The sequence below is a fragment of the Saccostrea cucullata genome, unplaced genomic scaffold, assembly GCF_032062105.1.
Source record: "Saccostrea cucullata isolate Sc308-1 unplaced genomic scaffold, CSIRO_AGI_Scuc_v1 ctg299, whole genome shotgun sequence".
Classification (NCBI taxonomy): Eukaryota; Metazoa; Mollusca; class Bivalvia; order Ostreida; family Ostreidae; genus Saccostrea; species Saccostrea cuccullata.
The window spans coordinates 90745-149212 of NW_026924125.1; the positions used below are offsets into that span (position 1 = coordinate 90745).

The window sequence follows — 58468 nt, forward strand, 5'->3', positions numbered from 1 at the left end:
ATCTTCCAACGAAGAGCAAATATCACTCCCATTCATCTTTTAAGCAAATACTGTTATCAAAGAAAACACTTCATAAAGCGTTATTTTACTTCCAAGCAATTAGATATCATGCATCGTCCATATTTCATGAAACAAAGTACTGATCAATTACATTGGAATACCCGGCATTTGGACGGTTAATATTGTCATATATGCGATGTTTAGGAGAATATAAATAATGATATGAATCTGGTTGTAACACACTTTTTGACTGGCTAAGAAATTAGTCTATATTGTATAACCCGTTTTGCCTGCGTCATAATAACTTGCGTCAAAAATGTGTCAATCAGCTTGGCATTACATTTAAATTTTGTACAATTTATTGTGTTGTTTGATGAGAATTTGTCCTTTTTTAAACCAAGTTAGAGTTTACGCTTTTTAATAAATTGCTTCCATTACATGGGTTTTTGCCTTTATAAGAAATTTCACCTTGAAATGGAAGTAAAATAAGATATTTGTACTGAATTGGTCTGCTGGGAAAATATACATTTTATGAAGCACATAAAAACATTAAAACGATCATACATGTTTGTAAATTGTACAATTTTGCTAATTCAGCGCACCAGTAAATGAAGTCAGTCTTGGCACTCTTGGCCAAATTCCTGTCCTTTGTTGATAGGCAATTTTCAAGGTCTTAATAAAATGATTTTAATTTGACTTTTGGATAAATCTAAAATTAATTGTTTTGTTTTAATCATTGGTGGAAACAAAAGTTTGGTGATACACTTCAACTGAGCTAACCAATAATAGAAAATTATTTCCAAACAGAATTAAGACAATGATAAAATTTTCCAAATAAATCAATTCAATGTTTAGTTTTTTTATTGAAAGATAATTTGTCATTGTATGCTGTCAGTTGAAATTCTTTTTTAAAGTGTATTCATTAAAATATAAATTGATACTTTTCAGTCATTCATGGAGCACATTAGTTTATTAGTTTTCATTGAAAAACAAAATAAAATTGTATCAATATTTTAACGTTTCAAAAACAATGCAATTGTATTTATGGCATTCTGACTTCAGTTTCTACTCTTAAAAAATAGAACAGACAATGGTGATGTTAAATATTTCTCTTTCTTCTAGAATACATTCATAAAAATGAAATATGTAGTCTTGATTACATATAGTTATGGCTGCAATTAAGAATGAATGCATGATCATAATGTGTTCATTAAGTATTACAGGTAATGTTATCATTCCAAAAGCAGACTTTTCTTATGTCACCTTTCATTGTTTAACAGCCTATATTTTTAAAAGACTCTATATTTATTTCTTCCTCTTTGTCTGGAACAACAATCTAAATGACGAATTATATTTGGCAGAAGACGATCACACTTAAATTTTGGCCTTAGGTCCATTAAACTTTTGATTTCAGTCTTCTCTCTTCTACAACAAAAGGAAACTGAAATTAAAAAAAATAGAGCTTCCTTTAAATCTACTACTGCACTGCTGATGACAGAATTCAGGTATGTATAGGCATGGGATTGATTATTTGTCTCTTACAAGTATACAGTGGTAAGGTTTACAACGGAAGATCTTACGCGAAAAATAAAATATTCAAGACTGAAATGTGAATTTGAAGAACTGGATTTGAAAAAGTGAACGAAAATAAATTGGATTTTCAGACCAAAAAAAAAATGAAACCAAGGTTCTCTTACATAAATTCAGTAGGAATGATTAGGGGAAAAAATGACGGTATTGTTAAAAAACCTCTATTCTGAAACCAAAGCATATTCATTGTGTAATCTTTCTATTCGTTCAACACTTAGTTAAAACGGAAGGATAAATACCCGCCCCGGTAGTTTGATGATGCATTTAATCAAAAATTCTAATTTTTGTGGAAAAAAATAGAATAGTGAGAAAATTGAAATGTTTATGACTTTGACAATTTCTTTAAACTCATGTTCAGACATTCTTTAACTGAGTGAACTCTTTGTTACCCAATATAAATCAGTCCGCGTAGAGTACGTTCAATTCCATAGTAAACGTGTTTGAAGTTTAAAAAGTGAAACTTTCTCCAGCTTTAGTATAAAAACTTTTATCTATTAAGATTAAAATAAACAAAACATAATTTTCAAAATATCGAAAGTTTTGCAACTTTTAGTACAGTGTATGAAAATGGAACACATTGAGTCCAAAAGGATAATGTTTAAAATATTCCTGATTGAATGTTCTTTTGTTCGTCGAATTTTCACGTTTTCAGGCCGAAGTTTATGCATTGATAAGATGATCATCGTTTGATTCTTAGCAGCCTTTGCATACACGAGTAATTTATATTCTTGTCTGTCAGATTAATAAAAATACACGAACAACAAGATGCATGTATCTAAATATTGTATAAATTTTAAGCAGCATAGATAACTTTGAACCATCTGAAGTACTGCCGCGTCGAAGACTTTGAAAACTAGATAAATTATGGAGATAACAAACAGTGTTTAAACTCAAAAGTTCATTACAATACAAATATGGAGCAGAGCAAACACAGACCTAAAAAAAACATCAAAGTTCGAATCAGGTGCCACAGAGGAATAGACATCCCCTTCCGTCACATCCGCCATGTGTTCCTTCTTATGAGAGGACAAACGGAAAAATCCGTTGATAATTCAGTGTGTAAATAGTGGTCTGTAAACACCGTATGCAAATGATAATGGGATATTACTACATATTAAGGAAAGTTGACGAAGGAAAAGTTGAATTCTTCTAGTTTGTCAAACAATTTAGTTCTTTGTTGGCTCTTATCATCTATTATTAGTTAAATGTCCAAATACTGGTATGAAACATATGTGGTAGACACTGCGGTGTCTTTTGATTATTTCAAGTTCATCTGGATCTGTTGAATTGAAATATAAGTGGAGATAACTATTATTAAATGATGATAAAAAGTCGATAAATGTCAAGTTGAAGACCCCAGCAGTGTTTTTTCTTCTCAAGTAGATTTTTAAAAATAAATTCTGCTTTATAGGAATGAAACAGGTCGGATATTAAAGGAACACATATTATTGCCCATCACAATTCAAACAGGTCTGTTTAAAAACCTGGTCTATGGGGACTTTATTACTGTAAATGAGGAACTACAGCCTATTTTTATATTGAATACATAGTACTTGGTTGTAGAATCAGAGTGATTTTAAACAAAATAATTTTGTTGATGGCCTATCACAACATATGAAAATGTCTGAATTCTATAGCAAGCCCTTTTACTATTTATTCGTGAAATTAAAACAGTCTTTCAATAAGAGAGATATCTCTCTAGCACAGAGAGATATCTCTAGCTCATAGAGATATCTCTTTGACTAATAGAGATATCTTTATACCTTAGAGAGATATCTCTTAAAACAAAAGAGATATCTCTTTTTGTAAGAGAGATATCTCTTTTACTTAGAAAGATATTCTTATAAGCTAGAGAGATATTTATTTAAACGAGAGAGATATCTCTTAAAGTTAGAGAGATATCTCTTTAACAAGATTAAAAGAGATATCTTTCTTACATGTAGTTAGAGAGATATCTCTATAGATTTTCAAACAGAGATATCTTTCTAAGCTAAAGAGATATCTCTTTTAATGAAAGAAATATCTCTTTTCCAGTCATCCTTGAAATAAAATAATAAAGTCTCCACTTTAAAACGAAAGCGAAAAAGGAAGTAATTAAAGTCTCTGGAATAGTTTCGCTGGTATAAGAAAAAGACTGAGCATACAATACCCTAAATAATATATGTACTATGTAGACAAAAATGCTATAAATCCCTTGTTTGAAACAAAAAATAATAGTGGCAACTTCGTTGATCAAATGCTAAAAGTTTAATATTAAGGAAAAACGAAAGTAAGCATATTTATATAAGCTCAAATGCAATGGACCGAATTTTCTCAGCTTACGAAATAATCGACTGTTACAAATATGAAATCTAGAAAACACTGAATTACTTGTCATGTTAAGTAAAGGTTTAATGTAGAATATCATAAATATGTCGAAATTCAAAAATACTTCAATGTACTTCCGTGATTAAAAAGCTTACTTCCGGTAAGGGAGAAGTCATTTTAAATGGTATTTAAATAAAAATAATGAAGAGAGATATCTCTTTGCAATAACGAGATATCTTTTTTTGCTTAAGAGATATCTCTTTAACACACTTTTGTTAGATATCTCTTTCATTTCAAGAGATATCTCTTAAGATAAACTAAGAGAGATATCTCTTTTACTTTAAGAGATATCTCTTTAACTTGGAGAGATATCTAGGTGAAAGAGATATCTCTTTAAGTAAAAGATAGATTTATTTCAAGGAGAAAGAGATATCTGTTATGGAAGAGATATCTAAGATATCTCTCTATGTTTAGGAGATATCTTTTTCTCAAAGAGATATCTCTTTTAAACGAGAGATATTTACTTATATTTAAGTTGGGAGATATCTCTAACTTTTAAGAGATATCTCTAAATTGAAAGATATCTCTGTAATTTTATTATAAAATTTATTTTCCAAATAAATAGCAAAAGGGCTTGCCATAGAATTCAATTTGTATTGAAGAAGCAGTTGTCAAGGATATCAGAAAACTTAGACGTTAATGTTATCATTAGGAATCATAGTTGAATTAAGTGTAGAAAATCCTTTTGCTTTAATTTTACTAGTTTTTGAAAAAAAATTGGCGATTAGAATATTTTTTAAAAAGTTCAGTGGAGTTTTTGAGAATCTACAACTGATCATGATGTACAGTAATTCAAGAATAATTATACTGCAATACAGTATCATGTATGTCTGACATTATATAATATCATACAGCAGTGAATAGTTTTGTAAGGGGTAAAGATTCGGGCTTAGTATAATAGCATTTGCTTGATCCTGAATTGTATCTCTGTTTGTAAGTTTTCATGAATTTAGGAATCCAATATAAGTAAGGAAGATGAAACTCACCTGTGCATGTATAAAGAATGAAATGTTAAAAAATTTAAAAACTTAAATGTGATTTTTTTGAAAATTTTATCTTAAAGAAGTGAACTGCAAGTATAAATAGAATCAAAACCAAGTTCCTCTAAAATACATTTTTAAAAATGAGCCCTGCAAACAAAGTAAATGTTGTTACATGGCTTGCCGACTGGAACCATGATATATAGGTTATGTAGTCTTTCTATTTTGATCACCTCCTATTCAGTTAAACGGAAATATTTTTTTTCGCATATCGCTTTTTAATTTTTAACATACAATTCTTTAATACATTTTGAAATGTTTACTACATATATTCAGGGACAGGACTACTAATCCCACAGGGGATTTCGAACCCTAGACGTAAGGAATAACGTCTGATACAAACTTTCTAAAAGATATCCATTGCGGCACGCTGGCGAGTTGTATTGAACACCAAATTAAGATATGTATATTCAGATACATGTATTTGAATATATCTTTATTTAATTGTTCCTATTTTTAAAGCAATTATAACTATCTTCAAAGTAATTGTATCTATCTCCAAATACAATTATCGGTTATATAATTCGCAACTGAACTGAAGATAGATGCAGTATATTTGAAGATTTGTATAAATATCAGGAATAAAACAATTGTATAATTGATTTGAAAATAGGTTGCATTGAATTGAACCTATCTATATCATAAAGATACTGACAATAGAAACCACTCCCTAAATATGCTCTGTGCGGTAGATATGATCCGTTTCCTTTTAGAGGGAGTATTTCAAAAACACAAAAAGATTTAATGCTAGGTGTAATTGAATTGTACCTACTTGTATCTTCAAATCCTTTGTGAGTGTATTTCAAGTGCACCTATCTTTAAATCAATTATACCTATCTTTTAAATCAATTTTACCCACCTTCAAATGAATTTTAGACAAATATAATTCAGTTGAACCTTTGTTACAACGCACTTTGAAAAATTACGCACTTTGAAAAAAATTTTCAAAGTGCGTTAAATTTGGGACCAAGCTAACGCACTTTGAAAAAAATAATTTTTTTTTCAAAGTGCGTTAATATCGACCATATTAACGCACTTTGAAAAAAATGTAAAGATTGATCAATATTTCTTCAAATAATCGGTATGATAAAAAACAGATCCTGGTTTGATAACTTTTTTATGATAAGTCACTGTAGGACCTGGGATATTGACGTTTTAAATATTTAAGGTTTTGATAATTAAAGGGTCTTGAAAAAAAGAGTTACGATTGTTTAAGTTCATTAATTCGTTTCATCCTTTTTTTTTTATTCTAGTCTTTGATAAGTAGATGTAAAGGTGTATATGGGGCACTAACAGAGGACAGCTTCAAGCAACTTAGCATTTATCATAATAAAAAGGGGCCAATTTGTTCAAAACTATGAAAATTCCCTCTCTCTCATACGTTTTACTGTACCGGGTACTTAAAAATTTCTAGTTTTCATCTGTTTTAATTAACTCATTTATTATTGAAAGTTTTCAACGTCATACCAGTTAGGTAAATACATAATTATATGAATGCTTTGAGTAAAGCATAGACATCGAGACTGGGCGATAGGGCCAGGGGAGGGGATGGGTGGGGGCTAAGCCCCCCACTTATTTTGGAAAGATATATACATCGTATAAGCATTGAAAATGCAGCGTACATGTACCCTTTTTAGGTTTATTGCTCCCCTTCCCTGTTTGTTACCGATACCTATGTATTGGAAAGATAAAGATTTGGACTGAGGGATCTTATACCCGTCTTCTCTTTTCGACGGGAGTAAATCAATTCATTCTTGAGGTTAGGGTTAGGCTTAGTTTTTTGAAAGATAAATAACAAATAAAATCTTTCCATGACTAAAATATGATTTTTTTTTTCAAAGTGCGTTAAGTGTCTCCATGGTAAAATATATTGATGTAGACTCTTAACGCACTTTGAAAAATTTTTTCAAAGTGCGTTGAGTTGGTCCAAAATTTAACGCACTTTGAAAAAAATTTTCAAAGTGCGTTGATTTTGTCCCAATTTTAACGCATTTTGAAAATTTTTTTCAAAGTGCGTATTTTTTTCAAAGTGCGTTGTCACAAACCTTACTTCACAATTAAAGATAGGTGTAATTTATTTGCATCTTGGTTTAATTATTGATAAAGATAGGTATAATTCACACAATTTTTAAAATTCAGGTAGATAATCTTTTTATTCAATTGTACCCCTCTTCAGTTTATGTGGAGATACACTGTAGGGTCAAATATTTGAAGATAGGTATAAGTATTTGAAGATAATACATATTTTAAAAAAAAAATATATCATTTTATTTGAATAAGTGTTAATTTGGCGTTTCATAGACTTGTAGAATATATGACTGTACATGTATGCATGCTCTACGTATGAACAATTTTTTAAACGAGATAAGATATTGAAAAACAAGTTGCTGAAACAAGAATATCAACAGTCTCGTTTAAAGTCATCATTTCGTAAGTTCTATGACCGTGTCAGCAGTTTACTATTAAGTTCAAATGCTGATTAACGTTTTTCATAATGATTGTTAGGCCATTATATACATACATGTACCATATTGTCGACGGATTTTTTCTGTTTTTTCATGACAAGGAGAACACGGCGGATGTGACTGGTTGATAGGGGATACTCTCTCTTCCATGGCACCTGATCCGACCTTTGATGCTTTGGAGGTCCGTGTTTGCTCTACTCCTATTTGTATTGTTTAATGGACTTTTGAGCTTGAAAACTATTCATTATCTTCATATATACCATATGTATGTTTCTTAAACAAACATGAAAGCTTTCAATAACTAAGGGTTTCTGAAGCACTGAATTTGAACTAGTCTATATCTGTAATCTTTTACCTAGATCTAATTTTGTTTTAATGTTAAATGTTTAATTTTTCTACCTTGGTAGGTATGACTTTGTAAAAAAAAAAAGAGCACATTTCATTAAACGTTAAAGACTCAAGTTGAGACCTGATTCGAATGTCATTTTTCTGCAAGCAAATATATAATTATAATTTGAAATAAAAACCCTGGCATTAAAACATCATCAATGGAACATATTCTTTTTGTCAATATCTCCTTAATTTATAGTTACAGAAAAACAGCACATCAAGAATCCGTTCGTTAGATTTTTAATGAAATAAGAATCTGAAAGTAATTCTTTGTATGCTATCAATATCTGTCTAATCCGTGTTGTCAACAAGACAGCTCAATGATATCATACGGTAATACCAGGAATCGGCCAAATTTATTGGTTTATCTTTGCTTTTCATGTATCATTAATTTCTATTCCTTTCCGCAAGGAACATTGATTAAATTGTACTCACTAAAATTGCTGATCAAGCTCACTATGAAATGCCATCCTATTTCTATTTGATTCTCCGCGTAGTCGTTCTTCCCAAACAGGTCTTTTTATATATTATTTTTCATCTCATTAAATATCATTTAGAGCCTAGGCACCTTTAATTTTTTTTCTCAATTTACCGTTAATTCTTAAAGATTAAATCACACAATACACCTTTCCTGCTTTTTAAATCAATAAATCATTTCCTTCTTTTTAAATCATTATCAAAATATAATTCATGCATGTGTCGTTTAACTGCTAATGATATTTCAGAATGAGTAATAACACGCATGTACAATTTTTATGGTTTTCATTTCATTTAATAAGGCTTGAAATTTGTTTCAATCGTATAAATCAAATTCGTTTGCTTTTATATCTTCATGGCAGACTATATTTGATGAACATGTATATCCAGTAATATAGATTTCAACCAAAAACAGGCAAGAAAGACAATATGCAAATATACATGTACCATGGCCGTGAGGCTTCAAACTATGATCTAAAAAGAAGTATTTTCCTCAAAGATTTCCTCGTGAAACGTTCCTTAGGACGTTATACAGGCACTTACCAAGTGCTTCTTCGAAAAGGGACCGTTCTTTATTTGTGATTTTCCGCTGCTCGTCGTTAGTTCGGTTACTGGAGTACATGTATGATGTAGCACACGTATTGGAATCAATTTAAACGTCTTTCTTTCCTTCACATATTTGATAATTAGGGCCGAAATTAATGTCATACTTGTTTTATTGTTTTAAGAAAGTAAGTATCCACTCTGACTGAACTCCCTTAAAATGTGAAGAACAGTTGCAAAGGTAACACTGTTTTTTTTTTTTAAGGAAAACATTCTTTTTTTATGCAGTAACTTGTTTATATAGTAATTTCTGGCCCATATGTTGTATATTCCGAAATCTTGCCTAATATGTTGTAAACTTTAAGGTCCTTTCAACAAATTCATTTGTTTTAAATGCTTTCATATGGAACGCCTGGACTGTCTTATCATGACAAAATTAAATTCATGCATGTGCATTTCTCTTTTGGCGATGTGCGTTTGTCATTAAATGATTCTCTTTTATCATTACATGATGTGCTTTTGTCATTATGTGGTATACATAGGTCATTACGTAATGTGTTTTTATCATGACATGATGTGTTTTTATCATTCTGTGATGCGCTTTTGTCATTATGTTGTGTGATTTAGTCATTATCTGGTGTGCGATTGTCATTATTAAATCCTTAAAATATCGTTTACTTTAGACTTTAAACTTATCAGATATGATAAAGAGGGGGCATCCATACTTAAACGAAGCTCCCAAGCGGGTTATGATATGGTCACCATGTTCGTTCTGGAAAATAATATCCTTATCCATCAATACTATTGCCGAGATTTGGCCATTTCTGACAAATGGACTGTTTTGTTATAAATAATATTTTGTTTGGTAAGAAATACATGAGTCGGAAAAAATCTTCTGTGACAGAACGTTACGGAGCATATCACGTGACCGCTTTGATCATGTGATTCTCGGCAGAACGGTTGCAGATGCGCATTAAAATTGGAAAGGAGTCCTTTAGAAATTTTCAACATAGAAACCCGACATCATTTCTTTTACGGACGTTATTCATTAAAATCACCCTTCGTATTACACATAATGGCAAATGTACATAACATAATGCCAAAGCACAATGACAAAAGCACATCACGTATCGATAAAGGCACATCATGTAATGACTTATGTACACCACATAATGCCAAAATCACATCACATAATGACAAATGCACCTCATGTAACGACAAAGTCGCATCACAAAATGATAAATGCACATCATAAATTTAATTTTGTCATGATAACACAGTGCAGGCGTTCCATACTTTCATATTCAGAATGTTTTCTAGTCTGACAAATTTCTATAGAAGAAGTGATGTCCGGATAAGATAAGTTTCATTGTATATGCTTAAAAAAAAAACTAGATTTCACTATAAATTACATTTTTCAAAACGGATTTCAAATGTGTTCAGTGCCCAATTAAGAATTATGATTCTAATTAAATAAAGAAAAGAAATAAAATATTGGAAAAGTTAACAGTCATTTCGGTGTCTAGCCACGAGAGAGAGAGAGAGAGAGAGAGAGAGAGAGAGAGAGAGAGAGATGTTCCTTTAAAATAAAATGTCAAGAATAGAATAACGTAGTTTGTACAAGTTTAGGATAGTCCATATCGATTGTGTGGTATTATATTAAGTGATAGCCAAAAATGAAAAATATCATGTAAGTGTAAGAAAATCTATTTAAAAAATCATTTCATTTGTTGAAAAACTGTAAAGAATATGAAGAAGATAAAATCAATCCAGTCAAACTGGTAACCGTGTGAAACTCTTTTTGCCACCTCTATGCTTTAAAAGAAGAGAAAATCGAAATTGTCTGGCAAATACTTATCCATATTCTATTTAAATGCTTTTCTTTGAATTTCGCACTAAAGCGTTTACTTTTGCCTTCAACCATTCAAACATTTTGTATTTAAACTTGAACAATAGTGAACCCAAAAATATCTGCATTTATTGAATTCAATAATGACAGAGCAAATTATTCCTGGGACAGAAGAGGTACTCGTTCAGGGGGTGGAATGGTTATACTCTGGGTCAATATAATACTACTAGGTCTCCTGGATTCTTCTGTTAAAAAAATAGCACAGCTAGGGGAGGGAGGAAGATCGCCTTCACCTGATATTGAGCAGTAAATCATATAGACTCCCTATTACCTTGTGTGAGAAGAGCAAATAACTCAAACATTACATCAACAGTAAAATATCGGACAGTTGGGGCCTGAAGAAGATACAATCATCTGTGTCGCAGATTTTTCCCCTTCTTGAGCTTCTCTCTGACAAGAGAGCGGATGATCCTGAACATATGTTGTAAGCCTCGGAGATAACTCGTTATACAGGGATAAATAAATCGCCGGATTCCTAGACCACTCAGGTTCTGTCTGTCTTTTAATAAACGATAGAATATTTCTCAAGGACTTCTAACAATTGAAAGACTGATAGAACTAATAGAATCTGCGCTGGATCTGAGGTGTTCTGTGATGATGAATTAATTTAGTGCTGTTGAGGATACCGTAGCATTTCTTTCCAAGTAAGTTGTTTGATAGAGTCTTTATAGTTATAATTTTAATTCACTCTTGATTTTTCTTTTGTTCGTATTTAAAAATAACCTTAAGGGGGTGTGAAAATTATTTCATGATTTTGTTTATATAAGCTTTGCAAACATTTGCTGAAATCTTTGTGAATCGTTTGAATTACTTAATTTTGTAGATTTTCGATAATTTTTGTTTATGTACTTGTGTCCCTTTGCAAACTAATATAGTGAAATTTGTGAAGTATATAATCGACCCCTAGAATGTTGAATTTCAGTTATTTTCAGATTTGTCTTTTTTCCATCATTTGCAAATACGACAAAACTGTAAAGAATCTACTAGGGCATTAATTAAATTTTAACATGTATTTGTGCATATCTTTGGCTTTTGAACAAGAATCTAGGGGTCTGTTAAATCACACAGGGAGGTAAATTATATTCTTATTCCAAAGAGTAGCTTTGAATGTGACACACAATGCATAAAACAACTCAAAATACAACATTTTTCTTATTCCGATTTATTTGATTAAAACATACTAACCGAACACAAAATACTCGTACACTTTTATCGTCTACTCTGGCAGCTTTGAGTTTAAACACTCTGAACTGCTCTTTTTGCTTTATTTCATACCTTCTCGGCATACCTTGTAGGGGACCTCAGAATGGCAGGTCACTCAGTAAATGATATCAAGTCCATAGGCATCAAAAGAAAAATAAATATATAGAGAAGGAATAAGTATTTAAAATGACTAGTCATGTTAAATGCTTGACCTTTAAATATTTATCAAAAGAAAATCTTTTATTTATTTTAAATCAAGACATTTGAACTTTGAAAAAAGGGGTTTTTTTCTATGAAAAAAATGGAGACTGTTTGAAATAAATCAAGCACACGATTTTCGTCGATTGTTATAACAAATAAAAATTGTCCGACAAATCCCCGCCTTGAACGCTTACCTAGAAACCGGCAATAGTTTTAAGGAGGAAGACCCCGGAAGATTTAACACATGTTTTATTAAACCTTTTCCTTTGTTCTGGTCCTTGGGCTTAAAGAGCTGTGTAAATCTAGTTCTATTTTCAGCCATTGAATTGAATGTTTTTTGTCGACATGGAGGTAATATTAGAAGACTAGGGTGATTTACGCCCAAATAAATATATATCGTAATTACTTCTGATATATACCCTGTACTTTTAAATGCCTCTCCCGTGTTGACATTGTCTTTTTCGTCATTTATCTATGATTTGTCCAGGTCCCATTTCATATAATACCTGATTGTTCCTCATGTTGCTGCGGCAGTAGAGCAATGCAGGTTATAACTTCTGTAATACTGCATTGCTCTATTGTCATATGCTAAATGACAAACTGTCAGAAATTAAGACAAGCCCTGAATTATAGCCAGCATATAGATTTTGTCATCCCACACCCAGATGTTTTATATCGTCCACAATGTATACTATAATTTTACAGACGAGTTTTATAAAAAAGCAATGTTAAGTACAGTCCGCGTAAAAATCAGACAAAAGTGGTATATAAGTGATTCATGGGGGTTCGCAGAATTCGATGATTTTCCACACATAGATTTCTCTTGCACTATGATCCATGTATATTTATACATGTAAAATGAATTTTTTTTGGATCACGGTTACTATGGAAACCTGGTCAAAGTAATTTCCTTGGCAACCAGCCAATTTTTCCATGTGAAGGGACAAAAAATCGACTTTAAAGCCTTAAATGATATATAAAAACTTTAACAATTATTCTTATTTACTAATACATGTATACATGTAATAAAGACACACACTTTAGGTGTACAAACAACACATGACATACTTCTAGCTCAAAAGTCACGTAAAATATACCGACGGACACCTTTTCAGATCAGCAGCAATTCCTAGTATTGCAAGTAATAAGGACAAGAAAAGATAACCATGGATTTTTTTTTTAGCTGTAATTGCATGGTCAGTAGATTTTCACTAATTAAACGAGAAGTAAAGTATAAGTCTCACATAGTATTAATCTAATGTTTAAAAAAATGACCTGAATTCAGTTGAAGAGACAATCATGTACTATACTTTGTTAGATACATCAAATTGTAATTGCATTCATTTGTTTGTTTCATGGTGCCTGCTTTCTAAAGCTTTAGCTGATTAAAATGTATAGGTTCTGCATGTGAAGTCCTCGCTACACTTTGAGAGCTAAACGATTTATTTTTCTAAGAAAATAGCAGATCTAGCTTCTGACTTTGCAATCTCATCTTTATAAATACATGTAGTGACTTATGGAAGTTACTTTCGAACTTACTTTTTTAGCTTTTAATTTCCTTATATTTGCAACTGTAAACACTGTAGTGTTGTTAAGCATTGTTAAGAGCTGATACATGTGGTTGTAATTTCAAGAACATAGGTTAATTTTTATGTAACTTGCATTAAAATATTAAAGGGGTATTAGCTTTTTAATTGTCATCAAAATTGAATTCAACAGAAATTCGCCCATCTTATATTATATAACTCATAAATAACAACAGTATATATAAAATGATTTTAGAAAATACCCCACCCCCTAAACAGGAGCACAATGAATAAGTATTTCTATTGTTGAAGTAATAATTGACTTGCAGTGCAATCCAATAATAAATCCATATTTTTTTTTACCCTAAAAGCGGTTATCGAATGTTGTTTTTCAAAGTTTATCGTGATCTTGTGCAAAATAAATGTTTTTATCGTTGATTAATAAATATATTCCTATTCTGCAATTTTGCCGGCAAAAAATAGTTGTACATTGTAATCGATTTCAAAGTTCACCTCCTTCAAACTAAATGGAGAAGTATATGACTGCATTGAAAATTTCTTAACAAAGTAAACGGGCCCCTGATCAAAGCATGATGTAGGGTTGTTACATAGAAGATTGTAAAAAAACATTAAACAAACCACTACCTTCCTGAAATCGATACGTCAATTCTTCTCTAAATATTTCAAAATTGACCACATATTTCTCATTAAAGCTTGAAAAAACATGCACGTCACGTATTCACAAATACGTAGTGTGTATTTAATTGAATTTATAGGAGTTTTGTGTTCAATCTGTGAATTTTTTGAAAGTTTTATGATTCAGAGTTTACAGCTAAATTCAACGTAAATTTTATATCTCAGTCCCATGAATGTTTTCATTCAGGTTGTATTTACATTATGTGTGTTCCCAGTTCCCCAGCTTGTTAGTATGTGTCACTGAATGCCAGAGATCGTTATTCTTTCAGTACATAATTGACGTAAGCACATAAAGCCCGAAGGGCTTTATGGAAGATTTGATACAAACTGTTCATCAACTTATATTTACATTTGTGACTTATTCATACTTTATATTTGCCTGATTGTTACTTTTAACGTGTGAAATGCGTTAATTTTTCAAACCCAACGGCATGTATGTAATCCACTAAACGCGCGTCGACCCTTGATGACGTCACAGAGAAATTACGTCGAACGTTTTAAATCTATAAAAGTATTTACACAGTTATAAAAACGCTTGCTTTCAGTACTGTTATATAAAGGAAAACATTTGCAAATGTAAATATTACAGAATTGACGTAAGCGCATCGACAATAAACTGTTCCTGAAAATCAGTTCAAGAATAAAAAGTAACTTTTAAATTAATTGCAATTGTCAAATTTAAAAGTATATTGACGCATTTTAAACGTCCCTGAAAATGTTTTACCAACTTATTGATCTTTAAAGAAAATACAAATAAAGATCTGATGTCAAAAAAAATTGTTTCAATTTTGCATGATTTGGTTCACTTAAACTGTTATTTTCTACTTTAAGTTGACATGGTGTAAGAAGATTCAAACTTTAAACGTGAAATAATTCATTAGAAAATGAATCTTTTGATAATGGACCCTTTAATAACATATGTACAAGACATGTGGAAAAAATACGAATGAAGAAAGAAGAAAAACTCAAATGATCTGATCAGCTTCAGCAGACATAAATATCTGGCAAGTTACACTAAGCATAAATATTTCTATAAGTCAATTGTCTGGCCAAGTTGATGCTCATCCTTTACATCTTTTTATAGAATATTTTCTGATCAGATTGATTTCAGAGAGGCCAATGATCAAATTAAACTATACCTTTAACTTTCCAAAGGAAAAGGTACTACACCCGAACCTGGTCCCTTATTTTTTGTAAAAATAAGAACACTCTGTGTTCCCCATTACTTAGAACCAATACTCATTTTGTGGCTGGGGTAACCTCAAATTTTTATTGATACACTGTTGCATCATTCTAAAAGACTCCTAAACCAGGGACCAAAAAGGGTCTTTGCATATCTTGTCCTTTCCTCTGATATCTGCTGTATATGAAAATCTTTTGTCAAATGACAATATTGGAAATCATGTATTTTCTATTTAAAGTCATGAATCATTATTATTAGTGTTGATATCAATTTATACATATTTGTATTTACCTTGGTCTATAAGAATGAACACCACAGTAAATAAAATCAATTATATCTATCAGCTGAGTGAGGTAAATTACAGGTCACTCTTTTTATATAAAAATTATTAGATGTCAAGTAATTATGCATCGTCTTTTCTAGACACAATGAAAAGTTTGACACTTCATTTATTGCCAATAAACAAATCAGATTTTAGGGTCCACCCGTCATTTCCTTCAAGGCCAGGTAGAAATATGAGCTACAATCAAACACACGGAATCTGGTAAGACCCTTAAATCTCGATTTATTACCTTGGAACAAGGTTGTAATTGGCTTGCTAGTCTAAATTTAGCGAGGGATTATTTACAAACATTGCAATCATTTACTATCCAGAATCTCGAAGTGAAATTCAAACAAGTTTAAGGCAGATGTCAATTTCGCAGTGAATTCATACACTGTATCAGATTCAATGAAGGCGATTCCGTTTTTATTGAGAGAGTGTAACTTTCAAATGTTTCTTTCCATCCTTAAATCCAAATCATGGTCTAATTAGTTTGAAGCTTAGAAAGCACCATCCCTTTAAGACTTCAAAATAAAAAGGAGAAATAAAACTAAATCAATTTAAGGAAAAGTAGAAGAAAAAATTGGCAATGAGTAAAGAGCTCCTCATTCTGAAAATTAGGACAACATACGACAAATGCATGGCTCTGGAAAAATGTTTACATACCAACAGATGCAAAGCGCATTTATATTGCAGGCAATCGGGGGGTTTATTGCCGTGTTATGTAATAATTACACAAAATTCTCTGTTTTCTGTTCTTTTGGAGCGCCCATTAATGAAAATTAAAATGCCAGAAGTTGGGAGGTAATAAATACTTTTTGGAAGTACAACCAGCAGCAGAACACTTTTCGGAAACTCTCTTGATACAAAAAGTGTTCGTACAAAATGAAATTCCTTGAGTCTCTCAAAGCAAAAGTCCATTGAAAACAATATACACTGGAAGCAAAGCAAGTATAGACCGCTAAAACATCTTGTCGGATCTGGCTCCAAGACCCTGAACTGGGAACAGAATTAGGTCAAAATTTTGATTTTTAATATCTTGACTTTTACTTTATGTATTTGCTGGAAAATTAAAAATTTTATATATCATTCAACAAAATCATTTTAAAAGATATTACTTTGAAAATTTGACTTTATAATTATTAATGATCATGTAGCAAGGTGCCAAGAGAGAGAAAACATTCCCGTTAAACCGGTCAGAATGCTTTTTTAATGCTCGGACAAACGAAAAAGTCCGTCGACAAGAAGGTGTGAAAATAAAGGCCTAAGAATTTGTATAAAAAACGTCAGTGAACATTCCACTTGGCGATAGAATGTATTTACGAACAAGGAGTTGTATTGACCATAGAATGAGCAAAATGTTGACTTTTAACTGGCTGTTGATTTCCTTGTATCATCAACGTTTTGTTGAAAGCTTGCCTCATTTTAGAAATTATTCATCTGTAAAACGTGCTCTTGTTTATCGAAGCATGTTAGAGATCTTTGTAAGTTCATGTAGGTAATAGTTGTATATTGCTTCATGAATTAGGGAAAACTTTATCAGGATGTTTTGATTTTAGTTTGTCTAATGTCTTTCTCTGCTGCAAACAAATTGTCCAACTCTGTTAATGTGGGTCTTTTATTTTGAATTCACAGAATACAGAATATATATCAAATCAGCTTAGAAATGAAAATTATTTTTTTAATTGATGAAATGTCGTCGTTCTGTAAAGTTTAACGTATTGCATTTAGTCTGTACGATATTCGGCGAAAAAAATTTAACTTGAAAAAAGTTTATTTGTTTAAGAGCATTCCCAAATGGTCTTTTTGTGTATTTGTGTACTTGTTTTAGCGAAAGTTGCTTTCCACCAAAGGCGATAAAAAGAATACACAGCATGTCGAATGCCAAAGCACGAAATTTTCTTTTCACATAAAAGCTTTTGAATAAATACGGCTTCATATGAATGAAAAATAGAAAAAATAAGTCTGCTAATAACATGGCGCAATTAGAATCATTGGGAATTTCAAAAGATTATTAGAAAAATTGATTTCCAAAAACTACTTAGAAACTTACACGTACAAATAGAATGTTTTAAACAAACACTAAAATTATTTTAATTGCAAGATCATGATAATTTTAATATTCTAGACTTATTGAAAGTTTACTAAATAAGCAGTCTATGAATTTTCCAATAACCTTTAATTTGACATTTGGATATATCGACGAAGCTATATCTTCAACAATATTCATCATTTTCAACTTCAGTTTCATTAATATTTCATCATTCATTATACCCCAATGAACATTCAATAAAACATCATAGAGTATAATTTTACAAGTGAAAGATATTGCTGAAAAATGACAACTAAATTTAATGATAAACGTGATAACTGAAACTTTAATTTATTGATGTAAATGTAGCAATATGCCACTACCACCTGCAGATGGATTTTCTCTTCCAATTAATTCGATACTAAAAACCCACTCCCACAAAAGATATTTCCAAAATGAGTAAGACTAAGGCTATTAAGTTGATACAACTCCTTGATTAAAAATACAATCAGTCGTTTTAATTGTGGAATGTTTTATGTTTAGCAAACAATTGCTAGGCCATTATTTTCACACTATTCTACATGTACCCAATCATGACAAGAAGCACATTGTGGGTATAATTGGTTGACAAGGGAGCGCCCCCCTCCTCCCCATGGCATCTGTTTGTAGAAGTACATCTCATCTCTGCTATTAATATTACTTATCTTTGTTTTGTTTATTTAGACTTTGAAGAATCATCATTTAAAACGTTTTTGTAGGTACTTCAGTTGATAAGAGGTTCACATATAAGTTAAATGTCTCGTGAATTTAAATTCACTCTTATATCGTTTATATATTTCATATGAATCAAGTTATTAAAGCAGTGCAAATGTTCATTTTGAAAGGAAAAAAAAAAAACATTCCCTCAGTTGAACTGCGTGTACCCTCAAAAATGTCTAACTTAAATGTACCCTATAAAAAACAAACCCAAAATACAAACACCCTCAAGTTATGTATTATTGATGCAACAGAACACTCAAATCCTTGGGAAAAACGGCGAAAATATTTTCTATTAGCAAGTTAATACTCGAAAAACATTATTCATTTTGATAATAGCGACTCCAAAAGCCCTCTTTTCTATTATACACGTGTGCTAGCCGTTCGATTTTCCACCGACAAATGCTGGACGAGGGTTTGACAGTTTTTGTTTGTGATAAAAGTCAAATATTAACCCTCTACGACTACTGTTGGTTTAACAAAGTCCTTATACTCGGTCCTCTTTCAAGAGCCACCGCAAAATAGAAAAGAAGTATTCAACCCTCGTAGCATTCCAATACTTTAGTCCTGCACCCACTAATTGACAAGGTCTGTCTGGTGTTTGAACGATGTAATTGTTTTTATAGTGTTCTGTTTTTCTGTGAGTACAATTATTAGGAGGGATCTCGTTATATGATCTGTATGGGAAAACTAAAGAATGGAATTAATGAACGAGTGGATGGATTGATCTTTGATATTTTCATAGTTCAGTTCGTTTTATGAGATGAAGGAAGAAAGACTATTTTTGGATCAAAAATCATAAAAGTGGTAAGTATTTGTCAATCAATTTGCATGTGATCACGGAATATTTTGCCATGTTTTTATATTTCCTTTTAACGATGAAGGGTGTCGAATTTTTTCTTCCTTTTTTCTGCTAGTACACAGTAAAAATACTGTTGTCAAGTCTCTACTAAGGAGGTAGGGGTAAGGGTTTGGGAGGGGTTTGATCTTCTTTGAGACCGTAAACTATAATAATTTCATGCATGAGTATAATTTTAATGGGCTATGCATTATCACAAAGAAATGATTTCTGGAGCATTCTTCATTCTTTCAAATAGATACATAAAATAAAATAATCAGATTTCTTTCAAAAGAAAAGTAATAATTTTGGGTTTTAAAAATTATTTCAAGAGCTTCCTTTTAAAAGAGGTGTAAAATATATTACGGATTCAATACTTCGGTGTAGAGATTTCAACAGTTTTTAATCAAACAATGAATTAAATCGCTGACAGGGTCTAAATATATAATGTATCATTTTTCTAGGTACTCAGCAAACTCAAATGTATTTAAACAACCTCTGTTACTGGGGCCTTCTTTTTATACCCGCCATACTTGATGAGATAGTTTTATGTTGATGTTATCTGAGAGGGAATCTAATTGTAGATTATTCAGTACGAGATATAATCGTGTCAGCTGATAGAGTGATAGTTTTATTTGATTGAGGAAACTTAATCCCTACACTTTTATTGCCAAAAAAGATACTTTCAGTATAAGGCAATTTTCTTTGATTATATTTCACTCGATTATTTCCGTGTTGTTTAAGTATTTGTTGGAAGGAATTGGGTTTATAGTTTTTGTTGATTTAGTTTTTACACGGAGTAACATGAACAGGTCAGTATGAACTACTACATATAATTAATTTCATCAAATCTCTTCTTCTAGCTTGATCTATTGATAAATTATTTATACTGTTCAAAGAAACCCTTGCAATACTTTTATTTTATTTTTATGAATTTTTCTCATATCTAAGAAAAGCGTTATGGAGTTGTGAATATATTAAGACTTTTTGTCAATGAAGTCGAAGATCAATAGTATGTTCAAATTTGTATTTAGAAGTATGAAATATTGGATTGTCGTAGAAGTGGAAGTTTAACGCCTGGATCTGCAGTTTGTGTACAAGCAAGCTGTTTTATAAATTACGGTTATCTGTCATGAAGAGCTCGACATACATTTCTTAATGAGATTTGTGACGGTACATTTTGTGACTAAGTACACATATCTCTTCGACATTATGTACTCGCCATGATTTATGGTCGTCTATCGGTATGTTCATGTATTTTTCGAGTGTTAAATATCTGTTATCTTTGATTTATATGTAGAATCTTGAATTAGAATATCAATATTCTTACACTAGTTATTTCTTTTATTGAAATCTTGTGAATCATATTCGAAAAAATGATTTTCATATTCAATATGATTAATTTTCAAAATCTTTTTTGAATTAATATTCAAATAATCACCTAATAAAAACTTTTGTATTTAACTAGCAAAAGCTTTTCGAATGACTTGCAACAGTCTTTATACAAAAAATATTTGGTTTATATGACATTTTCTGGTGATTAATATGTAAATTCAGCACTAAAAGTGAATAATTATTCATCATATTTCAAACACTTGTCATTTATATGTAAAAGACATATAACTCATATTCAATTATCTTACGATTTATATTACATATAAAGGATAAACAGAGTTCTAGGAATATGGCATAAAAATAACAAGATTATTGATTATGAATCATTAGATTTTGAATGTAAATAACACTTTCTTATATGAATACCAATATATTGAATTAGAAAATTATATTCTATTTAACATAAAAACAACAAGATTATCGCATATACATGTTCAAGAGTAATTGATAAAAAAGTATAGCCTTTATTTCATTTAACATCATATAAAGTTCATTTTTGGTACAATACATACAAACAATCATCCAGTTTACTCAGTAATGTAATGTTCAAGCCTGCTGGAACAAGTCCAAAAGTAATACACAGTAATGCACTGTATAATGATTATAGACTCAAACAGTACATGTGTAAATCAAAATATGACCAAAAAACATCGGACAGAAATCAATTCAGCAGACAAGTAGCCCTCTTTGAAAAGGAAAATTAAAGGCATAATAAGGAGAATATATAAAAAAAACTTTACCTTCGAGGGAAATATTTGCAGTAAATAGGTATTGCATTGTCGCTCACAACATTATATAAAACCAGCTTGTGACATAGCTGTAGATCTGTAGCGTTATGGTTTTATTTGGTCAAAGACCAAAGACAAATATATAAAACCATAACGCTACAGATCTGCAGCTACCTGTGACAATACATACCGATAGACGACAATATATGCAGTGAGGCAGGTTTATATTGTTGCCAAAGTCAATCATATATAGAACGACTACATGCAAAGTCCCGAGATTCAATTTAAATTTAAAAAAAACCTAGGCAATTCGGGTTAAGATTTGGATCTTGCCATTTTTCTTTAAACAAATCTATAACATTGTCCGTTCGTTTTCATTACAATCATAAGAGAGTAGTGCTTTTCGAAGGAAAACTTTGACCAGAACTTGTTGCATTAATATTGTTTATATATTACTTTTTAAAATTATACTTTAAAACCTCCCCTGTTTATCTCTGCTTTTGTGAGACCAGAAAACATTGTTTCATAATCTATTTTCTGGTCATGCTAAACTTTTAAAAAATACCAACAAGTGTCACTTTGAAAATTCGTTTGCTATGTATCAAGTTCATAATATTTTTAGTATTTTTGTATTGAATCAGATTTCTGAAATATCACTAGAAAATTTGATTAACAGAAATTGTTTCGATGTAATGAAAAGGGGCACCGTTAGCGTTCATCCATCCAAGTGTGTGATCCAGGCAGCGTTAACACATTTACAAGAATTCATCTAATAAATAAGATTTAATTCGCTTCAAGAAAAAACCCTAACGAGATTCCGAAAAAAAGAGAGAAACAGGCAATCAGGAGATTACTTACAACTCTTAACATAATTCTTACTAACAGGTAGACATATATATCTTTGATGATTGAAATATACACAAACAATGTAATGCAGGAATTCTACAGCTGTTAAAACCTCTCAGATTTTAAAAAGATAGGGTATTGGTGATGAAAGGAAGAAGAATAAATGTTCAATTTGAAAGCAGTTAATCGTTTGATTTAATAATATTTCGTTCCTTCCTTTTGTTGATTAGTGTAAGTACGTTCTCATTGTATTTGTAATATTGTGGTGGTGTAATTTTCATAGTCTCCATGCCATATTATAAAAAAAAGATACTAGTCAATTCAAAGGAAACGGGTTTGACTTCATCTAAATTTATAGTAAGTAAAGTTAAAGAACAATATGATTATAATTTAAATTAACTATCAAACTATTCTATTTCTGCTAGCGCTAGAAAAATTAAAAAATAAATATATAATATATAATACAGTTCCGGTACGTAAATTTACTTTAAATGCCAAAAATAGCATGTCTTTCAAATCCAGTTGAATTTTTCAGTGGTGACGGGCATTATTTCAGCAAAGGCTTGCAAAGGGAAGATAAAAGCAGACGTATAATTAAAAATAAGTCCTTTAGGAAACCCTTTTTTCACTTGCAAGCCTTGGTGAATGTTGATGAATAACTGGATTGAAATCTGACCAAGAAATGTAAAGAAAACTTCATTTTTTCTTATAACCTACCACTGGTTTAAATGTTAACCTTGCATAAAATGTTGACAGGAATTCAAAGACAAGTGACCGTTTACCATACAAGTACAGGTTAATCAAATATGACTGGTTCTATGGCAGTCTTACTGTCAACATTTCACCAGAAGTGCTGCATTAAAGTCACATTAGTAAAAGTTTAAGTACCAGTAACACTATATGCCTTCTTAAACTTGACAGTTTTTGCAGCATTTGAAAGGGCAAAAAATGATCATCTTTAATTGACCAACAGATTGGCAAATGTCTTCAATTTTCGTCACATGTCTTATAAACATCTTTCAACTTCTCTGGAGGAAAAATAGATCCAGTTCATATAAAAATTTCCCTTTTTTCTCATTAACAGTTTTTCCTGTGGAAACAAGTCATCATCTGTCAGTATCACAAGTCATGTACAGAACCCTCAATAGAGAGAGTGAGCCATTTCACTGACGAGTTACAATTCTCAGTGAAGGTATGAAAATAAAACTTTTATTGTATTATTGCGTAACAAAAATTTCGACCCATTTTGTTGTTAGCGTTAAGAAAAAATTGAAGGATTAATGTTCATTAAGAATATCCATAAAATAATTTTGGACTATCGATTTACATTTATTGCATGGTAATGGAGGAAATGTGAAGATCTATTTACACCCAAAAAAATTCCTCGGGGAATATGATTTTTTTTCGATTTGGTGAATACTTATAGGACATTCATCAATGGATTCTTTCTTACACCAAATGAAGCCAAACTTTAAAAAGCACAAAATTTTCGAATTTAAGCACAACGTTTAAAAGCTTTAATTTACACTTTCATAAAAGTCACAGAAATTACAAACCGATCTTACTTGGACCCTTCACAGGTAATTGTCATCGATTTCTTTGTTTTTGACCCTAGGTATCACTGAAAGTGGAAGGGGAAATTAATCTCGACTTGTATGTCATTCTAAAAAAAATATATAATTTAGCAAAGAAGTTTGCAAAAAAGAGGTTTTTCATAGATAATTCTTGCTTCAGATTTTGTTCATGAAAAAAAGAAGCAGTACTTATGCAGAATTTATTTGCAGTAATTTCCTTTTCTGTTTTATTGTTCTTTTTGATCAGAGATCTAAAGAATGCAAAATCATTTAGTATTATGTAACAATGACAATTATATTTTCAGCATTGATGCTAAATTATGCTTAGTCAAGGAAACTGCTATTGAAAGTAAGCATTAATTTATTTTTATAAGAACACTTCGTTACTTTGAAAATAGTTTTCACGAAGAATTGATAGTTCATAATTAGAATGATTAGCAAACAATAATATCCTGTTTTACCATTACAAGAGACCTGACAAGTTTTGACGATTATATAAATTGAACACTAATAAAGGGAGGGAAACAAACATATTCCAAAGTAAAAGGATTAATAGATTTATAACTCTAGTAAAAATATCCATAGCTAAATTCGATAAAGCCCAATATTGATGTTTACATTCTTTAGTTCGGAATGGTCAATACTTTTACGTATTTCTGATTAAGTAGACAAGGCAACGATGACCTTTTTTCACTAAATTTCAAATAATTGATCTCGTCAAAAATAGTCATATTAAAGGTTTTATTGCTTATTAACAAATTTTTGAATAGTTTAGCATCAATTTTGAAAAAAAAATCTGTTTATAGAAAAGGTAAATCAAATATTCCAAAAATATCAAACTTACATATTGCAATAAGAACTGAAAATCTCTTACTGAGTTTATTTATTCATGACCAATGGTAAGAGTGTACTTTGTTTATAAATACTTAATAATATTTACAAAAAATGGAATAATGTTTATATTTGTATGACATAATCCTTCATTATTTGAGCTTGCAGAAATAATTTTATGCAACGTTGATATTATATTAAAGAGAGACATCTAAATAATGAACCGGATGTGTACAGTGGACTCTAAACTCTGATTTTAATGATTGCCAGTTGTTCATTACAACTTTATTCTAATACTGAGTACTAGTATTATCTGGTCAAAGATCAATTTTGATTTGAACATTATAGTGAATTGATATAATTCATGTAACACCAAATTTAACCTCAAGATCGTTATTCAGAAGAGAACAATGTTATAAGGCAATAGCTTTCTGTCATTTTTCCAAAAGTATTTCATCAAACTACCACCATAACTCATTTAATTCTCATGCCAAATTTTGGTTGAAGAGTTGATTGGTGACTAGATGTAATCTCATGAAATAATCTCGTTACAAGATATGAAATATAAGTTGGACAGTTTATTACATTGTCACCATCTCATCTCTTCTGGTGAGCACAATGTAACCAAAGCAATTGTATCTCCCAATAGTGATCTGTGGCATTCTAGTTTCTACAAAAATTACGTTATGCTTCATTCAAACGACCATTTTTACATACATGAGCAGATCATATTTTCGGATATGTGTGAATAAAATGAATCACTAACTTGAGTAAAAGTATATTTTCTACGCCTTTTTATGTATCACTTAATCCGAAAATGGACTTTTTTTCCAAATCCATATGCTTAATACTGTTTGGTACAGTTAACTGGTCATTACCAGTGTAATCTGCTCTCAACTCTTCTATCAGAATACTGCATCTGTTTTTCTCTAAAGTAACATCTTCGCTAGCCAAGGGTTTCTGATACGCTACTCTCCTCATAATCCCTTGGCATACGGTGTTGATAGAAGTTGGGTTTTTTTTCTCGAGTTCTGATTGGGATTCAGTGCACCTAGTTGACCAATCAGCAATTGTTTTTGTAAATGAGGATTTTTGCGTTTGGGATATTTCTTGACTCTTTAATCTCAGAAATGAAAAATGCAAGTAAACAACGATCCGTAAGATAACTTGCAATTTTATGAATAGCTATGGTGTCTTCCAATATCTTCTAAATATGTGATTAAGAATCTATATTGAAGCTTAGTTTGAACTATAAATAATAAATAAAGATAACTCAATTATTCCTTCTTTATTATTGATAAAAAAAATTGATTTAATTTTAATTTAACAATTTAACAATCCCGTCTTTTGACTTAACCGTATGGCAAGGTTTCATGAGTAGAGTAAGCGTATCAGAAACCCTTGGCTAGCGAAGATGCTACAGTAAGGGATGAGAATATTTATTTCCTTGTCATTTCATTCCAATTATGTATCCATATTCTCTAGAGGTTTTCAAGATGAAGATATTCAATAACTTCTAAAAAAAATATCTAAGAGCCCCGTCTTCAAAGGGACAAACCTTTGTGAAGCTCTTTAAACTAACTTTATTGATCATATGAATATGTTTCTATATGCCTTTTAAAGGCAAAAACAAATATAATTATAAGCAGGAACTATATTTCTTTTAAGAAGCATTTCATACATATATGATGTGATATACGCAGGTTAAAGGAACGAATCTCGCCTTATAATTATTATAGAATGTTTACAGAAAAAATATCTTATAAAATTTAGACAACACATCATATCATATCAATTAGATCACATGATTTTTAATTTAGTTATCATAGCCTAATTTGACCTTAATTTAGGGTTATCATAAAAACTCCTTTCTCGTATACATAATCTGCTATATCTAGACTAAAATTTCTAAAAATACACGTCTGTTTATCTAGATATTTTTTTTATCATTGTCAAAGTTCTATTTTTATCTATTTCATCCTGAAATAAAAATTAGAATTCGGTGACAATTTTTATCCTTTCTATACTACCATTTTATATTTAGATACGTTCACATGTAAACATATCGATGAAGATTATATACTTACATGTTTCATTGATTTTAAATACTGTAGATCACTATATTTTCGCGACACCTTATTTTCGCGAGAGAGTCATTGACTCTTTATTAGCGAGACATAATTTTCACGAATTGTGGTTATTCTTCTATATAATCTTAACCCCTTCACTTCCGTACCGGTCAAATTGACCGGTGGCGCGTTAAAACACGACTTCGCGAAAATAAGATCTCCGTATCTATTTAATGGAAGCATGAAGGTATATAAACTATATATCATCTTTTTGGAAATTTTCTCTACTTTTAAAATATCTAAAAAGATTATGTCTTGATTGCCGGTATTTAATCGATTTTACGTTGTGAAGACAAACGTGACTTTTTGAAAATGGCGTAATTTTCCAAAGCGATTGCCGATTTTCCAGACGATTGACAATTTTTTCCTGTTTAACTTTATGAAGAAAGCATGGTATATTCTTAAAGCATATTTTCTCTACTTTTAAAATATGTAAAAATTATTGTTATTACTTTAAGGTATATTTTAAAAACAAGAATTTTCTTGCACTTATGTGCTTTTTCTCGGTTTTATTCGTAATGTTTAAACAAAGCTCAGTTTTACGTTTATTTCTGTGTTGAAATAGGGAAAACAAAATAAAGCTGGTAAAAGTGGAGAAAATTTCCTTTCCAACAAGCCCTTACAGGCCTTCTTACGCTCAGTATTTTCTTAATTACGATAATTTGAATTTGTGACCTTCGCATTGTTTTTATGGAAAAATCGGTCAATATTTACCATGTAACGTCAAGGTCGATATTGTTGCGTCTTACTCGAAACAACAAATTCTTTTATAAGACTTTTTTGACCATTGATTTAAATATATATTTTTTACTGAAATAAATGCATAATACAAAAATACATTTAAAAAAACAAATATTTACTATCGTTCTGCCTTTTGTGTGAAATGAAATGTCAATTTATTCATCCACATGTAATGATGAAAATTTCATGTAGTGATGTACAATGTTGAGAAAAATTGTAGATTCCCTAAACGTCGATCTTTACTAAAAAAAATCAGATTTTAATATAGTTGTATCTTGTTATATTGTATACTTAATTTGCAAATTAATTAGATCTATATTAGCACGAAATTTAACAAAACAAGAATTCGCATTTATAAATAAATACGACTCATCACTGTATGAGTTGATACGAATTGAAATAACCACGTGTTTCCGCTATGGTAGGAGTAAACAAACAACATGACGGTGATCCGAAATCTGAACGTCAATTTTCATGATTATTTCACGACGAAGATCATCACATCAATGAATCAAATAATACGGACATCCTTTGGTATTAGCAGGTGAGAATACGTGTATATTGACTGAATAGTTTAAGTTTAAAACGCAATTAGTTCATGTTCAAAAGAAAACTAAATGTAGACATGTACATGTACTAGATCTTCATATTTCAGTGGGCGTATTTCGTATTGTTCAGCCAATTTTGTGTTGCTTTTGAACTTTGATGCTTTTGACAAACACTCATAAGTTCAAAGTAAAATCAAAGTTGCCATTATATTAAATAGATAGTTGTTTTCAGTATGTGTATACCAGTGTGTACATATACCACTTTCACTTTGAATTTTTAGGGTGCTGGCAACATATGCAACAATACTTTCATCTGTGAATACCCACTTGCTAAGCCCACCATGATCTACGAATGCCAATTAATATGTAAGGACACCAATGAACAGGTAAATTTTTGTTTTGTTGTTGAAAATTTCTGTATTTCTAAAATTTCAAAAAATAAAGTCAAATTTCATTTGTGTCATTCTCATGATAAATCATTCATACGAGTTTATAAACATTTGATTTATATGTAACACAAGAGAATAATGTTCTCGTAGTTCTTTTATTCTTGATTTGAATGAGTATTCAAAAATTATGATGATTATGATGATTATGATGACAGTGGTCCTAAAATAAACAATACACATTTGAAAATGATAGTCATAAAAAAATAAATGTAAACAAGTACAATATCACCTCTTGACATTTCAATATTAGGAAAAAGTAATGTTCACTTCATTAAGAAATATTTATGACAGTCAGACTTCTATTACACTTTATCATACAGCATATAATCTAAGCAAGAAATAAATATGCAGTATATATAATAAGTAATAAAAAATGTACACAGCTCACAAACCTAAGTAAGGAATACAGTATGGCCGCTTCCGGTCATTGTGACGTCATCACACAAGGACTGTCCACTATAAATACAATCAGGTCTTACTACTCAATTCATACAAACTATACTTATATGTACTTGACAAAGAACCACTTTTATAATAAAAATGTTTTGCATTGAATAATCTTTTAAAATCATATATCATCAGGGCATCTATTATTTTTAACCTATAAACATACTTATAAACAAATGACTAGATGGTAACATCACGACATAATTTCTGACTAGTAATAAACAACTTTCAATCGGGAAATTACGCAGTTGCATATTTCACAAAATATAGAATAATTATTCACTTGTGACATAAGTACCTAGTCTAATATGAATGTAAGACAAAAATATCATTACTCACATATATCAGACAAAAAGGCGTTTAGTACAACACGGCTGACACACGTCTTCACTGGTCAACATCTACTGTGAAAATACCGCCAAAAGATGGCCTACTGTACATTCGGTAAATTGACCAATCAATGGACAGATTCACAAGTGTAAAAAATAAATTATAAAAATTACTTACAGCCAAATACTAACGTTATTTCAGTTATTCAAAAAGGATTTAAACATAAAAATAATTTTCCTTTTCATAATTTGTAAACTTTATAAAAATTTCAATCTGAATCTTGAACCCGATGCAAAATATACTTCGCCCTCTTACACATTTCCCCCCTTTTGTCATTGCTTTCCACAGCAATGAAAAGGTAAAAAAAAAAATAAAAATTTTCTATCACAACATTCACAAAATTCAGGTATATACACAATTCAACACAATCAAATGAAATAACATAATTACATCTGATTTTGTCTTGCCCACGAATCACTTAAAGTAGCACTTAATGTAGCACCAAGATTCACAATCGCATCACTTAGTTCTTTAAAATTTGTTGGTTCAGCGGAAATCTGATTGCACGGTACGGTACTCTTAGGTAAGTTGAACGGGTTGGAATGTTTCCCTGCCGTCATTCTCTTACTTCATCGAGGTTGTGTCACTTCTATCGTCTCTTCTTCCGCAGGAATATACTCAGGAAGCGTTGTCATGGCGCTCACTGTCCGCATCTGAAAGTCTGTAATCTCTGAATTCAACTGAGTCGGTAGACGGCTATTTAACATCTCTAATGATGTACTCTGAGTGATCCTATCTAAGGAAACTTTCACTTCTTCTTCCAGTGAAGTAGGTCTACGGCTTAACGCATCCGCGTTGCGATTCACCTTACCAGAGCGGTATTTCACTGTAAAATCAAACTGAGCTAGCTCTCCTATCCATCTCATCGTTGTTGCGTCTACTCGTTGCTTTGGTTTGTTGATGTAACTAAGCGGGTTATTGTCAGTGTAAATGATAAACTTCGATCCAAGGAGGTAATCACGAAATTTTTCACTAACTGACCACTTGAGTGCCAGAAGTTCAAGCTTCATAGAACTGTATCTTTCCATATTCTTCTCTGATTTCCGCAGTGATCTTGATGCGTAGGCTATCACAATCTTTCCATTAGGTCTCTCTTGAGATAAAACTGCTTCGAGTCCTTCAAAACTGTGAGAACCCATTTTTACGATTTGGGCATTCTGAGGGAAAATGTCCAAGTCCGTTACAGGTATAACAAACAATCTTATCCTGTCTTCTGATCCCTCGGCCACGTCCTCTGGACGGTACGGGTCTATTACCCCTCCGAGGTGAATCAGACTGTCGAGACTTTTGTACTGTTTGTGTAAGCGTATCAATCTGTTGTTGTTGTTTCTCTAACATCTCTTGTTGTTTCTTAAGTAGAGTCATTAATTCACTCTGTTCTGTATTTGGAGTAGGTACACATGATGTTTTCTTCACACTGAGATTCACACCAGGGTTGTCTTCTATCCATCGTAACATTTCAAGTCTGAATTCAAAAAATGGTACGTTGCCAGAGTCTAACACAACTTTTCTCAGTTCTTGTCGGGTGTTCTGATCTCTGATTCCATCAACAAATCTCTCGGTAAGCTTAACATCAGTCACTTGCTCTTTCTTATCTTTCTTGTTGATTTTCTGTGCCATCTCCATTAATACAAGAGAATATTTTTCTAATGTTTCATCCTGTTTTTGGTCTCGTTGATAAAATTTCTGGAGAAGTTGAGTAGTGGTTTCTTTGATTTCAAACACAGCCTCCAAGATATCGAGAATTTGTTTTCCTGTTTTTCTCTCTGTATGAGGTCGAAGTTTCACTTCTGATTTTGCGGATCCAGTTAAATGGTCCATGATGAAATCTACGAAATCGTCTTTGGACTGTGTAGACTGTATATGTTCCCTCATGTCGGAAATCCACTCGTAAACATCTGGGTCTCCATCCTTAACTGGTCGACCTCCAAACTTAGGAAATTTTCGTTCGGACTTGACATACACTAAAGGTGTTGGTTTTTCTTTCGACTCGGTAGCTTTCAGTGAAGAAACTTTTCCTTGTAAATTTTTAATTTCTTGTTGCATGGCCGCATTTTCCTGCCTGTCTTGGTTTTCTCTCGTCTCCAAGATCTTAATTTTGTCCAACAATCCTTGGACGAGCTGTTCCATGCTGATGCACACTGTCGTCAATCACAAGAATCACAATCACAAGAATCCTGTCCACGACGCCATTTGTAACACAAGAGAATAATGTTCTCGTAGTTCTTTTATTCTTGATTTGAATGAGTATTCAAAAATTATGATGATTATGATGATTATGATGACAGTGGTCCTAAAATAAACAATACACATTTGAAAATGATAGTCATAAAAAAATAAATGTAAACAAGTACAATATCACCTCTTGACATTTCAATATTAGGAAAAAGTAATGTTCACTTCATTAAGAAATATTTATGACAGTCAGACTTCTATTACACTTTATCATACAGCATATAATCTAAGCAAGAAATAAATATGCAGTATATATAATAAGTAATAAAAAATGTACACAGCTCACAAACCTAAGTAAGGAATACAGTATGGCCGCTTCCGGTCATTGTGACGTCATCACACAAGGACTGTCCACGATAAATACAATCAGGTCTTACTACTCAATTCATACAAACTATACTTACATGTACTTGACAAAGAACCACTTTTATAATAAAAATGTTTTGCATTGAATAATCTTTTAAAATCATATATCATCAGGGCATCTATTATTTTTAACCTATAAACATACTTATAAACAAATGACTAGATGGTAACATCACGACATAATTTCTGACTAGTAATAAACAACTTTCAATCGGGAAATTACGCAGTTGCATATTTCACAAAATATAGAATAATTATTCACTTGTGACATAAGTACCTAGTCTAATATGAATGTAAGACAAAAATATCATTACTCACATATATCAGACAAAAAGGCGTTTAGTACAACACGGCTGACACACGTCTTCACTGGTCAACATCTACTGTGAAAATACCGCCAAAAGATGGCCTACTGTACATTCGGTAAATTGACCAATCAATGGACAGATTCACAAGTGTAAAAAATAAATTATAAAAATTACTTACAGCCAAATACTAACGTTATTTCAGTTATTCAAAAAGGATTTAAACATAAAAATAATTTTCCTTTTCATAATTTGTAAACTTTATAAAAATTTCAATCTGAATCTTGAACCCGATGCAAAATATACTTCGCCCTCTTACATATATTTTGAAAAATAAGTGTTTGAAACACATAATACTTATGATGCTTGATTATTCATACAAACACATTATTTAAACACATAATATTATCTATTTGAATGAATGCCGAGATATGAAACAAGCTGTTTTTATAGACTGCTGTTGTATTTTCAATCTGCATAAAGTTTGTGGTTAGAATTTCCATTTTCTCATTTTTTCAGACACTTTCCAATTATCGTACATCATATATATGGGTGGTCAAACTCACTGGATGGTTTATCAACACTCCCATGCTCACGAACAGCCTTGCCCCAGGAATTTTGCCCTGAAGTAACATTGCAGTCTATTGTCTCCCTTCTTTTTACAACCCTGGCAGCCATGCAGGTATGCAATCTATGAAAGCCATGAAGGGACATAGAATTTTTAAAAATTTATAAAAGTAAACCGAGTTCTCGATTTAAACAATCCATTCTCTCAGATTGACAATCTGTTATAACAAATTGCCAATTCATATTCTCACAGATTATCTTCCCTCAAATTACACAATCCATTATCTCAGATTGTATAATTCATTCTCTTAGTTTAATTGACACGTTCCCTCGGAATGTAAACCCTTCCCATGATTACATTAAAATTATTTATCTGTACATATCGGATGTGGTACATGTTTAAAGAATAGAATATTGTAGTATTTTACATCCAACCTTTTATTACATATTACCATATTACAAAATGAGAAAAATACATGAACATTTTCAAATCCATATGCTAGTACTGATATTTGTACAACAAAAAATCTTAGAGGTTTTTGGTTACGTGTATATTAAAATAATTGAAAGTCCGATATAGTAAAGTGAATATGGGTCCTGTGTAATCATAATATTTCTAAAATAAATATACGTTGAATTAGTTATGAAAGAGGTTGGAAATGACCGGTTGCTGAAAGAAAATAAAAAGAAGTGAACGCACTAATTGATTAAAATAGTTGGATGTATCTGTACATATATGTATTAAAATTCAAGAGCACAGATTGCCAAAATCATAGGACTGACGTTGTAACAAATCGAGATCTCGAATTATTAATCTGTGAAAATGAATTGCCAGTATGTAATTCGAGATCTCAAATATGAATCAAGGGGGCGAATTAGTAATCTGTAAGATCGGATTGTGTAATTCGAGATCTCGAATTATAAATCAAGGGAATGATTTAGTATCCGTGAAATTGGATTGTCTAATTTGAGATTTCATTTTCTACTTTTTTGAAAAATTGCTGTGTCCCTTCATGGCTTTCATAGCAATCTAATTAAAATTAGATCTTCCATCCACTGCCAGATTTTTTTTTACATATTGCGATAGCGTAAACAGAGGTCTGGCTTTAGTCAGATTGCCATATATGCTATTTGTTTTAGTTCAGTAATTTTACCATAATGGTTTACTACAAGGTTGTTGAATTATCAGTCCTGATACATTGACTTAACAATATCATTTAACTACTTGAATCACACAATAGATGCAATCTTAATTTTAAAAGGAAAATCAAATAAATGTAGTAATTTTAGCATTCTTAATTTTATTTATAAATGTAAATTCATATACACAATGGCATGTATCTGTTTCAAAATATTTAAATCTTTTACAGGATAGAAGCTGATCACTTGAACTTGAAAGCAAATTATAATGTCTTGGACAAGTCAAAGAATTTCCTCCAGTCTTACAGAGAAGTAACAGTTGATAAGAGAATGGTGGACACAAAGTAAAAGTGCTCTTCAACATTTTGTTGAAGATCTTGGTCTGATTTGGAATTCATCTTGCAATATATCTGGATTTGTATATTTGGATATAAGCATCAAATTTTCAACGTATTGACTAAACAGTTTTGGGCTAAATATTGCCAATGCTATTTATTGTTATTATTTCCCTCCAAGATAACATGTCAAGTCTTTATTGTACCCCTTAAGCTCAGTTATACCAGAAAAATCTTGTAATGAAATCATTTAGTTTTTTTTTTCTTGTTAGATTAAATCCATGAAAATAAAGATTATTTTTAATGGCATCAATAGAATGGATTTCTTGTTTAACAAAAAGATTGTATACATGTTTTGCTAGGGGTTTGTAAGAAGCAGACCAGAATTCTTTGCTTGCAAATTTTGTCGTTCGCCATTTTTATTACGTCAACTATTAGATGATTTATCCATGTATGAAGCATTTCAAAATTGATATTTACTTACAGTTTAAAGCAGAATTCTGTACTGATATGACCTTGACCCCCTGAAGAACAAGAGTGTCAAGGTCAATTTTTTTAATACAAAAATGTTCTTTCATCTTTATGGCCCATATATATCTTACAAACAATATCATGAAATATACAAAAAGTGTCTAGAATGTGTCCAGAATGTGAAATAACAAACATGTATATAGCCAAAACCTTTAAAATGTTGTTGCTTAGCAACCACTAAAAGGTCATTAAACAGATATTTGAACTAAAATGATGCATGGATATTGCAGTTCTGATCCCTTTTTGAGAGTATATTCAGAATTTTCCATTTCAGCATCCACTGTGTAAAATTATGGCAAGAATATTGAAAAGTGTTGAAAAAAGTTGATGAAATTGTTGCACTTATTTGACCTTTGACGTCCTAAAAATAGATCTAATGAGGTCAAACTTTAACACAATTTATCTACTGTATGTCCCTTGTAATTTTATGACCTCACATCTAACTTTAATATGTGCTTGGATGCATAAATGTATCTAGATTGAGTAAAAAATGAAAATTTCTGCCCGAAAATTAAAGAATTCTGCGTTGCTTAGCAACCCCTTTTAAGTAGTTATATGCAGAATTGAAAAAAAAGTTTATGTGTTTCGTGTACTACAGTATAATGCTCTTTTGTGGGTATATCCCAAATTTCCTATTTCAACATACATAATACTTAATATTTAGCTTGAAGATTAAAAAGTATCAAAAAATTCCATGAAATTTTGCACTTAATTGACCTTTGACCTCAATTTTTACTAATAAGGTCAGTGGTTGAGCATCTAAATAGTCATAAAATATCATCTCTATGTAATCCCCTTCAAAATGGTATGAATTATGCCTAGCTTTCACCTAGGTTAAAAAAGTTAGAAGTAATTTAGTAATGACATGTCAAAAGGCCTCCAAAAACACGTAAAATGCGCCGGAAGAGAAAGGGTTAAGGAATACTATTATACGCGAGAATAAAATTTTCGCAAGCTCACTGTCTCGCGTAATTACGCGAAAATAAAGTTCTCGCGAATAAAAAGTGATTTACAGTATTAGTAGATATCGAAAATTCCTATTGTTTTGGAATTGATCAAACCAAGTCTCTTATTATCTTACCAGCGCAAACTTGATGCTTATAAATCACTTACACAGATTCAACAATAAATGTAAGGTTTAAAAAATTCTGATTGATTTCATCAAAACCTCAAATAACTCTTCTTTTTTTATCGAATAATTTCAATGAAAATCCTCCTATGCTGTTAAAAAAATAGAAAATTGTCTTAATTTACTTCCCAATACAAAGCTTCAAAATTTTTTGTAACATAATTTTCATTTTTAATAATTGATAATTTCATCATTTGAATTGAATTAAATTCACAGTCCAAGTGCACCCCGTACCTTTATCAAACCGTTTCATGTTCGGTCTTTTCAAGCTACAATCTTTTGAGAGACTTCCTTGCCAGTTCCTGAATATGTTAGAGGGCATCTTTTTGATTGGTTCTTCAAATCTGGAGAAGAACGTCTTAAAGATCAAAACCATACAAATTAAGCGATGGTTATACAATATAATTTTCTGTTAAAGTATTTCTTTAAAAATTTAATGATCATTGGTCTCTTAGGCGACATCTTTTTTCCTCATTAAAGGCTACTTGACAGTATGTTAGGGGCTACACTTTGTCTTTTGTGTATTGTTTTAATGACATTTTGTCGCTGTTATTGTATGTATTTTCTTGTATCCTATTATGGAGTATCATTATTTGCAAATTGCTTTGTTGGGAGTTGTGCAATTAAGCGGAATTCACTTGTTTTGATTTACATACAAATACAAAAGCAAGTCTCAAAGCAAGGAATAGCTACAATAAGAGCACGAAAACTCGCATTAAAGTCTTGATGCAAAGAAAGAAAGAAAGCCATAACTTTTATAGACAAACAAGGATATTAAAATCTGGAGTGATCTTTTTAGTTATACAGTGCTTATTTCTCAAATCATTCTTTTTTTCTTTAAGTATCATCTTCTTGAGATAATTCATCTATACAATTTAGATAAAAATTAATCTTGCATGCTTCTTTATGTAATCTGCAAACTTAAGGCTCTTATAATACATGAATGGAAATATATACGAACGTGTAGGAATTGACAGCAATTTAATGATCTTTCTAGTTAATTTTATACATAAGTCATCAAACTCGACATACTTTAAAGAATCACTTTGGAACTGGATTTTCTTGACGACCATTTTGTTCATCAGCCGAAGACTTTCATGCCCGACGTCTGTGTTCCTTTGCCGGTTTGAGAGTTTCAGAGGTGTCACAAATCGTCGGATGTTGATATCATCTTTGCTCTGCAACCAAACAAGCAAAACACGAACACTAAAAGTATGGTTATCTGAACCTCTACTATCCCAAAGGAGAATAACTAATTTTCAGAGATTTTATGTAGCTTAATTAAATAAGCATGTATAAGCATTGTCCAATACAAATTTTAGTTTACTTCCAAGCTGTATATTGCTCCATAATTGACCAACATTTCCTTTGAATTTATCTGAATACTACGTGTACATTAAAGAAAACCCCGCGTTGTTATCCTTACTTCAAAATTTAAAACGAAAGCTCAGAGACCTATTATACTTTTGGTCAATCGAACACAATCTGATTTTCAGGGTCACGTGATTCGGGCCGGTGATAAAAGCATCGTTCGTTAGCTTTAATCACTAATACTGCTTTAATTCATTTTAATTCTTTAGCGGATGAAGAGAAATTCGATCGTCACATTAACTCTTAGGAACAGCTTGTTTGGTCCGTGATTCGTGATGAGTATAATATGTTTTTGAACTGTATTGAGTTATTTTATCTTATGCTTCAGATCACTGTATGAAGGTCCATTAAAAGGCACGCAAGCAATGAGAATGGGAGTCCTAGAATATTTCGACGTGAGTAAAAGTGGGGAATGCCTCATCTTTCTTTTCTTTTTCACTTTCTAGATTATGATAAGCCAAAATAGGATCATATGAAGTTTACTTTTACAAGTAACGGGGGTCAATATAATTATGTTGATTTGAAACCAATGATGCTGTATCAACAAATACAATTCGAAAATCAGGGAAAGAAAAACAAAATTCTAAAATGATTGTATTATTTCTGAACTCAGTTAAATAGAAAAATATTTTCGACACTATAAAATTGTTTTTATCATGAATGCATGTTTAGAAACTGTTTGATTCCCTTTTTTACCTGTATAAGTCATGTTATCCGAAATGTACCTAATAAAAAATACTTTTTTTAAAAGACTTAAAATTTCTTTGTAAAATGAAAATTAGTACATTTAAGTTAATAAAATTCATAATGTTAAAGTCAGATTGACAAATGTTTTCTCTGGAAAATTAGCTACTTTTAATTCAAATCCTTTCTTTTATCCTTTTAATGTAGCTCGTCACATGACTAAATAGCAATCACCACGTGAGATATGACTGCATGGTGTTTTGGATTTTCCCTTTTCCTGGTTCTATTTTTAGCCAGAGTCAAAGGGGTACGCATGAAATTTTTCATTTCATTCTCAGTTTTATTTTGCTATTCCAACATTTATGTTTATTACTTGATTGTATGTTACCTCAATAGTTTCGCGTCTTAAAATCTCATTTTTATAACATCCTGGATTCAATTTTAAAACCTCTTTCTTGAGGCAATATTGAAAATAGAAAAAGAAGCGAATAATAAATTTTGAGTACTTACAATATTCTCTCGGTTAAATAGAAGCCAAAATATCACTTACTTTTTTCTTATTTTCCTTTTAGAATATTGTTGTTGTTTCCCTAGAAGAGCAAACAAAACTGTTAAATGATGCAATGCACAGATGTCTCATCTACATTCTAGACTCACAGACCAATTCTAGTTTTCAAAATGGTGAGTTTGATTTACATGTACGTTATTAACTTATATCAGCAACCTGCATTCTCAGAAAGAACGCTAAGGAAAAAATCTAAATAAATAAATGAGATAAATCCGAACCAAAAAAGGGATTCTAACCGATAATCTCTTGAGAGAATTACCATTATATTCAGCATATACAAATTATATATATAACAAAATTCATAAATAAATCAAATTAAACCATTTTGCATTTGTGAAAAAGGATGAAGAAAATAATATTTCTAGAAAGAACAACATTTTTATTTTTGCATTAAATAAAAGTAATTTAATAAGTATATTTATATATATTTTTTATCCAATCACAATACATGTGCATTGAATCAAAGAAAAGGTTAATTAAAGAAGAAAGTAATAAATTGATTAAATATCAATTTTATGTAAATTTCTTATCGCCATCTCATATAATCCGTTGAAATTAGCATATATACAGATTTGCTCAGAAGCTTTGGCGAGCTGAGTTTTTAAGAAATTCGTTGAGATGATATTAAATGAATTCCTTCACAGTATGATACAATAAATCCACAGGGGAAATTTAATCAATATATTAAAGCTTGCAGAAATTGAATCAAATATTTAAAATGGTACATTAGAGCTGATGTAAAAATCTCAATACCTGTTTCTTGTTCATTTTTTTTTCCTTTACAAAGGAACTTGCGACAAAGAAAAAGAACTATGAACCAGCCCTAAAAGCTTTTTATTTGATAACCTTGTATAAACATACTTGAAATCATCTAACATCTCTTTTCATTATACCATTATAAACTTCGTTGGAGTGTGTGTAAAATACAAAGAAATCTTTGCTGTTAACTCGTACATTTATGAAAGTTCTTTGGTGACCTTTTTCAATGTACGTGGCCTTAATGAATTCATGGCTTTTTGCACGAAATTTATTTTCAGATTTAGCTTTTAACAAAGAACAAGGTACGGTTTTCATATAAATTTGGCGGTGTATTTTTATAAAATATGGAAGTGATGTGAGAAATTAAAATTCATTGTTTCTGAATTATTGAAATTCCATTATGTAAAAAACCTACAAATACTTTTTCTTATATGACCCCCAAATTGCTGACTGTGACGTCATGAACTTGTGCACTTTCCCGTATTTTTTTCTTTAAAAAATTTCAGAAGACATCAATTTTCAGTAGAATTTTCTTTCAAAAAACACAAAGCACATGTATCGCCCTTTAAGATTTTTATATTTTATATATGTGATTTTTCAAAGCATTTTACACAGTATATCCAAAAATTGAAGTGGGAGACGGACAATATTTAATATATATCTTAAGAATATCTTAAGAAATGTATCATATTTATGAACTCATATTTCCAGAATAGTCTTCCATTATATCATATTCTTAAGGGGGATGTACGGCCACCTTTAGTGCAGTGAGAACAAAATGTAAACATTTCTTCAAATGGCTAAAATACATTATATTTTGATCAAATTTTAACTCCTTATGATAAAGATACAATAAATATGCATTACTGAATGCATGTTGTGTATATATAATCTATATTTTTGCAGAAAAATGCTTTTGATATGCTCCTTAGAACTGCGCAGCTACAGAATTCAGCAGTGCCTGAAAAAATCCAAAAAAATATGCAAACTGTGCATTAATGTTCTCTCTACAACCATTTGTTGAGAAAATGTCTAAATTTTGTACTTTTAAATGATAATTTCAAGTTCAAAACATGGTACCATTGTCTTCAAAAAGAGTGCAAAGAACCATGAAAGTAGTTCATGGATAGCAGCACGTGGTCTATTTTTAGCACAGAATTTTGTTTTCCAGACCTCTTCTTAATATGGAGGGACATAACAATCTTTTAAAAATGTAGAAGAGAATTAGAGTTGCAAAATATTTCAAATAAAATGAACACTTTTAAAAGAGGAAAGGTGTTATAGTGTGGCTTGGAGTAATTCATTTAGTATTATTATCGAACAGTTGTAATGTAGTATACGTATTGATATAAAAAATCTTAAACTCTCTGATTCTTGGTAAGGAAAAATGAGCACTATCAAAGTTAAAGAGTAAGAGTTTGTAAGTTTGCCATAGATAAATTATATTATCTATCAAAATTTTAATTATCACCAATAAAACACAAAGACATAAGACACATATAATCCATATGAATGACCTTGTTTTAATACCTACTAGTACCAGGGGTGATCAAAAAGTTTGAACTATCTCTATATCTACTAATCCACAATTCAGATTAGAAACATAGCCAAACACAAGTTCTATAAATAGCATATGCTGAAGTTTTGCTCCTTGTTTGTGATGTCACAATCTGAAAATGACGTCATGCAGGTACTTGTGTCCAAAATTCTATTTGTCCATATTGTCAAAATTAAAATTTTACAAAGTAAAGAAAAAAATCAACATAATTAAATATTTTATACCATCTTTAAAATGACGTTTGGTGGTCCTCCCAACTCAGGGAAAAATTATTGGGTCCGTATTTATAGGTGAGAAAGAAATTCCTTAAAATTTAAACACAATTGTTGACGGAAGAAAAAGAAAAAATATTGTGTAATGGGATGTAAAAAAAAAATTAGTCGGGCCATTTCCAGGCAGTAGATCGGGAGAGAGAGGGCAACCAAATATTTTTTATAACAAGTGGACTTATTATAGGCTAGTACATATTCCATCACGTACTTAGTAATGCAATTTTTTTTAATCTTTTGCACTATTTTGAAAAACAAACATAGGATTTTCGGGGGGGGGGGGGGGGGCTCTCACTTTTTATGCGATGAGAGACATAGCATATGCAATGGACCTTTCTTTGCAAACATTGTACTCGCCTCTAAATTTCAAAGAAACAACTCAATATATTTTATCAAGCTTCGTACATGTATGTTCAATGAGCGAGAGCTTACAACGTTGTCAACATAATGAGACATGATGCGTTTTTATGTCCAAACATTACTCCATACAATGTGTTGGTCAATGCAAACAATCTAGCTATTTATGTGAGGTGCCTGAAGGAAATCCTATAACTGCCTATTTTTTCTATCTAACTTCTAAACAAAATATACATTATGTACCAATTTTCGAATGTAGGACATGTAATTACAATTTGTTTTTCATGCACCGCATATTGTTTAACATTTTCAAATTAATTGCTAAGCATCCTCCTTGCAGTGCCCCATTTGAAAATAACTTCTATCGCCATAGAAAAAAGACCAGCCGTAAACACATATGTTTAGGACATTTTTATCTTTTTTTCTTGAGTTTTAAAGAAACCAACAAATTATCAAGACTTGTTCCATGAAAAATTTAATATAATCATGGTCATAAACGGATCTATCCTCAGCAGATATATGCACATGCCAACCACGTGCTCAGTGGAATAATTTTAACGAGGAAACTCGAACTGTAAACAGATCAGTTTTTCCCGATTTGCTGGAGTGGGGTTAAAATCGCGTTTTTTCATTTATCAGATGATGCGATGCAACAAATAAAAGTAGTAAGTAATAAAACCTAATGATTATTACTTAGTAATTTCTTGTCTTGATGTTATTATGGTCGCATTTATTCTAAAATCAATGTTAATCGAATTCTGTGTGACAGAGGAATGGCGGACGAAATAAACACATTGCCTCAGGAAGGCACCCATATGAAAATCAAATTTTCAAGAATTATGGATAATGACAAGAAAAAAGCGAAACAAATGGTTGTAGCCATATTATCAATGAATCAAACTAACACCATTTTCAATGCATTTATCATCTCGTAAATGCTGTACCTGCGCAGTTCTAACATGATTAATTTCCTCCTAATTAAAACAAAATAAACTTAATTGTTGACTAATTTTGGTCTCTAACAGAAGGTATTTAGTGCATTAGCAGTTTGAGTAACTTTGGGCTAGTTTAGTAGAGAATTAAGCGCATTCTTGGTATTTCTTATTTTACACCAGACTATATCCAATATGGCTTGTACATCCCCCTTAAATGATTAGCACATTCATCCACTCAATTCATACTAATGCCAATTTTACATTTTTTAAAGAACATTCAATTTTTAAGGCACAATACATCCCAATTTGTACCTTCTTCTTCGTTTTAAAGGTGAATTTGAGATTTGATCTAATCACCATATCATTAACTTACCAATGTTTATATATTTCAAGAAATAACAGAACAAAATAATAAAGAACATACACGCGAATCTAAAGTAAACAAATCAAACCTCTTTTTCTTTTTAAAATCAAAACAATATCAAAACGTAAAAATATAAAGAAAAGATAAAGAATCAACCACTTCTTAATATAGTTCTTCTCCATTAAATATATACAAAAGAAGCTCAGTTAAAGAGCTATTATAATAATTAACACAGAGCTGTCAGAGAAAATATAACATATTCTCAATAGCATTCTGTATTCAAATCATTATTTATACGAGTATGTTTTTTGGATAAATAAAATGCAATGGCGGTAATGTTACATTTTTGAGCAATCTTATTATGATATCATTTAGAGAATTCATTCAAATTTGAATTGGTATATTTGTAAGATTTGAAGATGGAGTATGTTGCTGAACTACATGTATATAACGTCGTGACCTGACCTCGGCAGGTTAAAATCTCAAGTGTTGTCCTATGTTTAGTAAGGGGTACTCAAGAGGTAGTAAAATTTCAACACTTTCTCCTGTTGTTTATTTATTTTTATTTGAATACGTATTCTGTTTTATCACTTTGTATTCTGTAAACGCCGATAACGTTATCTCTATATCAGGATTTTGATGACACTTTTAGGACATGTAGTTTTATTTGACACCCGTTTTGCTTGTTTACCTGTGTCAGAATCTCAATGACATTTTTTGACCATTTGATCAAGAATGCAGGTCAACATATGTCGAAAAAGTTAGGTTGACAAAAAGGTAGTTGCCAAAGAAAGATGTGAAGGATGTCAAGGCTATTTATAGTTCAGATAGGGTTTAAGATACACGTTGTGACCGGTCGGCAGGGGATATTCACATACCCATGGCTTCCGATCCCACCTCTGATGTTTTAGAGGCTATTGTTTGTTCTGCTCCAAATTTTTATTGTTTAATGGACTTTTGAGCATGAATAATGTTCGTTATCTCATATATTTTAGTTGAAAAGGAAATCTATATTATAGAAAACTGATTTTTTTTTTGTATTTGCTATTTTGAACTTAAAAATTGTACGAAGTATCAAAATACTGGAGTTGCCTCCCTCTTACAATTGTTCTGTATGTCTCTTTGTTTGTTTGGCATCCCTTTAAAGAATTTACACTCATATGTAGTTGCCACCACTTGATAATGTAAAGCTTTAAATTAATATCTGTACTCGAGTCTTTATCACGACATTCTCAACCTTTTTATTAAATATTAGTTATAAGATTCTAAAATATTTTAAAATGCATGGCATTTGTCTCCCTGACCTCTAAATCTGTACGTTTCCTTATCTAAGCAGTCTTCAACAATGTAGTAAATAAGAGTTTTCCATCTTTGCTTTTGGAAATAGAATGGCCACAACACCCTTGGTTTGCAATGATAATTTGTAGTGTTGCCAAGGAAGATAAGTGATGATAATAAAATATAATAAGGCAGTATGGTTATTGAATAGGAAACGTATTAGATCGCCATTAAAATCGTTACTGTGTGACACTAAAGAGTGGATGTAATCCGAGATTCCTCTGGAGTAAATGTCCTTCCTTACCAAATAAATCAGGAGTACTTTGGTATCAAAAAAGATTCCAATTAAAAAGCGTACTGATTATATTGGTATAATGTTAGCTTATTGATTCATTTTGAAAACTAATGAAAATACTTCCTGTGCTTTATACGAATATTTTTACACAGCATCTGAAACCTCGTCATGTTCTGCCACTTGGGATTCTCTAGCCTGCTGGCCCCAGACGAAGGCTGGCGAAACCGCCATTATACCCTGCCCGAATTATCTCAACTCGTTTGATTCTTCAGGTACTTCTAGTTCTCAAATGCATGATATTCTAAGTAAGAATAACAATAATATACCAACATTTCTTTTAATATATTTATACTATATGTGTAATGAAACTCATTAAACTAAACTACTAGTAAACTAAATTTATCAAGTATGGTGGTTTTTTGACATGCCTACAAAGTAACACAAATATATATTAAATCAATCTATTTTCCTACATAGCTAAAGCTTACAGAAACTGTACGGAGAACGGGACATGGCTATTTATTCCGAAGTTAAATTCCACGTGGTCTGACTATCGGGCGTGTGTAATACCAGACCCAGGAGTGACTGTCGTCCCCAAACTCATCCAGGTGGGCATCTAAAGATACACAAATGGGACTAACTAATTTTTATGTGATGAAATATACAATATAGATAAAAGATAACCATTACAGTCGTGTTTGAAAGAAGTGTTTTGAATGATGGGCAGTGACACTAATTACATGCTTTTCGTTGAATTTGAAGAAAGAAATATGAAATGGTATTTGAATTAATCTTTTTTGTAAAAAAATATAGGGAGAAATGTTTGAACTGTAATTTTCATAAGTTAATTATCAGATTAAACATTGTATCATTGAAAGAACCCTAGTATACTTCAAACAACATCAAACATCAAGCATGTTCGTGCAATTGAGATTGAAACGTCTGCATTTTCAATAATTTCATAAGATTCTTAATGAAACATCCTGAAAGGATGAAATCAATAATCTATTAATTCTCAAAATCACGACGCACAAGCGAGAAGGATTTTCCTCAAGCACTAATTAATGTTTGTCACTTTTTTTGGACGTTGACTACGGAAGTTATATACCCCTAGAGCTTAAAGAAGAATTATTCATTCCTGTTCTGTATATTATTCGTTCTCCTGATGAGAAAAACAATTTCTAAGTTTCGGTATAATATTTCAATCTATTCCTTGATAGAGATGGATGAAAGTCTATTAAGTAAAAGATCAAAAGGTCAGAGTAATGAAAAATTAAAAACTGAACTTATTAATACAAAGTTCATGTGCAGCATTATCGTCCTCATACTATTATCATTATTATTAATTTCTTTCTTAAGGACATATGCAACGTATCTTACCTACTAATAATTTTTCAAGATATTGTTAATTTAAGATTATAGTGCCATCAGATGTTCATAGACAAAAAACAGTATGCATTACCATGGTTTTTTGGAAAATATTATTTAATGAAAATTCTTGTATGATTCAAAGAAAAATATATAAAAAATGCTAAACATATATATTATAGGGGTTTCTTTTATAGAAATTTGTTTTAGAAAAAGTGTGTAACACGATGATTTAGACATTAAAGTATAGCACACAGTTCCTTCAAGAAATGGAACTCTTCAACTCCATAGAAAAAGACAAATAACGTTCAAACTACGTTGCGTATGTCCTTAAGACATACATCATATTATAGCATTTCAATAACATATAATAGAAAACTAGTAAAAGATGCTACGTATACTTACCTGTACTTACATGTACTTACCTGTACTTAATGTTTCCTTCCTCACAGGACCACATGGATTCCATTACGATGATGTACACCATTGGTTATGGCGTCTCCCTGGTCTCTCTCCTCCTGGCCACGGTCATCATGCTGATGTTTAGGTAGGGTACCTTCACTAGCTTCAGAACTAACTATTTGACTGGACATATGTGTATACTGCAAAATTTAAATAACTTGAAGTGTTATGAAGTGAACGCGTAGGAAAAAAGTTGTAATTTAAGGATTGGTGTATGTTTGTTAGTAATTAGTTGTTTACAGAACGAAATACATATTCTAAAAAAGATTTATCTTTTGTTCATTTGTGTATCTATTTCGTTGATAATTAAAACCTTGATCCAATTTTTGCTTTATTACACTTTAATTAGGAAACTTCGATGTCCAAGGACTACAATTCATGTCAACTTGTTTGCGTCCTTTATGATTCGGGCTGCATTCTCATTTATGAAGGAAAATTTATTGGTTAGTGGAGTGGGGTTCAGTGGTGACGTCATAGAAACAGCCAATGGTCATGTAGAATTCAAAAGCGAGGGCACAGTAAGCTTTTTTAATTCAGACTCAATATATGTATATATGCATATTTAAATAAACATGTATGATGTCATGTTGCTATACACACAAGATTAATGATAATGTTTATCAGAAATTTCAGAAAGTTACACTTTTTTCTGAAAAAGGAATGTGTTCATAAAACAAAGATAATGAAACTTTAACAATCTTAATATGACTTGATTTGGCGAAAATAAATGAAATGCATTCCTTTGTTTAGCACTGGCAGTGTAAACTTTTCTTTACGATCTTCTACTACTTTCTGGGGGCTAACTACATGTGGATTTTGGTGGAAGGCCTGTATTTACATCTCCTCGTCTCAGTTACCGTCTTCTCGGAAAGGAGTGGAGTTAAATGGCTGGTTCTGTTTGGATGGGGTAAAGAACTTGCAATTTATGTTAATTACAAAGCTTTGTCTATGTCTATTAAATAAAATTGCACATTTCGAGTTACTCAAAATGTATCTTTTTTTCTCATTTATGATTTGTTTAAGAAGTATATCAGGAGGTACATGTAGCTTAACATGACGAAAAGCATATATAAATGATTTAAGATGTGTAGATAGGAGATGCGAAACATTTTACTTGCATTTTACTTAAATTTAAATTCAAGATAAAATAATTTAAAATTTCAAAATAAATTTCAATTACCCTTTGTTTTTTTTCAAATGATAAATAAATAAATATATACTGCATTCTACTTCAATTAAAATTGGAGATGGAATAATTTTAACATTTTCAGAATAAATTTCAATACCCCTATTCAAATAAATCTAATCAATTCTATCCTATATTTTTTCAGGTTCACAGTTGCTGTGTGTTGTACCATGGGTGATAGTCAGAGCAACGTTAGAAGATGTGCTGTAAGTATTCCTTATCCATCGTAAGAATATTGCTGACCTATGTTAAGTGATAATCCACAGAACAAAGCTACTGTAACTTCCAGTTTTCTCTTGGGAAAGATAAGTTGTAAATAGCCGATACCTGTTTTTTTTAAAGTCGTTGCACTAATAAGATACGTTTTCTTCCCTTTCTCAAGGTGCTGGAATACTCACCCCTCCCCGGGGTATTTCTGGATTTTACGTGGCCCTATAGTAGCATCGGTAGTGGTAAGGAATATTGATTGATTTTCTTATCAATTTGATGCAGTTAACCTATTATACATCAATCGTGCTCAGACAAAAATGATTGTAATTTGAACTTGATCATGTAAGAACAATTGCTTGACATACATCATTTACTTACAAAAGACTTATTGTCCATATACGTTCTCTTATGCTGGGCAAAACTCATCTTTTTGGATTTTACCTAAAAAAAATTAAGTTCACCATTATTTGTAAAAGAAATTTATCATTTAAAGGATGAATGAATGAAATGTTCAATATACAAATCACATTTTCAAATTAGTAATTTTATTTACAGGTAAACTTTGTGATTTTCATCAATATTATTCGAATACTCTTCACCAAACTTAATGCTTTTAATGCAAATGAAACGAAGAAATTTAGGTATAAGTAAGTATTTCTTGCATATTTTTTGTACTAATGCATATGTGTGAGAAATATATATAGAATTAAAGTTTTTTAAATGTCTATTAATGCTCTTTTGAAGAGTATCTTGCCAAATATGCCATTGCATGAAGTAACTTAAAATTGTACGGATGTTAACACTAACTGTTTTGTGATATTAACTCAGTAATACCTATTCCAAAGTTCTTCCTTTTTACAACGGGGTCATTATTCTTCATTGCAGGTTCTCATTGTTTTGATAAGTACTAAGTTCACTTTAACTTAATATAGTTTATTTTTTTCCCTTTTGTTCATGTAGATGAAATGTAACATTTGTGTTGTAGTGAACTTTGCTTTAACCTAATTATGATTTTAAATGAACCAACTATGTTTTAATTATTTCCTAATTGCTGTAATGAGTCACGAACCAGGTTAAATGTTTTATAAACCACTTTGATAAGCATTTTAATGAAAACCATGTTGTTACTATGTGTTAGAAATGCATGTTCAATGACATATCGATATCTGATAATGATTTATCTTAAGTTTTATAGAAAACCACCTTTAGTTTTTTTTCTTCTGAATTTTTCAATCTTGTCTCTGATTTTATCACGGTTTGGCCTTTTGCACTCTTTATTTCAACTCTGATGTTTAACATGTGTTCCTTTCAAAGGAAAACGTGCTTTCATTAATCTAATAAATATTTTTTTTTAATTCCTTGTGTTGTTGTGTTATTGAAATGTCCTTACTCTTCAACATCCACTATATTTTGCAGCTAAGCGAAATGAATGATGAAGTAAAAAGTAATTTCCATGCCGCTTCATGCAATGTTTATGTTGGTAAAGTCCAGCCTGCTGAATGATAAAGTGACCTCTATCTTTCAGGAAACTGGCCAAGGCAACATTGGTTTTGATTCCCCTGTTTGGGGTCCATTATGTTGTGTTTATTGGACTACCGGACAGAGTCAGTGACGAAGCAGAACTGGTCAAACTCTACTTTGAAATGTTCTTTAACTCATTTCAGGTAACACTGCATTGTATACATTATGTCTCTCTTAAATTCGTGTATACATACATTTTTCTCTATTTCCATTCTGAATATAATAATGTATGCTGTATAGTTTTGTAATAATGCATTCACAAGAATATCCCTAGATTTTTAACAATTTTCCATAAGATAAAGATGAAATCGAGGATAGATAAAGTCATTTGATTTAACAATCAGATAGTGTATAATTATGATTTATTGTTAGTTTTGTCTTTTTGTTTTGCAGGGCTTCATAGTAGCTCTAATTTTTTGTTTCTTCAACGGGGAGGTTAGTCACATACCATAAAAATATACTCATCTTTTTCATTAAAATTCAAAATTGATTTTTCTTCAAGCTGCCAATTAAATGTTCACTTTACTCAGATAAAGTGATTAATTGTATCTAATTATAAAAAATACAATTCGACAGGTACAAGCAGAAATAAAGAAAAAATGGCGGCGGTTTCTGATATCACGTGGTCAAGGGCTTAGCCGAAAAAGCACACGAGAGACTATGACATCATTTATGTCGCACACGCGTGGCGGATCATTGGGATCTACAACAAATTCTCAAGATTCAAAAGAACATCAAAATGGAAATTGTACCCGTGAAACGTCGCTTATTGGATATCATGAGGAACTTCATCCTTTACAGAAAAACAAGGTGTATGTGAAAGAAAATGGTGTGTATCAACACCAAAACGGAAAACAAGACGAATGTAAACCATTAAGTCCGGATCAATTGAATGCTTCTTGTTAAGTGATGTATATATTTCACAATGAGATCTGATCAAGGATATGTGATTTATTCAAGGACAGAGAGATTACAAAAATATTTACCTAGTCCAAAAACGGTAAAATCATCTGACATACTTCATAACTGGATTTGTCTGAAACAAAACATTGTTGTTGCAATGAAAAATATATGAACTACTGTAAACGTATATCGTTTAAATGTATATCATTTATAGATTAGTTTTAAAGGCAGCAGACTTTGTCCTTGATCGCAGTATATTTTGGGTTTTACACAAGGGTCTTGTGTACATGTTGCAGATGTAGTTTTCTTTTACTGTAAACCAACTTTTATTTGCCACTACTTTATTTCGCGATTTTCCAGGGGTAAAATAGTTCGCGCAAATTTATTTTCGCGATCAAGCCTTTTTTGGCTCTGTTGTTAATAAACCCAGAGATTCATGAACCGGTTCGCGGCGAGAATTATTCGCTATGTTGAGACTACTTGTAACTCGCGAAAATTTCTCGCACGCGAATAAAAGTTGTTTACAGTACATGTTGACCTGTCTCATTCTCTACTTAATAGTCTTCATGCCCAAGAATCTCATTGTACATGTACGAAATTCATGCCCTGTCTATTAACATGTGCTTACTCTGTGATCAAGAATTATATTTGAAGATTGGAGTGCAATCAATTGAGAATATCTATTAATATATTTATTTTTGATGTATAATAATATTGTTTTTTTATAGAATATCTAATGTTTATAAATTAGTTTTAATTTTTTATAGTATATGAAAAGTATATGATTCTAAAACAGAATTAAGCAAGGAAAAGGACATTGACTAAGAGGTGTACACCATGCAGAGAAATGATAGCAAAAATTTGTGTAGAATTGACTACTAAAACATTTTAGGAGGACACAATTTGATTCCATGTATGTAGTTTATAATATTTATAAGTTATTTCATGACCATGTAGATATTGTTATAAGTAAACTTTGTACTTGTTATTGTTTTTAAATTATTTCATACCAAAGATTTTTATAATTTATTGCAAATTATTTGATTGATACGAGACTGTGATTCATTTACATGTACCATGTAGATATAAAGTACATTTTTATAAATAAATGAAGTTGTTGGTCTCAAGTTTATTTAATGGTGTCAAATATACGTTTATATATCATATCTTGAGTATTCCCTATTTGCTTTCATTGCTTTAAAAGATAAAAAGTACTACGTATATTTCCACAGCCCCTTGACTTTCTTAAATTGTAATGCATTTTAATGATAATGCAACAATTATTCTTTCTTTTAAAAGATAATGGAAACCAAATTATAATTTATATCAAATGTTATTTATTTGTTAAAATTATTTATAATTTTAGTGTCACATTGTTAGATCTTAAAATTCTTGTACTTGCCTGTTTAATATTGATTGACATTTTATAATTTAAGAAAAAAGGCTGATGAAAATTATTTAATTTTCCTACATTTTCTTCTCTTGTTTAGTTTTTCTTGTCTGTTCTATATGATGTGATTTCAATCTTTTCTCAAAATGTTATCAGTCAATCAATGTTAAGTTAAGTTATGTGACAGTTATTACAATTTCTGGTCAAATGCACTTTTAATGTTTCCTACTTCTCAGTTACTGACCAAGTACAACTAAATCAATGCCAGAACAGCAGGAAATTTCACAGATGAATTTAATGTGTGATAAATTCATGAGGTCATTAGACGTTAGTGCTTCATGAAAAACATGCTGGCGTGAAGCGATGTAGCTCATGTACCTCATGGATTCTAAAAAAAAAAATTAAATTCATATCTTACATTTACATTATTTTTCTGATAACTTGCCACATACTTTTGAAAAAAATATGCACTATTTTTAGACTTCAATCACATCACAATGGAAATAGTTTTACTCCACCTATGGTACATGTAGTTTAGGGGAACATGAATCTTTTTATTCTGATTTGCAAAGAATATTAAGGAAAAATATTTGGAAATGTACGTCAATATTTCGATATAAAATATAGCATCTTTCCTAACTGAAATGAATATCACATTCAGAAATATTAATAATACTAAACTCTCATCTCAGGAATTACATCAATGGATGTTGAACAAGTATAAGTTCCAGTAAATTAAAAACATGGAAAATTTTAAGAACGTAAAAAGCATGTGCTGTATAATTCCTCTTTCTGAAAGCTGCTTCAATATCAAAGTAATAAGGTTAAAGCATACAAGCAAATTCGTTTGAAATAAAATTTGAAAATGACATATACCAAGATGTTGGTCTGCATCGTATTTTATATATACGATTTCAACTACATTTACATTACATTTACATGCAATTACATTTTTAAACATGTAAATCTTATAAAACATCAGAAATCATTTAAAGACACAGTAAAGTTTGTACTTCCGTTCGAAAACTTTCAAAGGATCTCGCTAACCAATGAATAAGAGAAAACGATAATTTAATTAGATAAAGGAAACATGAAACTAATAGAAGTATCTAACTGACAGTGGACAATTATTCAATTAGAGGAACATTTATTGATAAAATGAAGTGGGTCACTTTATTTACAATCGATTAGAAAGATTTTTTTAAAGCTTTATATTTCGGTAAATGAATTGATGGAGTTTTTTCCTGAATCTAAAAAAAATAAAATGGAAAGATATTCGAACTCTTCTTCTTTAAAGAATCATAATGTTTTGGATTTTTTCTTTAAGTCATAATCAGATTGTTGACAAAACTGTTTATCTTTATTCCAATCCATGGCCTTGACCTTTTATGCAAGACTCCGATTCAAAGTGAAGCAACAAATTAAATATCCTAAATATTAACCTGATTCCAGTCAAGGATTTGAAGTTATGGGCATTTTGTTGTTACAACTAAAATCCAATGAAAAAGTCGAAACTTTCTCTTCTCTCAGATAGAGAAACAATTATTAAGCAATAATTACCAGTAATTAATTAATCTTAACTTCTTTAATATTATTACATCTGAATTTTTTAAGAGCGGAAATATTTTTCACTAAATATTTAAATATAGCTTCATAAAGAAAGAAAATTAATGATCTGTGATAATTAAAAGTGTGTTATGTCTCACCTACAAGCGAAAAGCAAGCAGATTTCTTTTCAATTACCTGATGAAATTAATAACTCTTTTCCTCTCTCAAACAATTACAGATCTACAAGAAAATATTTTATTTAAACAAACTTTTCAAAAAAATGATTGCATGTTAAGTCGTTGAACCGTTAACGCTGTGACAAGCATGTGGTTATTAAACTTGATGTTAAACAAGATGTTGTAAAAAAAGTAACAGAATTTGATGTTTAATAAATTATTGGTATTGAATCTGTTATTTGGGACGCACGTGGCGCAAAGGCCATGAGGTCTCTAAATAGTCTGGGGAGAATTTTTCTTATTTTAGTAAGTATATCTGTAATTGTTTCTTGATGTATATTTCTAAAATATTACCATAAAGATATGAAGAATATTTAATTATACGGATGCTAACACAAATATACACATTAAAAAACTGACATGCATTGGTACATGTGATATTATATTTGTTTATTCCTTTGTATTGAAGAAGCGCAACTTTCATAAATAGAGTGAGAATTTGGTTATCAATATGTATCATAGATATGATAATCAAGCTTTTCTGATTCAAAATAACAAAAATTTTAGACAAGTTGTAATGCACGTGTTGATTAATTCGTATTTGAAGTGAATGATTTCGATTCAACAAATAAAACCGTTGTTATATAAGAAATAGTAAAAATATATATGTATCTATACATTTTGCGCAGAAACTTCTTCGTTAAGAGAGTGATTTAGTCAATCTTAAGCGATATGTCAGCTTAATTCAAAGAAATATTGTACCAATATGTAGAGTTTATTTTGAAGAAAAAAGGGTGCAATGCACAAGCAAAGACACATTTCTTATTTGACAAGGCATTGCGGGGGAAAAAAGTTCTAATCTAATGAAACATATGGAGATTACGAACAGTATTTAAGATTAAAAGTTCACAAAACAATACAAAATAGGAGCAGAGTGAACGTGGACCTTCAAAACATCAGAGGTGGGATCAATTGCAATTACTTCAAGTACAAATCCTTAATAGTTCTTAATAATTCTTCAAATTGTCTACAGTGATTAAGTAACAAATTCGATCTTCCTCCTATCTATTGTTAAATTCTTCGTTGTATAATGCTGAAAATTATCGAAATAAACAGAATTCCTCAAAAATCTCTAAGTGTGTTTCTACGTCTCCAAAAATCATTAACCGCTTGACATGCTTGTACATTTATTCTCCGACACTACATCAAAACCAGGAATCTCATTTCTGATTGTCTTATTAATTTCCTCTCAACGGACAAGATTGTGTACATCATTTGTCAAACTTATAGAATTGACGAATATTAACCGAACACACAGGACATGATACAGGTTATTGGTAGTAGAGAACTACAAAAGGAAACATCTATTGATAGAAAGCCATCAAACATTATTAATAGGTAACATAAAATTTCGCATGTAGATGTCAATGACGGTCACTGATTTTTTGACATTTTAACAAGATTTACAAAATAACAAAAATAAAAAAATGATGCTTTTTGAAAACTAAGAATTTCATACCATTTATTTTATTTTTGAATCATTCTGAACTACTTATATACATGTAGTTATCTATTATATATGCTTTGTGAATAAATATACAGAGTTTAACCATGAATGAATATGTTCTATATGTAATCATAATAGGTAATAAAGTCATGTTAGAACTTAGAAATAGAAAAAAAAATGTATCATTATTATGCTCCATGGGTAGCAAAGTTTGGTTGAAAAAATTACCTTTAATATATTTATTCTGACTCCTCCATGTCACCTAATCCCACCTCATTGGAGGTCCGTGTTTGCTCTGCTCCTGATTTGTATTGGAAAAAAGACTTGAAGCGTAAACCTTTTCGTTATTTCCATATTTTATTTACTACAATTTAACATTCTTATTTACAATTGCTTGATCTTTTTTTTTATATAGGCTGTAGGAAGTCATGTAATTTCGGGTCAGACAGGCTCAAAGTACAAGGACCCTACGCCGTGGGATTGTCAGTACTCAGGTAAATGTGCCGTGCAGGGTGACCTGAGCCCTCTGTCCAAAATCCCGGCATCTCAACACGAGATACAACTTCTCAACGACCAGAATGTCCTGACGTCAGCACCACAGTTAAAATCTAGCAAGGATATGATACATACTCTACCAGACATTATACCTACTCTGCCAGACATGCACGTCTCCTTTGTCCATTCTCCTATCGAGCCTATCCCAGGCAAAGATGTTCATCTTGAGGCAGGCCTACTTGACAGTATACCAGCAATAGGCAAAAATGTATGGATATCCAACCCTCATTTTAATCACGGAGTTGATACCTCTAACACATGGATGTCGTATCCCATGATTCCTCTGACAGACAAGAGACTAAAAATTAATACCAGTCCTGATCTTCAGATTCCTGTCGGGAAACCATTACAACAACCTGTCAAAGGAATCCCTATCCATCTACCTCAAGAACCAATTCTTCCATCTTTGCCAATATTAGAGAAAACTGTTTTTCCAATACCTTCTAAAACCCAGGGATCGGTCACCATACATGAGTTTCAACCAGGTTTTATTTCTAATAACATCCAACCTAAGCAATTCCTTACATCAAAATCCAGAATATCTAACTTTCAAAGTCAGTCTTTACATCCAGCCCAATTACCACATTCACCTAAAATTTTGGGGGCAAATAATTTTCATGATTTACCATTAGCTGTGATGTCTGTGCCACCACTTAGCCCCCCTATCGGACAAAAACCCCCCAAAACACCTCAGAAACCTTTTCCTATTCCTAAAAACGCCATCCAAGTTCCACCAAATATTCCAGTCCAATCCCCTCCTCTAAAGGGAAATATTTCTCCTTCTAGTCAACCCATTATTCTACCTAGTCTGCGCAGTTTACCAATGGCTGTAATGGCTGTTCCTCAATTTAATCCTCATAAAGTACCACAGCCAAATTCAGTACCTCCACAACCTTTGCCACCTCAACCGAAAATTATTAAAATCACCATTCCAGACCGGCAACCAACACGACCAATAAGGAAGAACATGTTTTTATCTAGTAATTTGGTGAGAGTACCTGGAATATCCGAAAGATCTCTACATCGTCAAGTTTTTGCAAGAGACTTTTTGAGACATATTAGAGGTTTAGATAAATCAAGATTTCAACCTGGAGTTCAAAATCTTAAATTCCCTATCTTTGCTAGGGACAACCGTCTTCGACATTCAGGAAGCACTAATCGGGGAGGAAACATTGTAAAGAAAATAAATACTGGGGGAACCATTGGAGGGGGACAGGTAGCGGGTGGTATGCAAGCTGGACATGGAACTGTATCACGACGTCGACAAATTTCAAAAACCGGCATGGGTGATATTTTAAGAATGGCTCAAATGCAATTATCCTCCGCAGATATCATTCAACTGTTGCGCAGTTCTAAAAACCATCAGCAAACCTTGGATACCATACTTAAAGGTTACATAAATCTTCAAAGCAACGCCAGGATTACAAAATTATTTAATGAATCGTATAGAGCTAAGCTTCTCCAATTGATTCGGTTTTATCATTATCTTCAGCCCGGTTCGAAACACCGTGAACGTGTCGGGGAAATCTTTATGAAAAGTATTGATAGATTACAAGAAATGGCAGAGCAAGAGGGAGAAAGGGAATCAGGTGGAGGTGGAATTGGGACAGGAGGATTGACTGGGGGAGGAGGAGTGGCTGCTGGCGGCTGGGCAGCAGGTGGCGGTGGGGTATCAGGAGGAGGAAGTGGTGGTGCTGGGGCAGCAGGCGGTGGTGGAGGTGGTGCCGCCGCAGGTGGATCGGAAGGTGCAGAAGAAGCTGAATTTGAGAGAGGTTTCGACAATGGTTCTGATTCCAGTTCAGATTCAGACGACGATGACAATGGATATGTCAAGTATTGGTAACTTCGGTGATATAAAGCCATGAAGCATAATTGATGTGTAAACAGTATTTTACTACAAAAAAATGGACTTATTATACTTGGTGATGGATTCAGAAATATTTGTCTTTGTTTTTTAAAAGTATTCTTTCTTTATCTTACAATACCTATACTTAAAGGTTTATAAAGGTTTAACTTTTAACCAATGATTATGAAATTTCATTAAATCGATATATTATTTATATTTACATGAAGTCAATGTTTTCTTTTTAACAAATATTAGAGCATCGGCAGTATTTGAGGAAGTACAATTCACTAATTAACAAAAAATATCTGATTTTTTCTCATTATCGTCATTTTTTTTTTTTACAAACATAGGATAGATGTATAAATATTTACAACATTAATCTTGTAAAATGTTGCGATGCAAGCATGAAAGGTCCGGTATCAAAGGTTGATCATGGGGTAGGTGTATTGAGTATCAAGTCACACTTCTTCCACGACTTTGTTTCGATGTCCATGTGGTCATTTAACACCATAATCTATGTAAATTTTGTACCTGCAAAAAATTGCCAGTGGCGGATCTACCCCTTTCATCATCTGCTCGAATCTGCAAAGACCTTACAATTTGGTTAGGTTTTTGATTGTATTACTATCATCGGTATTGATTTAACATATGAACACCTCTGGAGGATCTGCATACCTTGCGCCGATTGGTGACACTATGTCTGTATACAGTACCAGTACAATTCTCACAGTTATAAAGACTCCCTTCATAGCTAAAGCTAAGAATTTGTTTTACCAATATTCACTTTATTCCAAAAGATGAGAAAGGGTTGGATTGAGATATAATTTAAACTATCCTGCATATACAATAACTAGAAAACATTTCAAAAATGGATTTGTAAACGCCAATAAGTAATCTAATTGGCTCGAATGTTCAAGTTCTGCCGACGGCAAACTAAACACTCTAAACATATTTTTCATGATTACTTTTAAGTTTCCATATCTGTAAATTCATTCGAACGCTCGATTAACCTTATCAGCATTCATCCTTACTGTGGGCAGTCACAATATCTAGTTGAGCTTAATGAACGTAAGATTAATGTCAATAATAAAGAAATAATACCCTTTAGAGTGTAAGATGTCTTGCTAATTGATC

At 31.3% G+C, this 58468-nt stretch overlaps 2 protein-coding genes and 1 long non-coding RNA gene across 4 annotated transcripts; all 3 read left to right on the forward strand.

The window, feature by feature from the left end:
- The first annotated feature begins 23591 nt into the window (after window positions 1–23591).
- On the forward strand, window positions 23592–51581 carry LOC134265815 (parathyroid hormone/parathyroid hormone-related peptide receptor-like). Of its 2 annotated transcripts, none has more exons than XM_062748029.1 (15): window positions 23592–23699; window positions 37924–37990; window positions 38487–38586; window positions 38852–38960; window positions 44815–44934; window positions 45140–45270; window positions 46483–46577; window positions 46842–47010; window positions 47243–47399; window positions 47824–47884; window positions 48061–48130; window positions 48444–48529; window positions 49414–49552; window positions 49803–49844; window positions 49986–51581. In XM_062748029.1, the coding sequence occupies exons 3-15, from the start codon at window positions 38524–38526 to the stop codon at window positions 50313–50315; spliced, it is 1572 nt and encodes a 523-aa protein (XP_062604013.1). In that variant the 5' UTR covers window positions 23592–23699; window positions 37924–37990; window positions 38487–38523; the 3' UTR covers window positions 50316–51581. The 2 variants fall into 2 exon arrangements, with proteins under 2 accessions (XP_062604013.1, XP_062604012.1); XM_062748028.1 differs by having other exon boundaries at window positions 48444–48535; window positions 49986–51580.
- LOC134265806 (uncharacterized) lies at window positions 27963–34837 on the forward strand. The gene is made up of 4 exons (XR_009991836.1): window positions 27963–28326; window positions 28612–28716; window positions 33042–33204; window positions 34460–34837. It is a non-coding gene; the product is annotated as an uncharacterized LOC134265806 (long non-coding RNA).
- Window positions 51582–55037: 3456 nt separating the features above from the next.
- On the forward strand, window positions 55038–57331 carry LOC134265802 (uncharacterized). The gene is made up of 2 exons (XM_062748017.1): window positions 55038–55058; window positions 55349–57331. Exons 1-2 carry the CDS (start codon window positions 55038–55040, stop codon window positions 57329–57331), a joined length of 2004 nt encoding a protein of 667 aa, XP_062604001.1.
- The last annotated feature ends 1137 nt before the right edge of the window (window positions 57332–58468 follow it).

Coding starts and splice junctions, on each gene's coding strand:
- LOC134265815 (XM_062748028.1), top strand. CDS start 38,524: ATGACTGCATGGTGTTTTGGATTTTCCCTTTTCCTGGTTCTATTTTTA. Junction 38,961..44,814: donor CAATTCTAGTTTTCAAAATG/GTGAGTTTGATT, acceptor ATTTTTACACAG/CATCTGAAACCTCGTCATGT. Junction 47,400..47,823: donor GCTGGTTCTGTTTGGATGGG/GTAAAGAACTTG, acceptor ATATTTTTTCAG/GTTCACAGTTGCTGTGTGTT.
- LOC134265802 (XM_062748017.1), top strand. CDS start 55,038: ATGAATGAATATGTTCTATAT. Junction 55,059..55,348: donor TGAATGAATATGTTCTATAT/GTAATCATAATA, acceptor TTTTTTATATAG/GCTGTAGGAAGTCATGTAAT.